Source organism: Vipera berus (assembly GCF_964194415.1).
Source record: "Vipera berus genome assembly, chromosome: 1".
Classification (NCBI taxonomy): Eukaryota; Metazoa; Chordata; class Lepidosauria; order Squamata; family Viperidae; genus Vipera; species Vipera berus.
Window position 1 is genome coordinate 149,321,241 of NC_138202.1, and position 72,089 is coordinate 149,393,329.

Below are 72,089 nucleotides of genomic sequence, written 5' to 3' on the forward strand. Positions count from 1 at the left end.
ACTTTGCTTGAGGGAAGCAGGTAGAGAAGTTGCAATTGGTGATCACGTGGCTGTGGCTCCTTATGATGTCATAATCAAAGGCCAGCCACTTAAGCACCCAGATTGTGAACCTGTGGCTGTGGGGTTGCTACAACGGCCAGAACTTCAAGGAAAGATCATATAAGCGTTTTCTCAGCACTTTTGTAACTTTAAAGGTTGCTGAATGAATAGGTGTAAGCCAAGAACTGCCTGTATATTGTTCTTTGCTATCACAGATATCCATGGGAATGGGCAAGAGGAAGCAAATGAGAGACTATACGTCATGATACAAAACTCTGGTTTAGATACTTGCATCTGGATGCAACATGTAAAGGCTGAGTTTGCACCATGCCCATATCAGCATTTGGGAACAGTTAGCAATGGATGGATGCCTTTGTTGTAATGAAGAATCAATATGGACAGTAAGACAGAGTACATAGAAACAACCCCATCCCACAGGAATGTTCCATTCTATTTGTGAAAGAGAAAAAGTGCATAGATGTAGAAAGAAAAGTATGTTTCTGAGGAAAAAAGGGACGAGGCGGAGGAAGAAGCCTGATAATCGACATATCAATTGGAATGCACATGGACTTAAAAATTCTAAGGTACAAGAGGCCTTGAACTGAAGATTTCTAGACTGGAGCAGTACCTTAATGTCTTGTCTCATCGGAGCAGTTGAAATCAAATAAGTTTGCTTGTCTGATCTCTGTTACTCTTGCTGCTATTGCCTTAAATGATGGCAGGATATACATGCCCAATGGGATCAAGTGACATAGAGAACAAGTAGGGTCTCTGGACTTCTAGAACTCTGAGCAATAAATCATTTCTAAGGGCAGCCTAAATTTTTAAAGTTTTCATAGAAGCTTTGCCTGAGGGCAAATTGCTGGACTGTCTGTAGGCCAATTCGATGCCAGCCTGACAGAGACATTAAATAAGGAGTGTCTCATAATATTGGAGTTTTTAGATTCTAGTATTACTCTTCTGAACATTATGTTGCTCATAAAATAAAAGCTATATACAGTATTTCAGTTTCATGGAACCTGATGTTCATAATATATCAGGCCATTTTTAGGAACTTACTCCAAGATCTCTTCACACTTGTCTAAAATTTGGTGTTCTAAAATTTTTCCACAATCTTTTTGAAGGCGATCCATTGTCTCTAGGATTAAACCCAATTTCATTTTCACTTTAGGGACTTTAGTCTCTATCCAAAATTCAAGAGCTTTCCAATGAACTACTTTAAATTAGAATAGAGAGGAATAGAGGATATTGTGCTTTCAAGTAGCACTGACATTCTCTAAACTCAAGTGAAACATCACACAAACACCACTTCTCTTGGACTTCACAAGCAACACTTTCTTATCTTCAAAAATAAGCAACTTCATTAAGAAGAGAAGTAGAGAAGCTTCTACCTATCCAACTGGGTGACCTTGAAGCAGCTTCTCGAGATGGCACAGCATTTACTTTTGGTTTCCAAGCATTCCCCCCTTTGTCCCCTCTTCTTCATAGTTTATGGCAGACTGGCACCGCATATCAGTGAAGCACAAGGAAGCCTGAGGTGGCAGCAGACAAGTAGTGAACTCAGCTTTACTGCCATCCATGCTACCTACAAGCCATTCCCAATGCACTCAGCTTCTGCAGCTTAATCATAAAATGGGAATTTTCCACATGCAGATATATCCATAAGCAAATTCAGTCATTTTCCTTCAGTGAATCACTAAACTTGCCAATCTCTTGACCCTTTAGCAGACAGGTTTCTAGCTTCTTCTTGAGATCTCAGCTTAGGACTAAAAGCATTCCTGTAAATCAATGCATGTTTTTATTGATTAAAAATTGCCATGAAGAAATGCTGCTGGAATTCAAGAGTAAAAGACTTTTCAGTTTAAGGTGAGAAGATTAGAATGCTCCAGACTACACTTGTATTTCAAAAACCACACAAAGTATAAAATATTAAGATTTTGAAGTCAGAATTACAAGATCCATAGTCTGCATTCATCTTTCAAATCAACATTGTAAAGCAAAGGAAGGATGTGTCCAGATAACCATTCTGGAGGTTGAGTCTCAGATCAGTAAACATTCTGTATGAAAGTACACATCATGCAGAAGCCATTAATCAAATGCCATCAGCTTAGCATGTTTTGAAGAAATGAAACACGTTATTACCATAAAGCGTCTCTCAAAGACTCTTTACTTCAAAGATTAAACTTTCTTATGGGTATTGCCTTTTGCCACCATATGGTTGATGTATAAATATAGCCATTGCTTGCCCAAGTTATAAGATTCGTGAGAGATGTGATTTCTGACATTTTATAAAAATGTATCATTGGTCCCCAGTTCAGAATTATGGCTACATATATAAATGCAAGACACTGCCGTGTTTTATTAGAAAACAAATACAAATACAAATATTTGTTATTAAGAATGATCAGTCAGGGTTTATAAAAGCTAGGCAAGCAGCAGACAATATTAGGTTAGTCGAAGATCTAATAGACTTGAGTAAAAATAAAGATCAATATGCAATTTTATCATTAGACGCTGAAAAGGCCTTTGACAAAATGCATGTTTGCTGTACTAAATAGATTTAGATTTCCTTTGAAATTCACAAAATGGATTAAGATACTATGAGTCACCCACAACTAAAAGGTTAATAGCATGTTTTCTTCTGTTTTTCCACTATATGGAGGAACTAGACAAGGATGTCCATTTTCATCCTTGCTTTTAATATCTGCCTGGAACCCTTGACTTGTGCTATTAGACTACATTGGAAGATCTATGAAGTAGTATATAACCAAATAAATTGATTTTATTTGCAGATGACATTCTTTTGTTTATTTATTAACCTATACTACCATGCCAGTGTTGATGCTAAAAAAAGACAGATGCCTTTAGTAAAATAGCAGGACACTCTATTAACTCTATTAATCCAAATCAGAATTGATGTCTATAGGTGAAAATTTGGTTAGCTGTCCATTTAAGGAATATCCATTCTCCATTTGTACTGAATCCATTGAAAATATAGCTTGTCTCTACTAACGGACATAATTCAGGTAGTAACATGTAAGATAAATACAATCTAGAGAGAGATTTCTTCAGATATTAATAGATGGGATCATTAAACCTTACCCAAGGTTTAAATAAACAATAAGTGCTGATTAATTTATATTCTGAAGGGAATTCCAGTTTTTTACATATGGAAAATGTTTTCAGAAAATTGTTTAGAAAATTCATTTAGAAAATTTCTACAGGATTCATTGAGCCTTATATTGTTACAGAAAATACAATTACCAATTAATGAGTAATTAATGAGTAATTCTTAAAAAATCTCCAGTGATGGAGCACCCACGATTTCTGGAAGCAAGCTTCCACTGGTTAATTGTTAATTGTCCTTGCTGTTAGGAAGTTTCTCCTTAATTACAGGTTGCTTCTCTCTTTGATCAGTTTCCAACCATTGTTTCTCGTCCTGCCCTCTGGTGCTCTGGTGAACAACCTGACCCCTCTTCCTTGCGGCAGCCCCTCAGAAACTGGAATACTGCTATCATGTCTCCCCTATTTCCTTAGACTAGCCAAGGGGAAAAGGTGAAAGAGGGATCCGTTTAGAGTTATTACGTAGCCAGAATCAAATAAGTCCAACCCCCCTTGAATACCATCGACCCTGATCTGGTTCTAACCAGATGCTGACCATTAGTTGAGAAGATTCATGTGCATAGGCTTTTAGCAATAAATCAGTTAATTTGAACCATTACATATGGATCTGGTTTCTTGCACTTGACACCAATATAATGAAATATTGGACCCTTTTACACAAAACACAATAAGTCTTTGGAGTTTTTCTTTCTTTCTTTGCTCACTATTTTACAAAGCAATAAAACAATAAATAAAATTAAAATATAACAAGCCCTGCAGCTAGAAATATTTAATTGGTTCTTTAACAATTCTTAGCTGCTCTCACCGCCCCGCCCCACCCTATGTTCAAAACACCCCTTTTAATGCTTCATCTACAATGGAGCATCATCTGAACAAGAAAAATACATGTAGAAAGTTAATTTCCATTCCACATTCTGGAACAACATTTTCTCTCAGTGGATTCAGAAATCAAATAGTAATATTTTCTGCCTCTAGTTAAAGCCTTGAACAATATTTAATGAAATATTTGGATCAAGTAGCAATCACCTGTGATAATCAGATGTAATTTCCTCATTGTATTTTCCTATTCTGGGGAAGTAAAAATAATGTCCACTTCAAACATTAAAAGCCTGCTAGGTATGCTACATTTGATCAGTATATTCTCCTACTCTCAAATGCTGCTACTAATATTGTTAGAAATTCTGTTTTATTCTATAGAAATGGTAGCAGAGTATTATTATATAGCCATACAGATCAAATAAAGTGTACAGTGTACAGTCAGCATGATCCTTGCTGCTTAACGGTTTCAACTGTCACAGGAAACTCTCCTCAGAATATAAAGAAAGGAACCATAGATTATAACCATAGATGCAAACTAAACACTGCCATCTACTGGCTGAATAATTCTGTAGTTGTTGCAATACAAAATACATTCTAACATGTATTCCAATAAATATAAATGCATATTTTTGTTAATAGACATATATCTGCTTTTCCCCAGATATGAATACAACATCCTTACAAAATAAACAGTGCAGAGGAATGAACCCACACAACAGTGTTCTAAGGCAAGTGGGTAACCTAAAACAGAAGGAAAGCCATACAAGAAGGTATTAAATTAATAAAGAGAAAGGGAGCAGCAATAACAATATAAGACAACCATTTTTTTTAAAGAAACTACATCAAACCACAGTAAATATTACACTAAGAAGAATACCTTAGTGCAGTGATAGCAAACTTTTTGGTTTCAGTGGGTCAAAAATTCAGAAAGTAACTAACATGACTTTGCTGATATGTCACTCCCCCCCCCAAACAAAAGAAAAACAATTTGATATCCTCCTCAATCTAGGTCACTCTGAACAATGGCACTCAGTGGTAGTGCTGAGGCTGGGTCTTAAGTATCCCTAGCAGCACTTCTGCCACTCAAAAAGGCTGCTTTGCCCCATTCCCCAAGGCGTGCAAGCCTTGGGAATGGTGTGATTGCCCCTGCAGCTCAGCACTCCCCAGGATCTTCCATGCAAAATGGGACGACTCACCATAGCCAGCTTGCCATGGCCAGCTTGCCACTGGACAACTCGTCATGGCCACAGGACAACTCACTGCAGGATAATTCAACAATTTTATTTAATAATTTAAAATAATTAAAAAATATTTATTTGTCATTCACATTTCATTTTGTCCCTCCTTTTGCATCCTTTCTTTAATGATTCTATTCTACCATCCATTTCTTTGCTATTATGTAACTTTTGTTCCATGGCAAGTTGTCCTCTGGTGAGTTGGCTGTGGTAAGTTGGCCATGGCAAGTTGTCCTAGACCCTTTCAGTGTGCCCCTTACCTTTATGTCATGTTTTCTGTCTGTTGACAGGGCTTTGTGACCTACCAGAGGCTACTCCAGTTCTTGCACAAGTTCTTCAAGTGGTTTTGGGGAATGGTCTTCTGAGGCCTCTATGCAGCATCTGAAAAAAGGAAGCCGCATGAGAGCAAACCCCATTCTTCTATGGCCTACACAACCTCCAAAATTCTTGTGAGGGCCTGCTTTCAAAAATTGTTGTTGGTAGTGTTGGCAAATGCTAACGTGTCTTCCCAAATGTATGGCATGTGAGCTTTGACACATGTGAATGCTTAATATGGCTCAGAAGAAAGAATAAGAAAAAACAAAGTCTCAAAACACTGGATAAAATATTCAGGTAGGAACATTTGGGAAAAATAATAAAAATAAAGGAGGAAAGGGAGAAACATTTGGGGGGAAAAGGAGGATCTAATCTGCGGAGGGCACTAAAGGTTAAATCTCTGCTAGTAAATCATCCATAATATTCTCAATCCGATTTTCTGGAAGTTAATATGAGCCCTTTTTCTCCCCCCTCCCCCAAGTAAAACTGTAATCCCCATTGATGCTCGTGAACATGATAATCCTTCAGGTGGACTGAGACAATAACTGTTGTGATTCAGTGTCAGCCTGTGCTCCCAGCAGCTGAGTCTGATGAATCTGAGGAGGAGGAGGAGGGGTTTGGAGAGCCTTCAGTGTTGGAGGGAGGCTCTGATGCACTGCAGGACTCTCAGCCTGGCCCCTCCAATCATGTTCCTCATGAGGTTCAGCTGTGTGAGGAGGAGGGGTTGGACTCAGAGGAGTCACAGCTGAATCTGTTCAGAGATGCTAGAAGCAGAAGGCAATCCAGCAGAGCAGAGCATTGAAAATCTATGAGGCAACTCAGTGAAAGGAGGAGAAGGCATTGAGAAGCCACGGCTTGGAACAGATAATAAAAGGGGAAGGTGTGGGTGGTGCTGGTTGCTGAAGGCAACCGTTCGGAGACATTCAAAGAGAATCCTGGTCTATTCTTGCTAATCTGTTTGACTCTTGTTTGTTGACTCTTGTTTGATGTTTTGAATCATTTATTGAAGAAAATATTCTGCTGATTTTTTGTTTGAAAGACTTTATCATTTTGGAACTGTAAATAAATTTGGGTTGGGTTTTTTCCAGCCTATTAATTTGTCAAAAGGAAAAAGGGGTTGCTCCTGTCACACAAACAGGGCCAGTCATAGGCTGGAACAAAACAATAACACCTCATTCCCAGCCTGCATGGCCAACAGCCCTACAGTTAGGAGAATGTTGCGGTTGCAATAGATATTTGTGGAAACCTGCCTTTGAATTTCTCCAGAGTGTTCTCTATATTTCTCCTGTATGGAACCACTTGCGGTTTGTTAAATTGTTCTCAGAAATGTATTTAAGATTTCTCTTGAGAGTGTTTTTGATTTTATTGCTGGAGGTGACTGAAAATGTGATTGTTAGTGGAACTGTTTTCAATTACGTATCTTTTCATCACTTTAACCCTCCCCCCCCCAGCAAATCAGTATTCCCTCGACAGCTTATACTTTCCAATTTGAAAAGGCCCAATGAGAGTTTAATTGAGCCATGGAAGTCAGGTAAGCCGACAATGGGCATCTCACAGCTAAATAAGTGCAAAAATACCATGCACTGACTAAGAAAATTTATTAATATTTTTCTCCTTTTCGGTGAAATGTTTCCAGAATGTAGGAAAAAAAATTCTGTACACATTTTTATGGTAAAGCTAGTATTTATTGATAACATTGCTTGGAGGTAGAATTGGATGTAATGGATTGTTCTTCATATGTCTTCATCATGTCTTCATACATTTCTTTTAAAGATTAGAATTAATCCTTAATCTTTTAAAGATTAGAATTAATTCCAGAGTTAGTCTCAGGAGAACAGAGAAATAAAGTTTTTTTTAAAAAAAAGTAATTAAAGGACTGGCTTTGTTGTTAAAGGTAAAGGTAAAGGTTCCCCCGCACATGCGTGCTAGTCGTTTCCGATTCTAGGGGCCGGTGCTCATCTCCATTTCAAAGCCGAAGAGCCAGTGCTTGTCCGAAGACGTCTCCGTGGTCATGTGGCCGGCATGACTAGACGCCAAAGGCTCACGGAACGCTGTTACCTTCCCACCGCAGTGGTCCCTATTTTTCTACTTGCATTTTTTACGTGCTTTCGAACTGCTAGGTTGGCAGAAGCTGGGACGAGTAACAGGCGCTCACTCTGTTACGCAGCACTCGGGATTTGACCCGCCAAACTGCCGACCTTCTGATCGACAAGCTCAGCGTCCTAATTTATTATTTCTGAAGCATCTTGGGAAAATCTAAGATATTACTTTGACTTATCTTTCATAATTATAACCATTTGTTCATGTTCAATTAGACTGCTTTTAGCATAGACTGAATACAAATCAAAATGAATGTTCTCAACACAATTGTCCACTGCATATTTTATATCCAGGCTTTACAATTCATTTCCTTATTTTGGGTTCCGGAGTGGATTCAACTAGATACACATTACTCTCATCAAATCTAGAAAACTGATGAGAGATTTCCCATTTTGCATCTTTAGTGCTTGCAAATATGAATGATGATATCAGTAAGGTGGAGGACCATAGCCATTCATTTGAAATTATTTTTATAATTATTTATTCCAACTTCATCCCCATCACAAACTCTAGCCATATTTGTTTCTGTTTGAGGTTGAAGGTGCAGTAGCACTATGCTGAATATTTCTTTTGCATTTGTTTTTCAATGATTCTCTTTCAGGTTGATGAAAAGGAAATTGCTTTTGAAAATATTTTCAAAGTAGAATCAAAAAGTCCAGTGAAATTCCCTTGGATAGTTAGTGAGATTTGGCACGTCCCTTAGAGAGAAGTATAAGTCTTCTGGGGCTACATCACAAGAAAACAATAGTAGCAAGTAACTAGAAAAATCAAATAAAAAATTTTGTAAAGAAGGAAGACTTTTGGAAACATGGAGGAATGATGTTGGTATAGTACTACATTGAATACTTATTGGGACACTTTCCTATGATGCTGGGGGATCATGACTGAATGATAGAGCACATACATGCATGAATTTCCAAATTTAATTCCTGGTGTATCTCCAAACATAAGGTAAAGATGTCATAACAATCTTTGACTTAATAAACATGACCAGAGGATAATATATTTTGGCCTATATAGGTGGCTGAGGTAACTTGGAGGAATTTCACACTGTTCATTCCTTGTCACATTTATTCATTTTTACAAGTAGAATGAACTGTATTTTAAAAAAACCCTTAAACACCATTAGAAATTGAATCTTTGCTTTTCTCCAGGAGCATGTAGATGTGAATCAGGCATTATGCAGTTAAATATTCACATCACCCTATGTTAATTCTGGCACATGGACTGCAGTGGAGTTAATTTGAAACAAAGCAATGTAAAACTATGTTTCACAAACATTATCTAATCAAGTTTGTATAAATGAATGCATATGACACACCCTCTGCCCTATACAGGAAGCTGAATCTATAATTAAATCCTTAGAGAATGAATAACAGCTCTATCCAATAAATTAAATCTTACAATTTATTTTTTTAAAGAAATGTCGAGATTTAAATATTTAAGATACTTGGTCTTCATGGAAAATTGCAGTATATTTAAAAAAACATTTCTCTTAAGCTAGGGGAAAACGGGCTTTTACTCATTATTTCTAATTCAGAGAAATTATTTCTAATAAATAGACATGTCTAATGTCTATAGCAGCAGGAGTAGATTTTTAATCCAAAATCAACTGCAAGCAGATTATCAAAATATTGGCTTGTTTGTTGATTGCTTGGCCTTGAAATTATATCCTGGGTAAGATTAGAAACAAGCCTTAGGCTCACAAATTCTGAGAAAATGGATTTCAAACAACGATATCTTCATGAACATGCTAAACAGTCCAGGAACACTTTAAATATTAATGGATTTATTGAGACGTACACTCTTGTAGATCACATTTCAATTCATTAGATGAATGGAATATTACTCAGAGGAAGACTAATTTAGTTGTGGGAAGGAAAAGACTAAACTCCAAATGAAGTTAAATTCAGGCATTATATGCTTCTTGGCTGACACAAGAAATAATTGTGTGTGTTGCATACATATTATCTCTTAAATTTCTGAATTAATTAAAACACTGTAATGGAATAAGATACCTTTTAGTTCTTTTAATTCATGTTCAGGGTAAAAACTTGAATTGTAGTGTAACTGTTAAGGCACAGCTAAAGGATTAAAATCATGCCCTTTCCAACTTTTTCTTAAGGAGGCAAAAATAGAAAAGAAAATGAAGGAGAATTCTATGTTAAGGCTCTGTTTAACACAGGGGTCTTCAAACCTGGCCCTTTTATGACTTGTAGACTTCAACTCCCAGAATTCCTCAGCTAGTCCACAAGTCATAAAAGGGTCACGTTTGAAGACCCTTGGTTTAACACTAACAGCTAAAACCACTCAGATTCACAATACTTGATCTACGGCTTTTTTTTTCTTCCACTAGGCTCCAATTTGTGGTGGATCTCTACTTTCCTACAGACAAGATCAAGCCCAAAACAGTTTCTCAAGTACTTTGACAGGGCTCTCCAGATATTGGAATCAAACCTAAATGCCTAATGTGTTTCTATACTCACTCTGGCATCCTTATTACAAGGCTAAGCATCACTAACATAATGAGGGGTTTATGCATCTGCACATCTTGGAATGTATATATACCAATATCTGCCCACTTTGTTTTATGTAGCAATTATAAAACAAAGTGGTCCGTCTCTCTGCAAAAAAAGGGGTAAACTGGCAGACATCTTTTGTCAGAAATAACAATACTATAAACCCTACAGAAAAATCCTCCCCCTGTAAAGTTTTGCCACTAATGTTAAATGTTTGCCTATTTGCAAAAAATAATTCTTTTTATGACATTAACATCAGTCTCCTGCTACTTTTGCACTGCACATAGGCACACCCATATGCTACTTCAATGAGATTGAAGATACAATCCCAAATACCTTTACTAACAGATATCACGCACAATTATTATGCTCATCTTCAAAACTATGTCACATTCTGGACATGTGTTCTGCATATTCTAGAGCAATGTTGGAAAATCAATGGTCTTCCCAGATGTTTCTCAGAGTTCACAAACTAAGTATGGCTATACAGGTTTTACCTACTGCAGAACAGAGGAATCAAGCCATATAGAGAGACATTGGGAAAAGAACAGTCCAAAGTCTATTGATATGTCAGCCCCATGGTTTACATTTCCTCTCATCCTTTCAACCCAATGGATTTTGGGATTTTCTTTTCCAAGCCTCTAGAGTCAAAGTCTCTGTTTACATAATTTTGTCTTGGCTAAGTGTTTAGTGATTCCCACCTCAGCAGTTTCAGCACTTGGTAGTTGTAATACCACAGGGTTATAGCTCCTAATCATTGACCATCACGATTAGACTGATAGTTACTGAGACAAATAACATCTGGAGAACCTCAGGTCCCCTACTGCCTTCTAAAATTTGGTTTCATTAGGAATACATACAACACATTAATTTTCTACAGTAAATGTGGTTGATTTCACTGTTTAGAAGAAATGTTATTACTTTTGCTTTTTCATTAGAGTTGTTTAATAAAATAATATTGATTTTACAGAGGTTTTTTGATATTAAAATGTTCCAGATATATTTTCAATAAATTAATAATTTAAAATCTTCAAATGAAATAATAACACTAAATTACTAAATTTATTTAATGTTATTATTACTAAATAATAACATTAAATTACTAATTTAATGTAATTTGTTAGATATTTACAAATTGTTAGAATGATTTTACATGGACATTTATATATTGGGATTCTGAAATGCTAATACTAGAGAGTAAATGGTGGGCCACATATGGTTTCCATATGTGAATCAACCACTAGTTCCAGAGTTCTTCAGCAGTTGGAGTTCAGCAATATCTGCAGGGATGCACTTTTCCCAATGATATAATAAACAACCAAATAGTCACCTGAATTTCATCCTCAGGATTATGCTGAGTAAAACACAGAAAACATCTTAGGGAAAAGTAGCTACACTATCATACAGCTATAAAGTATTACATACCTAACACTTTGTGTGTGTGTGTGTTTTGCTAGAAGAATAATGCAGCAAAGTCTCTAGATACTTGTTAAAAAAGTAACTCAGATATGTAAGGTTGATTATTGTTCAGGTGTTTTGTTCTGTAAGGCATAAACACATTTTGAATGAAGGTTCTGCACAATCATACCTGACTTTGACCCAGTGCAGCTTCCTCCAATTCATGCTTTTCAACTAAGGGCACAAGTCCCAAAATGACCAGGTTAGGGAATCTGGTGCAGTAGCTATTGTGGCTACTTGTATCTTTTTCTTGAGGTGGACAACTATGGGACTGAGACATTCAGCAATAAGCTTCCAAGCTAAAGCTTAAGCAAGCAGATAAAATGATCAAAATTTATTCTAAAAGAAGCAGCATAAAAAGACATGGGTCAAACTCAGAGTTCAACGTACAAAGAAAAAAATACAAAGAATAAGCTCAAACAGTTGGAAAACAAGACCAAGTCAATTACCCAGGCAATCAGTTAACAAGGATTAGGTTCTCAGTCCAGAAGCTTCAATGAAAATATGTCACTAATTTTCAGTGCCGTGGTTGTTTTTGTTCAGTTGCTATGTCTAACTCTTTGCAACCCCATGGACCATAGCACACTAGGTGCCCCTCTCTCCACTGTCTCCTGAGTTTGCCCAAATTCATGTTCATTGAGTTGATGACACTATTTAACCATCTCATCTTCTGCCATCCTCCTCTCCTTTTGCCTTCAATTTTTCCCAACATCAGACTCTTTTCCAATGAGTCCCCTTTCCTCATTTGGTGGCCCAAGTATTTGAGCTTTGCTTTCAGTATCTGTCCTTCCAAAGGACAGGCAGGGTTGCTTTCCTTTAGGATTGACTGATCTGATCTCATTGCAGACCCAAGGGACTCTCAAGAGTCTTCTCCAGCACCACCATTTGAAAGCATCAAATTCTTTGGTGCTCAGCCTTCCTTATGAGCCAACTCTCACAGCCATAGTTTATTATTTGTAAAAAAAAAATGCTCCATAGGCCCCATCCAAAGTCAGTAGGGCCAAGTAAAATGCATAGTTGCTCCTAACTTCCAGGTAGATGATTATCCTTAAAATTTGGAGTATCTCAGCCTCTCATTCCAGTTCCTTTGTCACTTTTGTGACTTTGGACTCCGTAACTTCATAAAATTATAAGGTTGGAGGTGGCAGGGGGAGATTTTGCCACCGCCAGATGTTCTCTTCAAGATCAAGTTCCATTGCACATTTGTCACATTTATGACTGTGAAAATCCAAACTGGTCATTTTCTGTATCTCTACTGATCTATAGCTTGTAGCTCATAATTAGTAACTCTCCCTTTGTTAGAAGTCAGCCAATAATTATATATATGTGGTATTTTCCCAATGACAAATTGTTTTGCCCATTATTGGTAAATGAAAATTAAATATTTGGATAAACCCATGGGTTCAGATCAGCAGCTGAGAAAACTCTCATTTCCTCCGTATATTGCTGGAATCATACTCCCCTAGTAATGAAATGACTAGACGCATGGAACGCTGTTACCTTCCCACCATAGTGGTCCCTATTTTTCTACTTGCATTTTTACATGCTTTCAAACTGCTAGGTTGGCAGAAGCTGGGACGAGTAACAGGCGCTCACTCTGCTACGCGGCACTCGGGATTTGACCCGCCAAACTGCCGACCTTCTGATCGACAAGCTCAGCATCCTAACCCACTGAGCCACCGTGTCCCTATATATATATGTATATATATGTGTGTGTGTGTGTGTGTGTGTGTCTGTATGTATGTATATGTATGTATATATATATATATATATATATATATATATATATATATATATATATATATATATATATATATATATATATATATATATATATATATATATATATATAGAAGGGACGCGGTGGCTCAGTGGGTTAGGACGCTGAGCTTGTCGATCGGAAGGTCGGCAGTTTGGCGGGTCGAATCCCGAGTGCCGCGTAACAGAGTGAGCGCCTGTTACTCGTCCCAGCTTCTGCCAACCTAGCAGTTCGAAAGCACGTAAAAATGCAAGTAGAAAAATAGGGACCACTACGGTGGGAAGGTAACAGCGTTCCGTGCGCCTTTGGCGTCTAGTCATGCCGGCCACATGACCACGGAGACGTCCTCGGACAAGCGCTGGCTCTTCGGCTTTGAAACGGAGATGAGCACCGGCCCCTAGAGTCGGAAACGACTAGCACGCATGTGCGGGGGAACCTTTACCTTTACCTTTTTATATATATATATATATATATATATATATATGTTTGTGTGTGTGTGTGTGTATAAAATGAACTATGGGAGCTTATAGGTGCTGCAAAGACAAGGAAAGGATTTGCTTTTTAACTTCTTTCAAGTTGTTGAAAGAAATGACTCCAATAAGGTATTTATCTCTAGGAAATTGTTGGTGTTTATTAAAAGCAATTAAAGAACACTGTAGTTTCCACAAGCAGAGTAATGAAAATTAAGCTTGGAAACTGCAATTAGCTATCAGATTAGTTCTTTTTAATGGCAAAAGCCAATGTTTATGTAAGAATGCATTTTATAAGGAACACTAGTTTACAAAATTACACAACCCCAATTCTATGCATGCTGACTCAGAAGTAAATCTTCACCAGTTCAATGAAGCTTGCCCCTAACTAAGGATTTATGAGATTATAGCCTAGGAAACACACTAGGAAATCTATGAAAAGAAGAACAGAGTCTTCCTGGTCTTTGGTGCACCCTGGACATTTCTACTTGTGACCACCTTGATCTCTGTCATATTTTCTCAAAAAATTCATCAATCAAGTGGGCAGCTCTATAAACTGAGTACACAAATAAATGAAAACTACTTCCATCGGATTAGTAGAAAATGAGGATGAAAGCATTTTTGTTATAAAAATGTCCTCCCATTTTAGCAGCTGCAGATTTTTCCTAGGCTCTGTACTTAGCCTGGAAATGCCACTTTTCCATCTGTTAGCTTTTTTCCAACAAATTATGCAGGAATAAGAAGATACATAATGTAGATAAAAGGTGACAATAAATAAGGAACGGAAAAGATAGGTCCTACTATTAATGTGCAGGACTGCCAGAAACAGAACTACATTAGCACCAATATTGTGTGAATCATGTTCTTACATGCAATGAATTATGCAGGTGGATGGATGGAAGAGAAACAATATGAGAAGAGAAACAATATGAGCATAATATTTCATCTATGCAAAATATGGAGTAGTTGTTTGCTTTTTCATAAAGTAGCTCAAAAACAGTTGCAAGCCTGCTGGTTTTAAATTCAGGAACAATTGTAAAAATATTTTAAAATGTTTATATTGGGGGAAAAAGTAAGTCAATCCTTCTTTACTTTGAATTATGGATGTGCAGTGCTTTGGAAATAAATTGGAACAGGTGCTTCAAAGCACACAGAAATATGAATGTTGCACTTTTCTGCAACTCTTTAAAGCAACAACATCTTTTTTTGCCCTACAGCTGCCATACCCCCAAAGGCAAACTATTAAGCTCCTTTTTGAGACAGAATCCCTCATATTGTAGAGCTCCATTTTGGTCCCATTGTTACAGCCCTGGACATTCTTAAATATGGACAAAAACATCATATCTTAAATTTTCTATTTAATAGAATTTAGTTTTTTATGTTGATTCATTTTCACACTGGAAAGTCTTCTGCCAGCCCAAATAATATGAAGTATATTATCATGAAATGTTAGGACAGCCCAATGACATTTGAAAAAGCCATAGAAAAAGCAGCCTGGGAACAAGATTGAAAAGGATAATTCAAAGCTTAACTAGACTGCAGTGGCACCTCATGGAGTAAAATATTGTCAAGAAAACTGAAAGGGCTAGTTCAGGCAGTCACCAGGAATCAACACTGACTTGAAAGCACTGGGGGGGGGGAACCAGGATGTTTTTATAATATCCAACTTGAAGTGACTCTTGATGGCTTATAAAAGTTAAAATCAAAGCAGATCAAAATAAGAAAATGGCAACAACAAAATCCATACATGGCCATCCAATTATCAGCTTCCATCCCAAATGTCTGTTTAAATCAGCCACCCTTAATGCTTTAGGAAAGGACAGGGTGTTTCAAACTGTGGGACCATTACCGAGAAGGATCAGTTTTGAGTCAATGACACTGTGAGTTCCTATAGGAATCAGACCATGAGCATTACCTCCTTCTTTTCACCACCACTGCACTATTTCAACACTGGTGATAAAAGGAACCTCTAAAAGTTATTAGAGTAGAAAAGGACCAGCAAGAAAGGATTTTTTATTTTAAAAGTAGCTAATGCACCTTTATATGTGCAGTATACTGTATATATGAAATTTGATGCTTTAATTTTGCTTACAAAAATTTAACTTTGTATGAATGTATTTTTATATATGTTTATAAATTACCCTATATAGATTATTATTCTCTCTCTCTCTCTCTCTCTCTCTCTCTCTCTCTCTCTCACACACACACACACACACACACACACACACACACACACACACACAGGAGAGTGACTCCTGATGGCTTATAAAAGTTAAAATCAAAGCAGATCAAAATAAGAAAATGAGAGGGAGAGGGAGAGAGAGAGAGACTCACTTCTGTCCTTACTATACAGTTACTACACATTACTGTGTGTTCTGTTACTTGTTTTGGTAGTGGGGTTTCATGGATAAAGGGGTTGAGTTAGCTTCAAAACAATACACACACACACACACACACACAGAGAGAGAGAGAGAGAGAGAGAGAGAGAGAGAGAGAGAGAGAGAGAGAGAGAGAGAGAGAGAGAGATGGGACAGCAGGAGCAACTTCAATGTTGTGCCCTTAGTAAAACATGAAGGGATTTTATTGTGCTTATGATTTTAGTATACGTTTGACATTAGCAGCTATTTTATATAGTAACCATTAGTAACCAATTTATATTGATATTTGTATTGTTATTATGTAATCATTGTTTGGTTATTTTGTAATCATTATTTCGTAGTCAGATGCTTTATGTATTTTTGGAAAAGTAAAAGCCTCATGTTAAAGGGGAGGGGGGAAAGGAGCTGTGGTGGAGCCTGGGTTGTTGTGTATGAGTCATGATCTAGGAATTGTTTTTCTGTACCTTTTGGTTCCTAGTACCAAGACCAGATCTCGTTGTTCTGGAAAGGTATAAAAGGTGGAAGACATCTTTGCTGGTTGTTGCCTTCATCTCTCTACCAGCCACGAAGAGAGATGTGGCCACCCAACTCTATTTTGATCAAAATAAAAGTTGCTTGCTTGCTGAAACCTCAGCTCAGGAGTTTCTTTTGGCTCTTTTAAATTCCTGAGTAATGCTGGGGCAATTGTGAGGCTAAGTGTAAAACCTTACAAACACATATATGTTATGGTTCAAGATTCTTTCTATATTGTTCAGAGCCATTCCTGATGTGGGAAATATCTGCAGTTCTGATGAGGGACAACATATTAGGGATGCTTTAGATGCTTTACTTTGATGAGGTCTTGTGTGAAAGCTGCAAAACTGCTTTGAATAGTGACACCAGCTCTTTACCTCTGCTTCTAAAAGTTAAGAAAAATGGTAATATTCCTGCATTTGGCATTGTTCCGGGCCTGTAGTCCAGTAATATCCAGAAGAAGCTTTACCAAATACTCTACTCTCAGATAAGGGCTGGAAGGAAAATACATTTCCTTCTTCACTGAATGAGTACTGTGCTTCCTTCATGGTGTGGAGTGGAGATAAATTACAGCCACGTTGCATAAGTCTACATAATTGTTTTGCATATTAGCAACACCACATAATTCAAATATGTTTTCCTTCTAAAACTGACAAATATAAACAATAATATATTACTATGAATTTGGAAAAAGTAGAAACAGTTATTTCTTGACCAATTTAGCTCAGAAATAAGGATTCAAATTGTCCTGTACCATATATACATTTATTTTAATCAAAAACAATGAAATAAAGGTTCACAGAACTGTGTTTTCAAAAATCATTTTGACAAGAGCTCCTCTTAGTGGCCTGATATGTTTTCTAATTTCTGTTCTTCAATTCCTGAATGTAATTATTACAACAACATCCACATGTAAAAGAAAGGATAGAAGAATGATGTTATTTTATTTCTCATTTCCTTTAAAAGTATTCATTAACTAGTAAAATGATTATCGTGTGATGATTCAAAAGATGGTGAACAACTAATGAAGATGAGGTGCTATAGAAAGGGTATTAAATAAATGCTGCAGTCAGTGTTATAGCAAATAGAAAGTCAGCTGATAACAAAATTATGGAGGTTAAAAACAAAATTGATAAAAAATCATTTACCTCAGAAATCATAAGATGGCGCCTCTGCAGGACTAATATAGTGATTATGTGTCCCTACTCAGTTGCTAGGTGTTTGCCTCTCTTTTGCCAGTTTTCCTCTTGCTTATCAAACTGAAGAAAATGTATATGTGTTAGCAAGTTTACACTGTAAAATCTGAATTATATAAAATACACATTTGCCATTCACACAGATCTTAGCCAAAGCAAAAACTAGAGTTAGTGACCGCATGTTCACTGGCCAGAAGCATATGGGAAATCTGTTTATATTCATTTTTTAATTTTTTTAAAACAAAAAGTTAAAATACAAAACTCCCCCCAAAAACGTTTATAGAAACAAACAAAAAAGACATTAAAAATGTGCAAAAGAAAAAGACAGAAACACATATACATATATTATCCCCCCCCAGTTGAGTACTGATAAATACATTGCAACATTAGTTTCTCACCCCTTATGTAACAGGGCCAACATTTTTAAACTTCTAACTCTATTTACAAATTATTGACCTGTTACCTTTCTACTATATTAATAACAATATAGTTAACAGGCAGAACAACAAAAAAGACAAGATTAATATTTCAAAACCCTCTGTTAACAATGTATTATTATTATATATTCCTCATTGAATATGAGGAATCATCGGCTGAATTCTGAAAAAAGACTTTCATTAAGGAAAAATATTCATTTTCATCATAATCTTTCCATTCAGATTTATATTTGATCAAGGGACAATCCTGGCCTATTCCAAATCTCACCAGCTCTCATCAAACAGTTAACCTTGAAATTTGAGTGAAAGTGGCTGTAGAAAACAAAGCAAAACAAAACTTGAATGCACTATGTAAAAAACTCAGATTAAATTTTAACATTTTAAATTTTAACATTATTAACACAATAATGATTATCTTTATTAGAACTGAACTGAATATTCCATCTGAAGGGCAAGTCACAAATAGCATTGGGGAGAGGATTATTTCAAAATAGGTCAATCAATTCTGACAATATCCACCTATTTCAGTCTTCACTCCCACCTCTTTCATCCCATCCCTTTTATGTGTTCCTATTATATTTCTCAGTCCAAGTAATTTCTGTTTTTCTAAAATTATTCACTTGTGCAGTTCAAACAAGCAGATGCTCATATAAGGGCAAGACCAAGAAGGAACAGTAAGTCGTGGAAGACAAAAGTAATCCCTGTATGCATATCAGAAGAAAGTTTATGCATATCTCAATATATTCCTGCAGCACTTATTCCACATTAGAGCAGGACTTTCCCTATCATAGTACAGGCAGTCCTCGACTTACAACAGTTCATTTAGTGACTGTTCAAAGTTACAAGAACACTTAAAAATGACTTATGACTGTTTTTCACACTTGCGACCATTGCAGCATCTCCATAGCTGACATTTTCAGTTACCTTTTTATTTTTATTTTAATCCCATTTATATCCCGCCCTTCTCCGAAGACTCAGGGCAGCTTACAATCTAAAGCACAAATTAATGTGCTTAGCAATAGCCTTCGTTCTATGTATATGCCTGCTTATTAGGGCTTTCGCCGCCTCCCCCCCCCCCCGCGGCATTATTACAAAGTCAGCTTATTGCCCCCAACAATCTGGGTCCTTTTACAGGCTTCTTCCATTTTTCTCTACAAAACTGATTTGAAAGTCATCAATTTGTATGCCAACTCCTGTGATTGGGTTTTCTCTTGTCGTTTTATCATGATATGCATCGTTTTAGGCTTTCACTGAATTTAATTTGCCATGACTCCGTTTATTGCTCATTCAACCAGTTTGGGAAGGCATTTTTTTTCCTCACTTGATTTTCATTATCCTGAATAATTTGATTATATTTGCCAATGTGATGATGTAACTCCTCCCCTGACTCAACAAAACAGTCCTACATAGTTCTCTTGCTTACTGTCTTCAGTTGCAATACTTCCTATTCATTCTTATGCTTTTCCTTTCTTTTCCAGGCCATTTACTAGTTGATAAGAGGATTTATCCATCCATGACTATTTGAGTTTGAAATTTTTGTGGAGGGACTTGTCAAATCTTTTCTGAAGTCCAAAAATGTAAGCATTGCATCAGTTCTGTTTATATATGTGGTGACAAAATACATTAAAGTCTTTGGGAAAAGCCTCTCTACTAGAATTTTCTGCTGCTTCCTTGGCAGAGATTGTTCTTCTCATATTCATAATGTTTTCTATTTGTTATGGCAGAAGTGAGGTGAAATTTTATTTTCAGTGCACTTTCTCCTGAGCTTTGCAGAGTGACAGGAGCCAAGGTTCAACCCCCTGCTTTACATAATCCTGGAGATCCAAAAGAACTATATCTGCCCCTAATCCTTCCCTTTCTTAAAAGAAGTATGGCTCATCATTTACAAAGGTAAATGAAAAAGAAAATGGCTGGACGTAGCCAAAGGACAAACAGTGCAACTGACTAAGGGAGGAATGGAATGGAATGGAATGGAATGGAATGGAATGGAATGGAATGGAATGGAATGCAATAGAATAGAATAGAATAGAATAGAATAGAATAGAATAGAATAGAATAGAATAGAATAGAATAGAATAGAATAGAATAGAATAGAATAGAATAGAATAGAATAGGCTTTATTGGCCAAGTGTGATTTGACACCCAAGAAATTTGTCTCCGGTGCATAAGCTCTCAGCATACAGTACATACAAGCAACAAGTATTAAATCATGATCATCATAATAAAGTATAGTAACCATAAATCATAATATACAACACATAGGATACTGAATAATCAATCAACATAAATCATAATAGGGTACTAACAGAAGGAATCAACATAAATCATGAGACACAAACAACAAAGTTAGAAACATAAGAAGCTAAGCTCATCCATGTTCTTCAGCTTAGCTAACAAGTACTGTCAGCTATTTCCAGCATTGCTACCACCTCTAAAAAGTGCCATTTCCCTTAGCAATAAAAAGGCTACAGAATCAAACATATCCAGTTTTTCCTATAAGGCCCCAAATCCTGACAAGGAATCAGAGCCCTAGAATTGCCCACTCTACAGTTCAAAATTCTTACAAAATCTCTTATTTTTCTATTGTTCTCACCTTGTGAAGCTGGAACCCAAGGGCCATTGAAATAAATGCTTGGCTACAGTATTTCTCCTCAGTGTTGGGGTCAGTTCTTCCAAATTTTCCAGAACATACCAATTTACAGAAACAAGTTGCTGGACCAATGTAATACTTTTAAGCAGATATGTCAAACTTGCGACATCACGTGACATCGCCCAGCGTATTGGGACAGTTTTGTCATTGCTGGCAATGGGGTGGGTGTGGTTTCCAGATGACGCATCCGGCTCACGGGCCGGCAGTTTGACACCCCTGTTTTTAAGTATTCTTTTTACAAATGAATGACATCAATCTATTTTTCCTCCTCCATTAAGAAAACCAAATTCAGTGACTCCTAGGATTGCTTTTCCATCCCAGTTCTCTGGAGGATTCACTTTTTGTGTCCACATTCTCCAGCCACTCTTTCCCAAATTGTCTAGGGCTGAAACAGTGCATTAATATACTTGTGGAAAAGAAAAATGGGATAGCTTTCCAGCTGTTTGAAGAGAGAATGTTCTCCTGCTGCTTTTTGATAGGTGGATAGAATAGAAGGGGTGTGGCCAGCAAGTATATAAACTGAGGGGCTGCTAGGTTGCAATATCAGACATTTACTTCAGAGAGTAAGAGAGAGACAGACATTAATCTTATTCAAAGACTTGTTTCTGTGATAGAAAATCTTGATTTCATGGTTTGGCTGAGGAGGTAGAGAATCTTGATTTTTTTTCTCATTAATTGACAGAAAATCATTGTTGCTTTACATAGTGAGACTTGTGAGTTCATAAATCACTGTTTAATTTGCAAGCAAACACAGGCAAAAATTTACAATTTCAAAGTCATAGAATGTTAAAGGTTGGAAGTGATCTTAGAGTTTGTTTACTCCAAGCCCCTGCCTAGGGCAGAAATCTACTACTATGGGCTCTTAACACAATAACAGAGTTGGAAGGGACCTCTGCTAGACCAAACTACTGGTCAAGCAAGAAACCTTATACAAAAGATGTATAAGGTTTCAGCCAAACCATGAAATCAAGATTTTCTATCACAGAAACAAGTCTTTGAATAAGATTAATGTCTGTCTCTCTCTTACTCTCTGAAGTAAATGTCTGATATTGCAACCTAACAGCCCCTCAGTTTATATTAAAAAGATGGCCACTGGAGGAGAGCCACTTTTATTATTGAAGAGCTCTCGTCATTAGGATCTCCCCGCCCCCATTTCAACTAAACTCCAATTCCATGTCATTTAAATGCATTCTTTGTTATCCTGCCCTCTGGAATAACTCAGAACAATTGTGCCACAAATAAGTTGTATCACAAATTCCAGATGAAGCAGTGGAGACTTTTGGTTTCATAACAGAGGATGGTTTATTAGTGACATGGACTGCTTTGAAACACTGCTTCACGCCAGTCAGCTCTGGTGTGAATGACCAAAGGAGCATAATTGATTTAATGAGCTGTTCCTAGTTTCACTGTGATTGGAGAATACATGATTTTTCTGCTTTACATTGTGCACTTCAAATTAACATAAAGAAGTCAGCTGGTGCTTTCGGAAAATTAAAATAGGTTAATTCTGGTGATATTCATTAGTTTTATTCATTTTTTAAAATTTTATCTCTCTTATTTTACTGCTCAACAGCAAAGATCTCTGAGTTAGTCATAAAAGCAACATAACATTTAAGTATGGTTTAAAACTGGGGGAAAAATTAAAACAGAAGAAATGAAAAATGTAGCTGTCTATAATAAAAGAATGCCCAAAACGAAATAATAAACAGAAAACAAACACCTTTGTATTCATTTTATTTTCAAATCTGTCCACAGTCATAAGAATAGGCAGCATACAAATAGTAATGAGATTGAAAATCAAGCTTGTCAGATGTTATATTTTTTATATCATGCTCTATGGAGTAGAGAGTTGGTCTCTGACAGAAGGCCAGCTGAAGAGATTAGAAGCATTTGAAATGTGGATTTACAGGCGACTGTTACGTATAAGCTGGGCTGACAAGATCAGAAATGAGGCGGTGATAAGCTGCCTGGGAAAGACAAGAGAAATCATCAAAACAATTAAAAAACGAAAGTTAGAATATTTCGGACATGTGATGTGACAACCAGAAAAACGAGGTCCAGGCAGAAGAAGAACATCATGGCTTCAAAATCTAACGGACTGCTTTGGACAAAACTCAACAGCACTTTTTTGTGTGGCTGCTGATAAAAACAGGATTGCCAACATGATCGCCAACGTCCGATAACAGATGTGGCACAAGAAGAAGAAGAAGAAATAGTAACAGAATATCAAAGTTGGAAGGATCTTTGAGATATTCTAGTCCAGGGCTTTTCAACCTTTTCGCTGATTGTATCACTTTTAGGATATGACAATATTCGAGTACCACCTAGCAAAGTGTCAAAAACTGAATGACCAAAAAAAACAACTGTTCAAAGTTGCAATTGCACTGAAATGACTTATGACCATTTTTCACACTTATGACCATTGCAGCATGCCCAGGGTCATGTGATTTATATTTGGATGCTTGGCAACTGACTCATATTTATGATGGTCACAGTGTCCCAGGGTCATGTGATCCCATTTTGCAACCTTTTGACAAGTAAAGTCAATGGCAGGGCTGCTGGTGGCCAACTGCTAACGTGGGACTTCCTTCCTTCCCTCCCTCCCTCTTTCTAATTCCCATCTCCTTCTGAAGGAAGAATTTGAAAAAAAAACAACCCCATATTTTCCCTCTTCCATGTATTTATCAAACAAGGAAAAGCCTCCAGAGACAGAAAAGACAAGTCGCTGAGGGAACTAGTTTAAAAAGGCAAATTCCCCTTTAAGAATTAGCTACTGGCTAGAAAGAAAAGTTAAGGAGCCGGCAGCCAGCACTTAAGGAAGAAAAAAAAATGTAGTAAGTACTGGCTGCCGGCTAAGGCAGCCTCCCCAAATGGCTCCATTCATAAGTAAAGGAATGCTACAGGCAAAATCCATTCAGGAGAAAAACACTTCAAAATCCCTTGCAGCAAAACCTATAGCTAACAATAGCAGAGCAACAGAAGCTAACGAGACATCAGCCATCAGCCAAATTGAAATTGCCAAACACTCCTTAAGAACACAAAGCCCACATTGCACAAATCCCAGAACTTCAAAGTCACAAAAGCACATAAGAATCTTTCCATTCTCCTGGTTTGTTCAGCTGAAACAGCACTTTGTTTCTGCCATTAAACTTTTCCTCTTGAGCAGCCGGAGCAGCAGCAGCTGGAGGCTTGTTTCCTCTTTTCTCTTAAAGGTATAGCCTCCCTGCTGGAAAGTCAGCCTTTCTTCATTGCTGCCTTTCTTCATTCCTCGTGGAGGGGGACCCTTCCCCCGCTGTGTTTCTTGCCTGTTTGTTCCTGCCAGCACAGATGGTTACCACAGAAGTTGTAAATCGGCTGATGGCCAGCCTGCTTGATCTCCTCTCTTCTCCCCCCATCCTCCTCCTTCTTTCCCCTCAGTGCAGCTACAGCTGACTCCGCCTCCTCCCAAGACTGTGTCTTTTTCTCTCTCTCCCTCTCCTGCCCAAACTGCCTCCTTTTATAACCTCTCCTGTCTCCACCCCCCCTCCTCCTTTCTCTTCCAGTTGAGCCAGAAGTGAGCCTGGGGCCTTTGCCTGGCCCCAGCCACTCTGCAGCTCCAGAGGACTCTCTCACAGTAAGTCCTGCATTGCGCTGGCTCGTTCCCTCCCCCACTACACTTGGCTGGGCAGGGCCGTGTACCACCTGCCACCTGCTAATGTTCCACAGGTGGTACGCATACCACCGGTTGAAAAGCCCTGTTCTAGTCCAACCCCCTGCTCAAGCAGAAGACTCAATACCATTCCAGGCAAATGGCAAATGGCTGTCCAGTCTCTTCTTAAAAACCTCCAGTGATGGAGAACCCACAGCTTTTAGAGGTAAACCATTCCACTGATTAATTGTTCTCACCAACAGGAAATCTCTCCTTAGCTCTAGGTTGGATCTGTACTTGATAAGCTTCCATCCATTACTTTTGTCCTGTACTCAGGTGCTTTGCAAAACAAGTTGACCCCCTCTTCTCTTGATGCGAAAGCCCATCAAATATTGGAAGACTGCTGTTATGTCAAATACAACGTTTGTATGCTGCCTGTTCTTATGACTGTATACAGCTTATAACAGATATAACATCAATAAAATGTTCATGAAACCACACCATTTAAACTAGTAAGTACTATTGATAAAGCTTTTAATAATAATTAAAAAACAACCCTGCTGATGTTGTCAGAAAGATCTAAATCCCCTCCTGGAAAGGACTCTTCAGCATTTTATAAAACATAACCAGGAAAGGGACAGGGCAGATTTAAAAGCTGCCTCATGGTAAAAACTGAGAATTTGGTTTGTGACACATCCACAGCCCCATCCCTTCCAGGGTCCTCTCCAGAGCATGCAGGATAGGCAGTTTCTATTTGAAGAATATGGTCCCAGAGTAACCAGGGCCCAAGTCATAAAGTGGTTTATTGATAACCACTCAATAATACATCTCATCCAGACTCTTCTATGGTTGAAGCCTAAGCTCCCTAATACAACCTTATCAAAAGTGGTAAATCTGACACTGGCCTATGATTATCTGGGGTGGTTTGTTGAATAGACTGACAGGCTAAGTTTTATTAGGGATTATTACCAAATTACTGTGCTATAAAAATCCTTTTTGTTAACAAATATTGAAATTTGTTCCAGATATGCTACTTCTAAGAACATGCTATTTGAACTAATTATATTGCTGTAAATACACCTCTTAAATAATTGCTGAACCTCAAGAAACATTTTCAATAATTGACTGAGCTTCCATAAAGGAAAAAAATGGTGTTATTAAATCTAAATTAAATGTACATTGCTGGCACTTAACTTAAAGTGTTAACGTGCCAAACAGGTTCCCACAGTTAAGAAAATTCCGTGGAATTCACAGCAATTGGAAGCCTTTTAGCCATGTCATTTTACCGTTCTAGCCAGTTTCATTCATCTGCCCAAATTCTAATTTTCTGGTACTTGAGGAGTTTGGGGTTCCATGTGGTCTTCAGTGCAGATTTAGAGTTCCTACATGAGTGAGTTTTCCCTTTGCAATGATGAAGGCAGTGGTGTGCCTCCATCCATTGGTGCAAACAATGCTCTCTTTGGTCATTAAGGGATAAAAGCTTATATGCCACTGAACCCCATTTGTAGTATAAAGAAGTGCTTGGTCTGAGAAAACAGTATACATATAGTTCACCCCAATTAGGAAGGACTTTTGTATATGTGGGGTTGCCTTCCCCCACCCCCCTGAAAATCTAAAACTCTGCTACACTGTCCATTTTGATTTCAAAAGAAATATATACTACACCGATAAGTACCCATGCATTCAAATTATTGAAAATTAAGTATGCCTGCTTGCCTACAGAAAAAATATTGGCCATGATGCAGCCTGGCATTATCTCCAATATTAGAAGAATGGATGCCAGTACTGTTTTTTAAAAAAAAAATAATAATATATTTGTGCATTTTAAATTGTCTTAAATCATGGCACAGAAACATCCACTGAAATAAAACGCAGTTTGCTTCTGCTGCCATGATGTTAAATATATGTAGGCTGTTTAAGTACCATTTTATTATAGAAAAAGGATTCTGTATGTTAATACATTAATATATTCATACTGTCATACTGGAGACCCTAGTCAGTTCTGGCAAATGCCAGTATATGCAGAGATTGGTGGTAAAGCTGCTTGCTATTGTCCACCTCATCTGCTGCTTTCCGAATATTTATCTGAGGTATCACTATAGGAATTGCACATTTTTCTTTCCAGACAGATTACAGATATAATTTGGTTTTTCAGTACACACAGATTCTGGGAGATATATAGGAACATTTCAGCCCCCAAGCTGCTATGACATTGTATTTTTACAGCATATATATTACAGAACTATCAATTTTCTGCATTATTCATTTGGTCTCATGAATAAACTGTTAAGCTGAAGCCAAGATGCCACAATCCAGTTCATTCACAAGCATACTGAATTCTTTCCGCTGAGGGGTCCTGGGTGCTCTCTGAGCTTGGCTGTTTTCTGACAGATGTTTCATTACTCAAACCAAGTAACTGACGACTAGCACTGATGACATTACCTAGTTTGGTCATGAAATGTCTGCAAGAAAACAGCCAAGCTCAGAGAGCACCAAGGACCCCTCATTTCAACCCTGAGCTACAAACATTCTCCTTTATCCTTTCCACTGACTTTTTTGTATTAGAACACAGAATCAAACTCTAAATTCTATCAAATCTAAAATATTTGGATTTGTGAATGTTTTTAAGCTTATGAATGCCAAAGGGAGTAAAAGAGATTTATGTTAAATAAGTTCACTTAATTGTCTTCAAAAGCTAAGGCTCTCCTAATAGTGTATCATGACACCTTAAACCAATGCTTAACCTTGGCCATTTTAAGATGTATGGACTTCAACTCCCAGAATTCCTCAGCCACCATGGAGTTCTGGGATTTGAAGTCCACATGTCTTCAAACAGCTAAGGCTGGTAAACCTGTCTTTAAACTATGGGTGGCGAACCTGTGGGCCTCCCACTGTTGCTAAACTACAATTCCAGCATCATCAATGCTGAGAAATACAACAATGGGAAGGCTACAGTTTCTTAAAGTTCAATGTATTGACATATTTTCTGAAAGCATATTAGAACTACTTCAAAATCTGATATGCTGATATTGCAGAATGGGAAAAATGCCTCCTTTTCTTTATGCTTTTAGACTTGCTTGGGATGGTGAGAATCAGAAATGTATTATTTTAAACACTAGAGGGAGATGTTCCTCACATATTAAAAAGTGAAAGCAGTAAAGCGGCAAAAGGAAGGCCAGTGATTGAGAAAACCAGCAAGTTAGCTTTCCCCAGATTGTGTTTGTGTTTGAAGCAGGATTCTTGTCTACAATGCTAACTTGTGTTGGAGCTCAAATCTACCCTACCCTTTTGAGTCTGACATATTTTTACTGAGCAGATGGCAATAAGCATTATTAATTTGAGCTAAAATACTCAAATTAATAGTCTTATAATTACAGGAACAGACATGATGTGTATGTTGCATCTGTTGAGAGGGTTGAACTTGGCATATTTTTCCTGTACGCTGTTTTGACCCTTTTGAAAAAAAAACTCCAAGAATCACTTTATTGCTAAGTATCTAGTCCTCCTTGATTTCATCTTCTTGAGCTAAAACAAGAAAATCGCTGTCGAACCCTTTAGAACACAACATCTTTCCAATACGACTGTAGGTAACTCTGAGATGGGACTTAATCATGCATCAAAATCAAGGCAGAGATACAAGTATGGCCCACTATTACCTTATAGCTTCTGCACAGTAGGTGGGAGCAATGAATTAGACCCCCCTTTTTCCCCCTTTTTTTGCATTTGTTGGATTAGGGGAGGTATTCCAGTCTTCAAAAGGCCCCTCACTTCTTGACTCCTTTGTGTAGACAGGTGAGGAACAAATAAGCATTTACAAGAGGACTTACCGAAGAAGTTGGGGAATGGATTGATTCATACATGTTCCTTTAAGATCTCAGCAATAGAGCTTTAGAACAAATAATAGTCTCCTGGAAGTTCTGTCAGATTATTACATTACATTATAATGTTCAGTTAAAGACAGAAGCTCTGTTTGGAAACACAAGTTGATGTCCTTTGGTCTTGAGTTTTTTCTTTAGTCCATGAAGCTACATCCTTTGAGTCCCTTCTTGAGATAATGGCCCAGGCTCTATCAGAAAAGGGTGCTATTTCAAAGCCAGGCCCCTGGGCAGAGTTTTACAGGCCTGAGTGGAGAGCTGCAGTAGTACTTTTCTCCATGATTTTGCTTCCTTCTGGCCTCACCTTGCATTTGTCTCTTCCTTTGTTCTTTTTCCTCACAGCCGTTAAGTTTTTCAGGCACGGAACCTAACAATTCTCACTCCATGCAGGTGAACCTTACTCCCAAGAAAACTGCTACTTATTTTTTCTTCACCATATACCTTGCAGAGGTTTAAAGCAGTCACTAACATTCCCTTTAAAAACCTGAATTCCCCACTTTCTCTAAATAGGTTCTAATCCAATCCATTTGGGGCATGTTGATGTGGCTGTTAAACTGAGAGAAATGGTGGAGCCCTGAAATAAGATATTCAGAAATTCAGAGGGAGGAGGAGGAGGAGGAGGCAGCTCCTTAGCTGGAGATCAGCAAACCATGCCACTCTGATCCCACAAGGCTCTGGAAAAGCTCTGTGGCTATAAAGACCAAGTTAAAGACAAATTCCTCAAGTTTGACTTGAGGGGCTCTATATCTAGCTATGTGGAAGGACTTAGCAGGCCTGGGCCGGCCTTCTTGGAAAACTAAGAAGGGTTGGACCTATAACTACATGTATGTGAGGACTACCAGAGCTGTAGACAATACTGGGAAGTTTAAAAAGAGGCAATGGCACATCACTTCCTTAGTTTTGCCAATATAATTATGTGTGACCTTTCCTGCAGTGGCCAAGAGCTGACCTCCTCGTAAGGGCATCTAGGCCTTAATCCTCTGGTCCCTGACTGAATTCTATAGGTGTCCTTTGAAGGTAACAATCAGGGTTATGAATGAATGCAGCATGATGGGGAGAGTTAAAGAGAGACAGATTGGTGTAGTGGTTAAGGCACCAGCTGGAGACAATGCATTTTTAGTCCTGCCTTAGGCATGAAGCCAGCTGTATGACCTTGGGTCAGTAATTTTCTCTCAGCCCTTGGAAGCAGGCAAAGGGAAGGAAACCACTTCCAAAATCTTGCCAAGAAAATTGCAGAAGCTTGTCTAGGCAGTGGCCAAGACTTAAAGGGAAAGGAAGAAAAGGTTAGGGCCCTGATGAGTAACATCAGGAACTGTATGATGGTCAGGTTCTGTTTATGCTGTGGTCCTGTCCTACTGATGGGGCAGACATTTTTAAACAATTCCTTTGTAATGAACAAAAAAAATAGCCATTGTCACTGATACCAGTCGGTCGTATAAAACCCTACTTTTTTGGCTATGTTAGTGCTGCCTTAGATCTCTTCTACTGAATATATAACTCATAAATCAAATGCTTGGCAAAATATCACATTCAATTAATAGGAAGGTAATGTATCATAGCTGGCTGGGGCATTTTAGAAGACAACTTCGGAAAGGGGATTGTTTGTGAAATCCCAAATTAAATTAAGAAAATGTTAACATTTCATTTTTTATGTTTCTAGATCAATCATTAGTACTATTCACATTCACCTATGGTACTTTTAAGTATTTCTTGAATCCTTTTTTATTCATAATTATATACCATCTATTAAATATGAATTATATATTCTTTTTTGACAAATATTTAATGCCATTTTGCTAACAAAGCAATTTTTTCTGAAAGACAAAATCCTTCCTAACTGCTTTATTCTCAAGGTCATATTTTAAAGTTGGGTGGGAAACTGTATTAACAGTATTAGATGGTTCTGCTATAAGTTGTACCATAACTTCTGGAAGGCTATAAATTCCTATGTAATTTATGGGTTACATATACCAAAACAGAAAAAAATATTTGGGGGGGGAGGAACCAACAGACTTATGTGCCCAAGTGTTTTGAAATTATCCATTCCATTTTGAGTATAGAAATTGAATAACCTAAATTAATGAGATTTTTCCAGGGGCATGATAAATTCTTAAATGGTTTGTATTTACCATTAACTGTATTAGCAATGTTTCTTCTCTTCTCTTCTCTTCTCTTCTCTTCTCTTCTCTTCTCTTCTCTTCTCTTCTCTTCTCTTCTCTTCTCTTCTCTTGTTTTTAAATCTGATTTGTTTTTCTGTTAATATTGTCTTGACTTTAAATGTTGTACTGCTCGTTTTATTTTTTGGTGGTGTCCTCTTTATTTATTTATTTTAACTTATTTGCTGATATGCATTATATCAAAAGAACAATATTTATTGGATTGTCAAACTGTGTTCTAAATAAATAAATAATAAAATAAATAAGATTGTGAATTTCCAATGATCGTTGCTAGATGGAGCTGCAGCATAAAAAATACATACTAATATAAGGGCACAGTATCTGTCAAATAAAATTATTTTATAGGATTGTCTTCTCTTAGGTTCACCTAAAGCTGTCTATAAGGATTTTTATCAAAACAAATGGAAGGGTTATGAAGAAATGATTAAACACAATGTAAGTTTTGAATTTATTCCTATTACGTTTCAGAGAGCAGCTATATCAGGCCTGTACTATTTTGCAGTATGATGCTAGTCACTTTTTCAATCGAGGTCTGCAGTTAATTTGCCATGATTATGCTACAACTATTTTGAGATGGAAAAGGTGGGAAAATTTGAAAATATCCCTGGGATAAGAGTAAGAGTAAGCTTAAACAGGAGTTTAATCTTAGACTAATTTGAACTATTTAGAGGGAATGAAGAACAGAAGATGATCCAAATATAAAACCCTGTCCAAATCCTTGATTTGCTCACAGAAAAAAATGAGATCAATGGGATTTCTTACAAAATTAGACAGCTGGGAATCTTTATTCAGAAGTTAGATTAAGCTATCTTTTGACAAGTAAACAAAGAACAGAGATTAGCATAAATGAGTTTATCAGCCCTCAGGTACGGTAATACTGTGGTATCAGTCTAGAAATCTAAGACAAATTATGTGGTACAAATATGTATTTGCCTATATCCCAACCACAGGACCGTGATGGCATAAGTCTTATTCTTTTTAAGTGTTGCTGTAAAAACACCATAAAGGAGAAAAGAGGAATGGAGAAGTCACTTTTTTCGATAAAAAAGTATCAGAATTTGAATAATAATTTTAAAATATATAAACCGGGGGTATATTGCTAGTCTAATTAATTACCTCAAGGCCAGGGGATACAATTACAGCTCTTCAGATATGACAGGGCCTGTCCTATCCCATTATCTATCTAATTCAATCTGGGTCACATGATCTGCCACAGTTACATAGAGTCCTCACAATTTGGCACAGAACAAAAACTGTGCTGGCCTTTATGAGCTACTGAGCTGTTCAGACTGAGCAATTGTATAAACCACTGCCCTCACTGCCTGTTGTGATTGAACTGTTGTCAGAATTAAAATTCCTCTTTGTAAACAGAATCAAATATATTTCTAATGAGTTAATATACGGCTAACTAGATCTATCACAACACAAAACACTCTTAACTAACAAACTATCTGATGGATCTTAAGCACTGCTATGAGGAAACTGGCAACACAGGATGTTGTGGCAGGCTTAGTATCTGCAAGCAGCAGAGAAATAATAGCATTGTCCTGTACACCACGAATATTTATATAATAATAGTGAAAGGAGGCTCGTGCAAATGTCTCTTGTGTTACAGGCACTGGAGAAGCACATGCTCTGTTGTTTTTGGGTGTCCAGATTTACAGAGGTATTGCCTCTCCTGGTAGGGAATTTTCCTGTATCAGCATCTTTATTGCATATGCACTATTGTTGTTGTTGTTGTTTCCGAGTCAACTAGATATTGGCATTTTTGCTCACCTATTGAGTGCTTACCAAGGACCTGGAATAGGCTGTTGTTTTGTTGTTGAGATAGTGTTAGGATTTTGTCACAGGATGTCAGCTGTTCCAGCTGTTCCAAGCTGCCTTTTGCAATTGATCAATAGTGATTTTGTCAGTGTTAATGGTGTTTATGTGGTGCTCCAGATGTTTTGGGACTGCACCCGAGGTGCCTATTACTATTGGTACTATCTTTGCTTTCTTTTGCCATTCTATCTGTATTGGTAGGTCTTTGTATTTTGTGATTTTTCTCTTTTCTCTTCTATTCCAGAGACTTTTGTCTTTCTTAACTACAACTTAAATCTACTTGCTACTTTGTCATGCTATCATTTGCAGTCAGTCTGTGCAATCGTCTTGCAGCAACTAACCAGGAGGTGATCCACTGTTTCTTTAGCTTCTTTGCAGAGGCAGCATTTCCTTCCTGTGGTGTCTTCTCAGTTCTGGCTTTGTATGCATTTGTTCTTAAGGCTTGGTCTTGTGTAGCCAGAATTAGTCCCTTGGTCTCTTTCTTCAATTTTCCTGCTCTTAGCCATTGGAAGGTCTTGTGATCTGCTTTGCCTGACAATATTTTTTAATGTACTGGCCATATGATACTTTGCTGTGCCATGTTTCTTTTCTATATTTAATTTTCCCTAATAAGTCAGTTTGGTCTTTTGGGGATTCACTAAGTCTTCATGTTATACTACTTTTAGTGCATCCTCTTCACTGTCCTTCAGATATTCTTCCAATGCCCTTTTTTTCTATTCAACTGTTTGGTATTTGCAAGATTCCACTTATTTATTTATTTAGCATACTCTCTTGGTAAGTAGAGTCTGTCAACATCACTGTGAAGATGAAGGGCATGATTCATTATCATTATTTTTCTGGTCTTCCTATCCAGAGCTTTTAGTTCTGCTTCAGTCCAGTCCACTATTCCAGTTCTGTATCTAATAACTGGAATTGCCCAGGTGTTGATTGCCTTGATGGTATTTCCTCCACTGAGGTTGGCCTTTAAGACCTTCTTCACTCTTTACTCTCTCTTTTTCTTGACTTCAGTGTGCTTGATGTTGTCAATATGAAGGATGCCTCGGTATTTGTAGTGATCATCTGCATCCAGATTCTGTGTATTATTTCCACAGGATATCTTGATTCGTTCATTTTTCTGTATTTATCCCCTGTTGATGATGAGGGTGGCACATCTGCCCAGTTCAAATTCCATTGTAATATCTTGTCTGTTTATTTATAGAGACAATGTTCAATAGCAATTCTATTTTAGATAGTGATTTTCTATACAGTTTCGAATTCTCCATGTAAAGGAGGTAGGATAGCCTAGCAGGCGTTTGTGTTGTTTGAGAGCCATGGCCTGACCTGTTCAGTATTGTTTATAGAAGAATCAATGCAATTACAAACAGTAGTGGGGACACTGAGTCTCCTTGAAAGATTCATTTCTTGATATTAATTTCTCCCAGTCTATCACCATTGACCATCAACTGAATCTTCCATTGTGCCATTGATATTTGCACAAAGTTTCCGATGTTTCTATTGATTCTTGTTATTTCTAAGCACTTAAATATGCAATCTTGTGACAGGGATTTGAATGCCTTCTTGTAATCTACCCGGGCCACATTCAAGTTAGTCTTCCTTCTTTTTCAGTTTTTGAAAATCAATTGTCAATTAGAAATTGAACTTTTGTTCCTTTGCTGTTTGGGCAGTTTCCCTTCTCCTCAGGAAAGAGTTTGTTTTCAACTAGATCAGACATCTCAAACTCGTGACATCACGTGACGTTGCACAGTGTATTGGAGCTTTTTCCCCATTGCCGGCAATGGGGTGGATGCGGTTTCCTGGTGACGCGTCCAGCCCACGGGCCAGCAGTTTGACTCCCCTGAACTAGATGCTATTGAACTGCATCAGTTACAATACCAGTTAACGATTTGAAGGTTGTTGGTAAGCAGATCATTGGTCTGTAGTTGCCTGGTGCAACCTGTTTTGTTAGACTTTTCACTAACAGGTAAAATTTACCAGATGTTAACCAATCTTCAATTTTGCCTCCTTGCAGTATGTCGTTAAACTACCTGGCAATGAATTGGTGTAGACTAGTCAGATATTTTAACCAAAAACCATGCCGTTCAAATTCATCTGGTGCTCGATCTTCCTTGTCTTTTTCTTCACATTTTCTGCTGTTATTACAAGTCCTTTCATTTCAGCTTTTTAAAAATCCTTATCTACCTCCTTCATCCAAGCCAAATTCTTGTTGTCTTTCTTTGGGTTGTCCCGTAGCTGCACGCAGAGCTGCACTGTTTCTTCTTTGTCAGGTGTCAATTGTTCGCTGCAGTCTCTCACTTCAGGATTGGTAGAAATCATTCAAACTGGAGATTCTGCCTATAGTCTGCAGTTTGAACTTCATATCTGCTGATCTTCCTGGCTATCACTGTTATTTGCTGCTTTCTTATTTCCAGTGGTTCCTTGATCTTCCTTGTTTGTAGGTGAAGTTTCATGATCGGGTATTCTTTAGTCTTCTGGTTCTTACATTTGATCTTAGCAAGCTGATCTTCTTTTTCAATGTGAACTTCCATTGTGCAGGGGCACTGTTTGGCTTTTTTTGTTTGTTTGTTTCTTGATTTTTGTATGCAAGGTATTCAACTGTGCTGTATGTTTGTTTGTTTCTCTCACTGAGCTGGTGCTTATATTGGATATTACAGCTTTGGCATCTTTTGATACTTGTTCTTGCTGTTTCTTTGGAACAGGCTTCAATACAAGCAACCTTACTTTGCTCTTTTTGTGTTCTTCTAGATGCTTGGTTATTCCTTGTTTCAATTCCTTTTGGGTTTTTTTTGTTGTTTTGTTTTGTTTTTTTAGTCAGAGGGCTTTGTTCTTTCTGAGGAGAAGTGAATGAAAATAACTCAATAACCATGCTGGCTTCCTTTACTACCAAGTCCCCTTGGTTTGCCTCTACCATCTGAGCTACTTCTGGCAAGGCTTCAATTTCTTTGTCCTGGGTAGACCTTTGCAGTTCTTCCAGTTCTTTATTTTGTATTATCACTCATGCACTCGTGACCTCCCGTTTGGACTACTGCAATGCTCTCTACATGGGGCTGCCCTTGAGGACTACTCGGAGGCTCCAGCTGGTGCAGAGTGCAGCCGCGCGAGTGGTGGTGGGAGTTTCCCGATACTCCCATGTAACACCTCTACTCCGTGAGCTGCATTGGCTTCCGGTTGTCCTCCGGATAAGATTCAAGGTGCTGGTTATGACCTATAAAGCCCTAAATGGCATGGGTCCGGGTTACTTATGGGAACATCTGCTGCCAGCATCAACTTCCCTTCGTCCAGTGCACTCCCACGGAGAGGGCCTCCTTAGGGTGCCGTCGGTCAAAGAGTGTCGACTGGCGGCCCCAGGGGGAGGGCATTCTCTGTGGGCGCGCCAGACCTGTGGAACCGTTTACCGGTGGAGCTCCAGACGGCTCCCGACCTTCGCTCCTTCCGACGTGACCTAAAAACATATTTATTTGAACAAGCCGGCCTGGTCTGATGGGTTTAGGGGTATTTTAACGTTTTGTAATCTATTGAATTAGGCTATTGTATTTAATATTTTTTTTAATTTTTATATATTGTATTTTATTGTATTGCCCTGTACACCGCCCTGAGTCCTTCGGGAGAAGGGCGATATAAAAATAAAATAAAATAAAATAAATAAATAAATAAATATTAGAAAATAATGTTGATCATCATTTGCCTTTGTTTTTGATTCCGGCTATGATTCTTTCCAGAACTGATGCATTCTTTTCAGATATCTTCTTCTTTTGAATTTGATTTGAAACAACAGATCATTATGTCTTTGTTTTCAGTCTTCTATTATTATTATTCCATCATGTTTCATTGCTTGGCCTGTTGCATTCTGACGATTTGAAGACTACCTTTTTAAAAATTAGTTTAGTAGAATTAAGTGTCCAGACAATTCAACCAATTATGTGCAAAGGGAAGACCATCATACAAAGTGAATTTTGAGGATCAGATTGGTATGTTTGTATCACCAAATATTTATTGTCGAGATATCTAATTTTGGACTTGGTCACTCATCTCATGCAACAAAAAATGGCTTTGGGTTTCTTCACACAAACCCATGTAATGTAGGAAAAAGAACTGCGAGTTTAGTAATGAACACAAACAACACAAATAATATCTAACTGTCCTTTTCAGTTATATTTATACAATAGGATTTAGCTGTTGTGATGATACATATCTCTTCTGTAGCATTTACAGTGAGCCTACTATCAAAATATTTCTAGTGTTAAAGAAAATCTGGACTACTCCTGATTAAGAATAAAATGTTACATATAGCATTAACATTTTAACATTATAGTTTACAGAAAACCTGGAGCTCATAAGTAAAAATATATCCACAAAGTGCAAATGAATAAAATCTTGCTCAAAATAGTATTACTAAAACTGAAAACTGTAAAACAAAGTTAAATTTGGGCTGAGTAGTCTAAAAGCTGTAACAAAATCTTGTTATAGTCCAGGACAGTAGAAATTGAGGACAATTTTCTTCTTTTTTTCTTTAGTTGCTGTTGTGTTCACCATACGTCCCCAGTTCCAAGACTTTCTTTTTCATATCAAGCAATAGTGTGAAAAATATATTTATTGTAACTCAAAAGCTCATCTAAATTTTTCTTTGGTTCGGAGCATGTCAGGGAGATTCCTCTTTTTCACTGCTTGATTCCACTACATTTCTCTCTTTAAAAAAAAATCATGCCAGAATTCTCTGATATCAGAAAGAGGCTGGTGAGATGGCAGGAGACCAAATCTCACCCTTTGGGAGTTTGGTGCTCAGAAGAGCAAGCTAATCAGAGCTCAGATGGCTCCTTCAGAAGACACGATTGCATCCCACTAAATCCTTCTCCCACCTCTTGATTTTAGAAAATAATGGATGAATCCAATAGCTCAATATACAGTATATTTAATATATTTTCATTCTAAAAATTTGCCCCTTCCCAAAAAAATGCCCAATCTAGCTACAGGCTTCCCTGTGGACATAAGCAGATTTCTACATTTACATTCCAAACTGGGTGATGAATTGTACACCTAAATAGGCAATGTATATGTGATTCCCTAATGGCTAAATGGATATAGAAGAGAAATTTCCCTGGTTCACATTCACATCCCTTGAACCTATATGCTCAGTGGAACACAAGTGATCATGAACATTTGTTACTTTCCAGATTGCTTGCTTTGCTTTGCTAAAGATGTGTGCAATACAGGAAAAGTATGTGAACATGTTTGATGACAATGTGCAAATTGTGCAAAATTATTTTATACTGGGGAAATTTATAAATTAGAAAAAAGAATATATAAACTTGTGCATTAGGACAGAGATCCCCAACCTTTTGGGCACCAGGGACCAGTTATGTGAAGAGAGGTTTTTCCACGGACTGGAGGGGGCATGGTTTTGTGTGCTGCCTGCATCCTATGGATGAGGCTTTGCTTGTTTGTGCAGACCAGTTGCTGGTATGCTGTGGCCCAGTACTGGTCCATGGACTGGAGGTTGGGGACCCCTGCATTAGAACACATGTGCAGAAAATGGGACTTTTTCTTGTGGAAGTTTGAGTTAAAGAAAATTTGAGAGATTTATCTCTTCTTAGCATTATGCATGCTCAAGCCTGTTTTAACATGCTGAAATCCCAAGAAATGGCTGTCCTGGATTGAAGATGGTTTCATTTCTACCCCGGCTAAACAGCCAAATAGAAAAATTTTGACTTTCCTGAAAGGGACCACATATACACAATCCTAGAAGCATCTAAGCATCTTTTGTGAATTAGATTACCTTATTTATTTTTACTTTTTTGTACCACCTTTCACAGATTAAATACAGTTGGCAGTTCACAATCCACTTTTTTTCTTTTTACAACCCTTTAATCCCTTGTTTCGGGATGGGGTCAGGGCAACTGGGTGGAGCTGAGAGTTCATTGGCCGGATGCCCTTCCTGACATCTACATGGAGATGTCACAGCATATATTTTCTCTTTGCGCCCTGATAGAGAAACTTCTATCGCTACCAAGGATTGAACTCTGTTTTCCAAGCGGGAGGAGGGCATCTTCACTTCCTAGGCCACCGCACCGCTCTCACAGTCTACTATATAAACAAAATTATAAATTGTGGTAAAAATGGGTCAAACAGTCTAAGGATAGAATACAATTATAATACAAAGAACAGCAGATTTCACAAATTGGGTTTCATTCCATGTCAGTCTACCTGGATGTTAATAACCTTATTGCTTCATTGACTAGGTTTGCCTGTGTGAGATTGTTCCCTGCAGTGGAATCTCAGCTGTTTCGTGGCCTCTCCCATGGACAATTATTGGCACAAGTTTTTCATCTCCACAAGCCACCATGTTTTCAAGGATGAGGATGTTATCTCAGCTCACATGTTTTGGGGTAGCACCTGGAATTAGCACCTAGTATCAAAATGGAATATCACCAAGGAATTCCAGGGCATTAGGTTGTTTGAAAAGTTCAAAAACATTTTGAAAAAAGGTAATGGCATTGGAGGGTGATTGAGGACTATTTTAAATAAATAAATAATGTATTGAGCAGTACTACTATTTATGTAAAACATCAAACAATGGTATAAAATATCAGGAGATTGAAATATAAGTACAATTCCAAAATAGCAGAGCAAATGTAAACAGTTGGATATACTCATCTTAACAGAATAACAGAGTGGAAAGGGACCTTGGAGGTCTTCTAGTCCAACACCCATGACACCACACCCCCTCTAGTCCACGGAAAAACCTCTCTTTCCACAGAACCGGTCCCTGGTGGCCAAAAAGGTTGGAAGCTACTGCCCTATGCCATTTCAGACAAATCATTCATAACAGCTTATTTCATAACATTCAAGTAAACCAGTAAGTTTTGACTTGGTAACGTAACAAATATTGATGAAAACTATACAGTTTGGAGACATTTTTATAATCCACAAATAATAGTAAATATTTCAGTGGTAGATTGCATGCAGGTAAATGCTTTGGTCAAGAAGCAGGCGAGACAACAAGTTGAACGATTCAACTTTTATTCCGAACCAGGCAAACAACAGAAGAACATGACATCTATTTATACTGGCAGCTGTCAGTAGGTTAGCCAATCAGGGCTGAGCTGGTTCCCGCGCCATTTGTCTTCTCCAATCGGAACCGGCAGATTTTGACAGCTCGGAGCTGTCAGTGGAGGCGCGTGTAGAACTGTCAGTCGGTTGCGCCTGCGCGGTTCTGTCCGGCAGCTTTTGACAGCTGTCAAAAGCTGCCGCGGTTTTTACCTCAGCCCTGTTAAACTCTATTACAACAATTCCTACTAATGTAAATAATGAATACATACAATATGAATTATAAGTGAATACATAACACCCCTTACCCCTCCCTCTGATTGAGTTGATTTTTCCCCAACTGTTTCTTTTTTGGGTTTCCCCATTCGAAGTCTTGTAAGTAGGCAGGGGGCCTTTTTATCCTTTCGGAGCGCCGGGGGGGTCGTCTCAGCTGGTTGTTCCTTTTCCCCAGGCAACTCGATAACTGGTTCAGGGGTCAAGGGGTCTGGTTCCGTTGTTTCAGCGTCGTTTGGAGCGGGGTCTTGAAATGGTACATCCTGATCGGGGGGGTTGCGGTGTGAAGGTGTTTGCTGCGGGGCTTCTGCCTGCATTTCGTTGTTCCCCCTTTCCCCCATATTTTGTGGGCTGCGCCGCCGGAGTTGGTCGATGTGTCTGCGGATGTGGGAGTTGAGTCCTGATGTATGATAGGGGCCCTGTTTGTTCAATGACAACCCCTTGTGTCCATTTGTTGCCCCCCCATAGTTCCTTGCCCAGACAGCTTGCCCTGTGCTGAGAGTTCTATGCTGGAGGGGCTGTTCTGGGTCTGGAGGGGATCTGTCCGGATGTAGGCAGTCTAGTCTGGTAGTTAGTCTTTTGCCCCAGCGGAGCTCTGCTGGAGATTTTCCCGTAGTTGTGCATGGGGTGGTGTGTTGAGATAACAGAAATTGGGCCAGTCTGCGGTGCCAGTTGCCGGAGATGATTTTCCGCAGTGCCTCTTTGGTTGATTTTACCATCACCTCTGCCAAGCCGTTCGAGGATGGGTGAAACGGAGCCGTGGTGGTGTGCCTAATAGAGTTCGCCGTTGTGAAACTCTGGAATTCGTAGGAAGTAAATTGGGGGCCGTTATCAGAGACTATTACGTCTGGAAGCCCGTGTGTTGCGAATAACCCCCTTAAAACTTGTATTGTGGCTGCTGAAGTCGTGCTAGTCACTGGTGCCACCTCCAGCCATCTCGAATAGCTATCCACGACTATTAGGAATGATTGTCCCTGGAATGGACCTGCATAGTCTATGTGGATACGTGACCAGGGTGTTTTTGTAGTTTCCCATCTGTGTATGGGAGCCTGGGGCTGAGCGGCTCTAACTTGGCAGGAATAGCAGCCGGCTACATACGTTTCAATTTGCCTGTCTAATCCTGGCCACCAGACATAGCTTCTGGCCAGAGCCTTCATTTTGACGGCCCCGGGGTGACCTTCATGGAGGCTCTCTAACACCTTGAGTCTGTGTTTGTCGGGTATGATTACCCTGCTGCCCCATAATAAACACCCCTGATGGGTGGATAATTCCTTCTGCTTTAAAATATACGGTTGGAATTCCGGGTCTGGTGGTGCGCATTGCCAGCCAGAGGTGACATAGCCTAAGATTCTGCCTAATATCTTGTCTGCAGCAGTGGCTGCAGAGATGTCTTTAACAGATAATGGGCATTCAGGCAGGTCTGAGATAGCCAATATCTTCCCAGCTGGTGCTGGGTCTGGGTCGACTATCGGTTGGGGCAGTCTGCTAAGACCGTCAGCATGGCCCATGGATTTCCCTGGCTTGTATTCTAAGTTGTATGAATAAGCTGACAAAAAGGTAGACCATCTCAGGATGCGGGGAGATAATATTTGTGGCGTTAATTTGTTTACTGTAAAGAGCCCTAATAGGGGCTTATGGTCCGTGAAAATGGTGAAGGGTCGGCCGTATAAGTAATCATGAAATTTTTTAACGCCAGCCACAATAGCTAAAGCCTCCTTATCAATCTGGGCGTAGTTACGCTCAGGTTTTGACAGCGTTCTGGAATAGAACGCTACCGGGGTTTGTGTTCCTTCCCTAGTTAAGTGGCTTAGGACCGCCCCGATGCCGTAGGGGGAGGCATCACAAGCCAAACATAAGGGCAGCTGTTCGTTGAACAGGGCTACCATTGCGTTGCTAGTGAGTAAGTTTTTTAGTAGATTAAAACTTTTATCATGCTCAGATGACCAGTTCCAGGGTTTGCCTTTATCTAATAGCCTATGTAGGGGTTCAGCGATGGAGGCTTTATGCGGCAGGAAGGTATGATAAAAGTTAACTAACCCTAGGAAGGCTTGTAGTTCCTGTTTATTTTTTGGGGTTGGTGCTGTTTTAATGGCTTTAATTTTTGTTTCAGTGGGGTGAATTCCTTTAGCATCAATTTTAAATCCTAAAAACTCTGTTGATGGCACCCCGATGGAGCATTTGTCTCGTTTTAATTTGAGGCCAGCCTCCCTGAATCTAAGGAGCACCTTTGTTAATTTGTCAGCTAAGTCTTTTTCTGATTCCCCTGCAATTAGGATGTCGTCGAAATATGGACAGACCCCGGGGATCCCTTTAAGTGTTTTTTCCATGATTTCTTGGAAGATCCCCGGGGCTGTAGCGATGCCGAATTGAAGGCGGTTAATTTTAAATGCTCCCTTGTGGGTGACGATTGTCTGAGCTAAGGCGGTGTCAGGGGTGACAGGCAGCTGTAAATACGCCTGCACCAAGTCTAACTTGGCAAAAATGGCGCCTGACTTAATGGCCGCGAGGATGTCTTTGACAGCCGGGACCGGGTAGGCATGGGCATTTAATGCGCGGTTGAGTGTCGCCTTATAGTCGGCACATAATCTTATTTGGCCATTTGGCTTAATTGGGGTCACTATGGGTGTCTCCCATTCTGCCCCTTCTACCGGTTCAAGGACTCCTAAGTTAGTTAATCGGTCTAGTTCCGCTTCTATTTTTTCTCTCAAAGCGAAGGGAACTCTTCTTGCCTTGATCCTGACAGGCATTACGTTAGGGTTAAGTTTAAGTGATACAGGCGGTCCTGTGTACTTTCCTAGCGAGCTGTCAAAAACGTCCGCGAATTGAATGCAGACGGATTCTAAATTTGACAGCTGAATGGCGTTGACACCTGTCAAAGCTATTCCTAGCGCCTCAAACCAGTCTAGTCCTAACAGGCTGATTCTGTTTTCCCGGGTCATTAGTATAGGGAGGGATCCTTTAAATTGTTTGAACTCCACGGGGACGGAAGCCTTTCCCCGGAGTTTAATGGGCGTTTTCTGAAAATCAGCTAGGCGGAGTTTGGTGGGTCGAAGGGCGGGCCGTTTCCTACTGCGGTTACAAATGTCCCTGTAAGTTTGCCACGAAATGAGTGAGACAGAGGACCCAGAGTCCACTTCCATCTCACAGGGAATCCCATGAATCCGAACGTCCACCTTGATTTTGGGCTTAAGAGTGCTGTGGACTGTGTATTTTCCCGCCCTTCCCCTCACATTTAGTACTAGGGGTTTGGGATTGCGCCTGGCCCTGGGTGTGTGTTGGTTCATACCTGCGGGCGTCACCTCCAGTTCATGCAGATTTTCTCGGCTCCGGATGCGGCACACGGCTTTGAGGTGACCTGTCTTTCCGCACCCGTGGCATTTGGCACTGCGGAACCGGCACGTTGCTCTTGGGTGGCTTCCGCCGCAGCTGGCACACTTGGCCCTGTTTGACTGGAAGTTAGTGCCCTTCTGATTGTTGGCAGGCCCCCCCCCTGTAGTTGCGTTGCAGCCTGAGCTTTTCGAACCGTCGCTGTACCGCATCGATGTCAATGGAGCCGTCGTCATCCTCGGGACCGCTGAACCCGCCGTCCTCCTGGTGCACGGACCCACTGGGCCCGCTGTCAGGTGAACGTCGGTTGTCACTGTGGCTGTCCTCGTATGCAATGACTTCCCTTGCCACATCGGTCATTGTCATTTCTGGCTTGGCGATCAGCTTCTTCCTCAGCCGCTCGTCTTTGAGCCCTATGACGATTTGGTCCCGGATTCGGTCTTCCAAGTCCGGGAACCGACACCGCCGTGCGGCGTGTCTGACCCGGGTTATGAAGTCATTTGCTGGCTCGTCAGGAAGCTGTAGTTTTCGGGCGAAATTTACCCTCCAGAAGAGTTCTGACTTGATGGGCATGAAGTATCTACTCAGCCCCTCGGTAAGATCGGCGTAGGAGATAGTGGCGATCGGTTCAGGGGTGAAGATTCCCACAGCGGCATCATAAACAGCGGGCCCGCTGAGCCAGAGGAGGGCTGCTGCCTTGGCCCGGTCGTCCGTAATCTTCTTTACCACCAGGTATCCTTCTACCTGGCCCAGATGAGATTCCCAGCCTTCTGGGTGGCGAGTGTTGAACTCTCGAATGTGGCCATGGTTCGTCATGCTGTCTGTGGCAGTGGGTGCAGCTGCTTGCGTTGTACGGAAGTTTGGCTTCCGAGTGACTTCAGCGAGTGACCAGCTCGGCTAAGGGAAAAATCTCTTCTTCCCTTAGGTAGTGACTTCAGCTTAGGCAAGCAGGCATCCCACCTTCGTCGCCAGTGCTTTGGTCAAGAAGCAGGCGAGACAGCAAGTTGAACGATTCAACTTTTATTCCGAACCAGGCAAACAACAGAAGAACATGACATCTATTTATACTGGCAGCTGTCAGTAGGTTAGCCAATCAGGGCTGAGCTGGTTCCCGCGCCATTTGTCTTCTCCAATCGGAACCGGCAGATTTTGACAGCTCGGAGCTGTCAGTGGAGGCGCGTGTAGAACTGTCAGTCGGTTGCGCCTGCGCGGTTCTGTCCGGCAGCTTTTGACAGCTGTCAAAAGCTGCCGCGGTTTTTACCTCAGCCCTGTTAAACTCTATTACAACAATTCCTACTAATGTAAATAATGAATACATACAATATGAATTATAAGTGAATACATAACAGTAAATCTTACAGGTAAATCTGCAGGTAAATCATAAGTTCATTGAATGATAATGACAAATTCAATTTATTTCTATCCCTACAGGCCATTGCATTGAAAAACACCAAGGGCTGGACTAAGTACAAGGCAGCTTCCTAAGTTTTATTAAGTCTGACCTTGCTTTGAAGAAAATTAATAAAGTTCATAAGTGTATAAGAGGGTACTGTAACTACATTATATTCGTGATGACTGATCAATGCATGTTGAACAGAATAAAGCTGGAAGTTTTGAAGTAAATTAGTTATCAGCAATGTTAGAAATGTTAGAAATGTTAAATTTACTCAGGCTCAAAATTTAAGAGAAAATTTTTATAAAATGTTTTATAGATGGCATCTGGATCCCAAGAAGTTGTCCAACATGTATCCTAATTTACAGTCTAAATGTTGGAGGTGTGATAGTTTAGAAGCTACCTATTTTCACATGTGGTGGACTTGCAGAAATATAAAAGCTTTTTGGATTAAAATTTGGTGGAACATTCAAAAGATTTTTAAGAGAAAGATAAAGTTTTCTCCGCAATTGTTTTTATTGGGCATTGTTGTAGATTGTGATGTTAAAGAAACTAACTTGATGTTGAACATGATAACAGCATGTTATCTTAAAGGGGAGTTAAAGCACATTATGAATTTGGTTAATTGTATATTATGCATAATTTTTATTTAGAATATGATTATTGTAACTATAATCCTGTATTTAGCTCTGGGAAGTGGGGGGGAAGTGGGTGGGTTTGGGGTGGGAGGGATTTGGGGATATATTGTAAAATTTTGTTTTTGTAAAACTCTTTAATAAAAAAAAAGTGTATAAGAGGGTACTGTAACTACATTATATTCGTGATGACTGATCAATGCATGTTGAACAGAATAAAGCTGGAAGTTTTGAAATAAATTAGTTATCAGCAATATAAAATCCCTTATTTTTTAAGAAAAATATTTAGTTTGCAACAATTAATTTGAGAAGAAAAGTCTAATGCAACACGATAACATGTTAAGCAATAATGAACCAGTTAGAAATGCTAAAAATTGATGTTATTCTTGCTCAAACATAGAACTTAGTTTCATCTAACGAACTGATTATCTGTAGCTCTGGGATAAGGAAAACACTTGGCATACGCTATGTTGTAGTGGCTATTATTCTAGAATAGCTAGCAAACATGTCCTTGTAACGATGTAATATTATCCTGGAATCCGTAAATGCTATTAGCAAACATTTTTTTAAAATGATATCTGCAAGTTTAGTAGTCAGAAATTCAATAGAGATTAATGTCAAAATCAGGACACTCTTATCATGGCTGAAATGACCTATTTGGGGTGCATGGGAGAGATGACTTTCCAAAGACAGGAGAAAGAACTTATACTTGGCCAGTTGGTAGTCTAGCTACATAATATTGAGATCAAGGCTGACTCGCTCTGCACTTTCACTCATAGCCAGAAAACAGAAACCAGGGATGGGGAGGAATGATTGGAATGTATGGGTGGCTGGGAGGGAATTGAGGAATTCATGTGCACTCCTCTATGGCCTGGGAGAATCTCAACACCTCATGGTCGAACGATGAGAGCTTCTGAGCTGAGCAGATTTTTTCCCAAAACAAAGAGATTGTATTGGATTGGTGGACAATGGACAGTGGGACAGGGGAGAAAAGGGGAATTTTAACTGTGCAGCTTTTCGTGCCAAGAGGCAGAACTGTCTTTGCTTTCCACTGTGCCTATGTGGATCTATCAGTAAAGTTATACTCTTGGTAAAATAATGTCCCAGGAGTTTCCTTTGCTGCATATGCCAATGGGACGGTTGAGAATTGATGAGGTTCCAAATGAGATAGATCAAGACCTACTGAAAGATCTGTAAGTAGTTTCCTGTACCAGGAACCAGAGAAGATGCCATTTATACAGGTAATCCTCGAATTATAACAGTTCATTTAATGACCATTCAAAGTTACAACAGCACTGAAAAAAGTGATTTATGACCATTTTTCACACTTACAACTGTTGTGGCATCCCCATGGTCACACACGATCAAAATTCAGATGCTTGGCAACTGACTCATTTATGACGGTTGCAGTGTCCTGGGGTATGTGATCCCCTTTTGAAGCCAGATTCACTTAACAACCATGTTATTAACATAAGAACTGCAGTGATTCACTTAACGATTGTGGCAAGAAAGGTTGTAAAAAAAACCTCACTTAACAACTGTCTCCCTTAACAACAGAAAGTTTGGGCTTGATTGTCGTTGTAAGTCAAGGACTACCTGTACCATATCCCAGCTTTTTCCTGCTGTGATGGCAAGGTTTGCAGGCAAGCAAACGTAGGAAAACACGCCCCAACACCATGGATATACTTACTAGGAAGGGGGTTCATTTCATTCAGAACCAGAATTTATGGATCTTTGTCTCCTCACAATTTAGCAAAACTTAACATCACCCTTCATTCTCTGAATACAGCTATCAAGAATCAAGAAACCTGAGAGGAAGAAATCCTGGGATGGATTTCTGGGACAAGCTCAGATATGATGCCAAATAAACAGCCCTGGGCTAGGATGTCCTGCTCCATAACTCTAGGCTGATATCTGTCCCAATTCTTGTGCTTCTATTTTGCGCCTGGCATCCGTTAGGGATTCATTTTGTTTTAAGGAAAATCCAAAAAAGACTCTAGTCTATTTAGTTAATCTCTGCTAAATAGATTTCAATCTGAATAGCATAAACAATTTTTACATTTTTAACTAATTGTAATTTTAATTATGAAATTGGCCCCTAAATATGTCTAGCTTCTATTTTGTAGAAGCTATTCTATTCTATTCTATTCTATTCTATTCTATTCTATTCTATTCTATTCTATTCTATTCTATATTTGGCAGCCAGCATTAAAAACCTAATACTTTTTTTTTGTTCAGTTTAGAGTTATTTCTCTCAAAAATATGTGATAATCGCTACCCTGGTATATATTCTATTTCTTGTTTAGTAACTATTTTTTAAAATATTGTCTTCCAATAAGGCACCACCTTTTCACAGGTCCACCACATATGAAAAATGTTGCTTTCTGACTGTAGTCCCTTTAACATTTGGATGAATAATTATGAGGTATTTGTGCTAATCTAGTTGGAGTTAAATGCCAGGAATGTAATGTCGTCCACTGCATCTCTTTTTTGGAAACCACCTGATTTCCAAAGCATTTCCATTTCTTTCTTCCACTTCTTTTTCTAAATCTGTACCTCACGCTTCTTTTAACTTTAGAGGTGGCTTACTGACCTCCAACTCTAATAATTTTCTGCAAATTTTTGAGATTGTTCCACTGGGTAAGAAAAGATAATTAATGATCATTTTTTCAAAGGTAGTTAAACAACAAGAGGCTGACTTCTTTATATCTTATTCAACAAAGATATAAGATGGAACCATACTAGCCATGACTACATTTTATTTTCAAACAATACACTTACCAGGAGGAATTAAAATTGTTGTCCAATTCTTCATATATATATATATATATATGTGTGTGTGTGTGTGTGTGTGTGTGTGTGTGTGTGTATGTGTATATGTATATATATATATGTATGTATATATATATATATATATATATATATATATATATATGTATGTATATGTATATTACTTATTCCTGATCTCTCCTCCCTAATATATTGAAAGATGTGTAGTCCAGGACTGCACTATCCAACCAAAAATGCAATGCAGTGTCCTTTGTTGCGAAGTTGCTGTGTCTAATACAAACGCAAGGAACAGCTGTACTGCACAAGCCAAAGCGACAACAAATCAAATGACTGGTTTCCTTTTGCGGCATGGAATGGTTACCCACCCTGTTAGAAACTGAAAACCCAGAAGGACAGAAATGAAGGCTGTTTTCCTGGAAAGCATTGTGCTGTGTGTGCCTTTTGGTAAAGCATAATTACCCCCACAAAGAATGGCAACAGTTCTGAAAGCTACCTCAAGCAACTGATCCATAACATCCCTTCTATAATCTTAGCTCTAAAGCTAGGGAGGCTTTCAGTGGGTGTGTTTTCTCTCACACCCACTTGGAGGGCATAACTAAAGGTTTCTCTTGCCAGAAAAGCAATTTGGTTTTTTGTTTTTTTTTAATTCTCCACATTTATTTGGTTTGTATTCCAGATGTTCCACTTGGTTAATCATCAAAATATTAAAAGAAGCAGCTTTATAAGCCGTGAAGCACCTTGGCATCCGTCTAGTCACTGATAGAATTGAAAACAATAATTCTCTCTCGATTGCTCTCCCACCCACTCTTTTAAATTAAAATCACTAGATGGCATTGTTACTCTGAGATCTAATGTGCATAATAGTGCAGCCAAATGAGATAGTTAAATTAGCAGACAATTATCCCTCTTCCACTCCTCTTTTTATGTGATGAAACTGGTTACTTATAGCCTGCAGGATAAATTCTATAGGGTGGCTGACTTCTTTCTTCACAGGCTCTCTCTTCCCAGATTTCACCTCAATCTGTCATACAGATTTGACACTGCATCGTTCCAACAGTACTCAAAAATGACATGTATATAATGTGGAATATTGTGCACATTTACAGCCAGAAGTCCCCCCACCCCAGCCCAGCCCCTTTAAGACATTGCTTGCTAGATCCTGGGGATCATCAGCCTGAAAAAAAGAAAAATAATTTAAAGAAAGGAAAGATGGGGGAAAAAATACACACCCATCCTCCAAACAGTGATTTCTTTTCTTGCCATGGGGCTGTCTCGCAGCCAAACTTTTTTCACAAAAGAAGCTAAAGCAAACTAATATGATTTTTTTTTCGCTTTAGCAATGTGCAGCGTGCCTCAAATTTAGTAAAGCATTAAAAAAACAGTTTGCTTTCTACTAATACTTCACAAGACAAAATAATTACTACTGGAAGTCTCCTTGGAAAGTATTTATTGTAGTGACAATCCTCTTAAAAAGGAATACTTAGACTTGGACATAAATGGCAGTTTTGCACTTAAAAGTAGTTACATAGATTAAAAAGGGAATGTGTTCAGTTGAATCATTCCTTTCCTTGCACCAGTTAAGCCTTGTACTGCTATGTTATTCTCTCATTCTAACAACCTTCTTAACAAAAATTTGAAACACATGGATTTGTTTTGCAAGGATATTCAGATGAGCCATGCAGGACTGAACACACGTTTTCTTTTCCTCTTTTGATTTTTGTTCAAGGACACCGATTTAGTTTTGTTATTATTTCTCTCAGATACATATATACATTGTATAACACAAATGTGTGTGTGTACATATTGCATATGTAGACACACAGAGATACTGTCAATAATTACAAATATCACTGTGCAATATTTTGCTTTTAGTGTGATTTCAAAGGCAGTTATTTTGGCACACAATGAGTAATGCAGTGACAGTACACATCTTCTGGCAAGATTTGCTGCTTTTCTTTGTTTGGTTTTTATTTATTTATTTACTTAGTTCCTATTTATTTATTTATTTTTCCTGTTTTGCAACTTGGAATGTTCTCTCTTTGATTTTCTTAGGTTTCACCATATGAAGCTTCTAGTGGATTACTCAGCACATGTTTTACACTCGCATTTTCAAAGGTCAAAATTGTGTGTGTGTGTGTGTGTGTGTGTGTGTGTGTGTGTGTGTGTCAGGACAGGAGAGTCATAAAATTAAAAGGGTGATACATTCTTGTAAACAAACTTTCCATGTACAAGGTTTTGTCCTATAAGAAATATTTTGCTTCTCAAATAAACACAGTTACAAATCCAGCTTCATTCAGTGCAATCTTAAATCTATGTCACATGTAGAAAATTCACATTCAAATAAAGGTTCTGGTATGCTAACTAGTGTATATCCATGTATGTGCAGAGAATAGATAGTTAACAAGAGAGCAGACTTTAAATGTCTTTAGTAAATATTTGTAGGTGTAGTTGGAAAGAAGTCAGAAGTACTGTAATAGGACCAGACCTTTACCAGATATTATTCTAATATTAAAACATTCCTGAAAAGTAATCTAATTTTAATGCAGATTTTTAAAACCAAGTCTCAGATAAGTTAACTGGGTAAAATCATACAAGTTGGTAAAGCTTTGGAGGCGCAGGTAAACTATAAAGTTGTATTACATATTTTTAGTACATTAAACAGCCAAATGTAAAAGGTCGGAGGTACCCAAAAGCTCATTCTTACAAAAGGAGGAGTCAACCACTAAAATAATGTAAAAAATAATGAGTGGAGTACATAGTTGAAGTCAGTTTATTTTTTATTTCACTGACATCACACAAATAGGGCCTGGAGTTATAGAATTTATACTGTCAATCATGATGACAGCATTCATAATTTCTCAGTTTTATTCTCTCACTGTTTTCCTTTTTGTATAGAAGAGTGATAGCATGTTCTTAATTAGTTAAGAATGTTTTAACAGTTTCTAAAACCTACTGAAACACTGTCAACAATGATTCTTCAATATTATTATAATAAACAGGTTGATTTTTTTTAAAACCAAAAGGCAATGAGGAATATCTGTGTTTTAAGCCAGTGCCATTTGTTTTTCATAGCTGGTTTTGAATTTAAAAGCTGAAAGGGCTGAAAATGTACTGACTCATAATCTGTTATTTGATTTTTTAAAAATCTCTCACAGTAATAAACTGTAATTAAATATAAAAACCCACTATGTGTAGATTTCCTTACATGCCCAGGCACCTTTATAACATATACTTTTAAACAGATTAACTTGTATGTAGAACTTTAACAAACGGACAAAGCAATACCACGTCTGAATGCTCCATTTTAATTCTACAAGCATGTTTATCTGTGTATAATTTTTCACAGCATAACTCCAAGCTATAACTTTTATTTCATTTTTTAGCCAAGATTTCTTTGCTGTCATTCGCATGTTCTATTCCTGTGCTCTTTTGGTCGAGTTCTCATCTCAGAGTTAGACTTCAAGAAGGCCATAAATTGGAGATAACAATATTTCCTTATTGGCTGAGAAATAACATGACAGTTCACTTGATAATGCTTTTGATTTGTAGTGCTTAGGAGTTAGGTCAAGATTCATAGAAACAGCGTGCTTAAGGAGGAATGTAGAATTAAGATGGGGGGGAGGGAAATGAGGTTATCCATTACTTATTGATGACTTTTCATGTCTATGGCACAAATTAATCACCTACAATTCTCCCAATGTATCCAGCTGTAGTGTGTCTTGGATATTCATCAGACTGGACCTATTAAATGCTGCACATTACAAATTTTGCATCATTAAAGCCAAGACAACTCTCTGTGTGTCATTTTCTGAATCCCAATGATTCAAACTACGTATCTTTGCATGTCTGTGCCTGTGTGCCAGGCTTGTCACAGTCCATACTGATAAAGAAAATCACCATGACAGATCAACTAAATCTCAGAGAAAGTGATGCTAAAGTGCTTTCATAATATCTCTCCGTATGCTGTTTAATGCTGCAAAACTACAAACATAGTCACACCTATTGAAATTAAACTGCAGCTGCCAAAAATGCTAACTAGGCTGTGCTAACACAGGGATAAAGTCAAGATCACATGAAGTATTAGTACCACTTTGTAATGCCTTGGTAAGACCGTACCTGGAATACCGCATCCAGTTTTGCTTGCCATGATATAAAAAAGATGTTTAGACTCTAGTTTCCAGGTTGCTTCTCTCCTTGGTTAGTTTCCAACCATTGTTTCTTTTCTTGCTTTTTGGTGCTTTGTCTTCCTGATGGGGACAAGTTTTCAAGTTCAAGATATATAAAACATCATTTCAACAAAAATGAAATATTCAAGTATTCATTTTAAATACGGTACACACACACACACACACACAGCCTTCTTTTTTTAGGAGGAAAAAAATACAAGACTCCAGGATTAAACAAAATGGATGTTGCCAATAATAGTTGGAATAATATTTTTGTCCACAACAGTGCCAAGAGAGGTTAGAAGGGGTGATGTTGCATCACTGGATCTGACAGATTTAGCACATGTAAAATGACAGAAAGGAAATAGTAACAAACATAAACTTCTCTTTCTATTCCTATATTTTTGATAAATCTCACTGCATCCCTCTCTGTGGAGCTAGTAGGAGTCAGTACATCATAAGCATAACATAGCATGCAATTTAACTTTCATCTCATCCTGATTTAACATGAAAGCATGATGATGGCAGAGCGTTAACAAATTCTTCTTTTCTGTTGCTGACTCTGTAACTGTAAGGCATATAAGAAGTATTTGAATCTGGAGGCTAAGTGGAAGAGGCAGAGAGAGACAAAAGCCCTGAATGGATACTGAAGACAAGATAAAGAGTGCATCTAAGTAGCTTCCAATCATTCCATTTGTTTGTCCCACTGTCATCGTCTACCTTGCCATCTAACATACTGTATATGTATGCATATACAGGATATACAACTCCAGTCAACTTGAGAACTGTTTTGGGCTTTAAAGTGATGGCTTTTAGGCCTGGTTTTGGAGGATGAGTCAGGACTCCCAAGGAGTTAAATGCATCTTCAGTGCTCAATTTACTCCCCAAATGCTAAAAAGGAAGCATCATTGTTGATCTCATGCAATTGAAGCGGCCAAGGGCCATACAAGGGTAACATGTTGTACTTCTGGCACCCTCATGATAACAGAAGGAAGGGCTGCTTCCTGTAAACGGGAGTGGCAGTCACTGACACTCTAATTCTCAAGTCTCTTCTATACCTTTAATTCTCTGCATCACATATAAATAATTACTGAGTGGAAGCAAGTAAACTCAATAGTCATACAGTTTTAGACATATCCATTGGTGCCCTCTTTAGACATAACCAGAGTCCTTGGTGCTCTCTGACCTTCACTGTTTGCTGACAGACTTTTCATTACTGGAGTAGATAATGAATCAGTTGCCAGCAAATAACCAAGCTCAGAGAGCAACAAGGACTCCACAGTTCAACCCTGGACTACAGATAATCTCTTTTAGTGGTATCCATAGGTATGATGATGTTTTTCATAAAATACTACACAAGAACTTTATCTTCTAGCATCCAAGAAGCCTATGCACTCCCAGAGCATAATGTGACAGGACCATGGTAAATCAATGATAAAAGAACGGAACAATTATAGATTTCTTTCATTGAAAAGAGAGGCAGTACCTATGGGATTCAGCCTGTGCTTGAGAACAAGTTATTATTTATATTCCAGGTAAGCCTTGCTGGCTGCATACCTAAGATACTAGCTGAGATTAAACTCAGCAAGATACTCAGTCAGATTATTGAAATACAATAAACTTCTATATTCTAGTTGATCACAGGGAAAATCAGCACTACTTATATACTATTCTCAGAAAACATCTAAAGCAGGAAACTTCCTAAAACTTTCTCCAAAGAATGATTTACAATGAATAGAATGACTTATCAATGGCCCATTTTTTAGCTCTCTCCCTCTCCAGCCCCCATCTTATCTGAGCTCATTCTTAGAGTGAAATAAGTTCTAAGGAGAGTCTATAGATGACATGGAAGTTGGCAGTATCAGAGCAGGGTCATGAAATATGTCCTTATGACAAATTCATACCATAGTCTATGTACATAAGAAGCCTGTTACTTATGACTATAAGTATATAAGACCATAAGCCTTGACTCCTGACTATAATGGAGCCTGGAATTTCCATTGTAAATCATGGTGGTTGTAAGTTGAGGCACCCACATGACTGGAACTGATTTTATGACCTTTTTTTGCAGTGATTGCTAAGCAAACATCCCAGTTGTTAAGCAAATCCATATAATCATATGGCATTTTTTTTGCCAGAAATCAGCCTAAAAGGCCCAAATCTAGCAAAAAAATGTAAATCATGATTGAGGAATGCTGCAAATAAATTTAAACATGGGCTGATAGCCAAGCATCTGATATGCCATCATGCGACCATGGGAGTGTATGCATCCGTCAGAACTCTGGAACTAGGTTATTAAATGAGGACTACCTGTACATCTAACTACACCAAGACTTCTTTCTCTAGTGGATCCATTTGGCAAAAGTTAAAAAAAAACATTTCCAGATAAACAGGTCAGACCTTGTTTCTCAATCAACTCTGAAGTAAATCCTATCATTTTATTGCTTTTCCATATATGATGCTAGTTGGTATATGAGGCTAATCTAATTTAGCTTCATAAACTAAATATGCAAATGAAGTGCCAATAATTTTATCTGAATTATTATCATTACTTGCCAATCAAACTTTGCATGGTCTTAGTTAATACCATACCTGTTGTGTAGTGAGTTCCTTGCGACGAGGCAAGTGAGTTCAGCAATGGTCATGTTTATTTGCTTGCAGGAACTGAACTGAGGAACTGAGCTGAAGCCTGCATCAATTTATAGCCTGGCCCCTAGGCGGCAGCCAATAGGTTTAAAGCAACCCATTACTGCCTAGGGGCAGCCAATAGCAGCACTGGAGACGGGGTGTCTGAGTTGCTGGGAGCTGTTACCTAGCTCCAGCTTACCACTGGTGTTACAATTAAGCCCAATACATAACACCCCTCCCCTCTTAGAATGAACAAACATCATAGCAACAATAAGCATGAAAATAACAAATTACCAGATGTAACAATAGTATGAATAGGTTTCCATTAACAATACAATAAGACAGTTAATGACATTATAGCTCCATCATTGTTTTAGTACAGTCTCATAGTCAACAATTATCACAAGTACATACAACATTATAGTTCCTTTATTTTACTATATAATCTGCTAAATAAGCAGGAGGATTGCATGCCCTTGTGGAATGCCTCAGGGGTTCAGTCACTTTCTGGTCTACCAGCTTATCCACCAGGCTGGGCAAACCAGTGTCCTTTGATGCACTTGAGCCAGAAGGATTTGGTGCTCTTTGGCTGGCCTTTCCAGGTTGGCCCACCCCAGAGTCAGACTGTTCAGCAGAGTTGGCACAGCGGTTGTGAAAGTCAGGTTGGCTTGCTCCATCAGGGGATCCATGTTGCACTTCTGGACTCCCCTCCTCTATGGCCAACTCCTCATTGCTTGTGCTATGAGAGTCTTCAGCGTCTATGCATGGGCTGACTTGTTTGCCAGTTTGGGGACCTTGGGAGAGACTTATGACACAGTCCTCGCTTAGTGGCCGTTCTGGAAACCGCTTTCTGAGTTGGTCAATGTGACATCTGACAACTCTCCCTCCCTCCAGCCCCACTTCGTAAGAGAGGAGACCAGATGATTTAGTGATTGTGGAACCCACAGATTCCCATGCCCATAGTTTCTAGCCCACACCCCATCACCCACTTGCAGCCCGCTCGGGGGTTTTGGTCGAGAGGCTTCTGCTGCCACTCTATCTGTCCAGTTTCATGATCAAGCGCCTCCCCCATCGTAGTTTGCAGGGCTCTTCCCAGTGGCAGTGCAAGGCGTGGAATGCTGGCAAAGTAAAAAATCTGCCAGTCTGTGACGCCAGTCTCCAGGTACTATGCATTTAAGTGACCCCTTTGTGGTCCTTACCATATGTTCAGCTTGACCGTTACTGGACGGATGAAAGGGGGCAGATGTTGCATGTCTGATGAGGTTTGCCCTTAGGGAAGCCTGAAATTCAGCAGCAGAGAATTGAGCCCCATTGTCTGAAACTAAGACATCTGGCAGCCCATGTGTGGCAAAGAGTTTTCTCAGCACTTGGATGGTCCTAGCAGTAGTCATGTTTGCAACTGGAACTACTTCCAGCCATTTGGAGTGGCTGTCTACCACTATGAGGAAGAGCTGTCCCTGAAAGGGCCCAGCGAAGTCTATGTGAATTCTAGACCAGGGAGCGTGCGTTTTCTCCCACCTGTGAACTGGAGCGTGTGGCATTTCAGGCCTTGATTGCTGGCATGTATAACATCCATGAACCTGTGCCTTGATGGGCTTGTCTAGGCCTGGCCACCATAGGTAGCTTCTTGCTAAAGCTTTCATATGGACAATGCCTGGATGGCCTTCATGTAGTGACTGTAAAACTCTTAGTGAAGTGGGAACTATGACCCTGTTTCCCCATAGGATACAACCCTTGTGAGCTGATAGCTCATGTCTTCTAACAAAATAACTCTGGAATTCAGAGCCTGGGCTTTTATCTAACCACCATGTGTGCACCCATGAAAGTACTCTACTAAGGGTTTTATCAGTAGCTGTTTCTGCAGCTATGTCCCCTGCGTGGAAGGGAAATTCTGGCAAATCCTGAATGGACAGGATTCTGGCCACTGGGGCTGGATCTGGTTCAATTAGTGGCAGTGGGAGTCTGCTCAGGCCATCAGCAAAGCCCAGTTTGTGAACCAGTTTAAACGTGTAGGCTGATAGAAAAATAGATCATCTCAACATTCTTGGGGAAAGTATGTGGGGTGTTTGTCTGTTGTAAAGAGTCCCAGTAGTGGTTTGTGGTCTGTGAAGACCGTGAAGTCCCTGCCATATAAATACTCATGGAATTTTTTAATTCCTGCTACAATGGCTAAGGCCTCTTTGTCAATTTGAGCGTAGTTATGCTCAGCAGAGGACAATGTCCTTGAATAAAATGCAATAGGAACTTGTGTTCCACTCTTCTCTAAATGACTCAAGACTGCCCCTACCCCATAAGGGGATGCATCACATGCTAAACAGACTGGTTTAGACTCCCTAAAATGAGTGACAATAGATTTAACTGACAAAAGTGCCTTTAGGTCTTGGAAACTTTTCTCGTGAATGCTGGTCCATTTCCATGAAGCTTTTTTATCTAACAGCCTGTGAAGTGGCTCTGCCAATGTGGCCTTGTTAGGCAGAAACACATGGCAGAAGTTGAGGAGGCCCAAGAATGCTTGTAGCTCTCCTTTTGATTTAGGGATAGGTGCCATTTGAATGGCCTTCACTTTGGACTCAGCTGGGTGAATGCCGTTAACATCAATGCAAAATCCCAAAAATTCGGTTGAAGAAACCCCAATACTGCATTTACTCTTTTTTAATTTGAGGCCTGCTTCACGCAGCCTCTGTAGGACGTCTCTGAGCCTGCTGGCTAACACCTCTGTGGATTCCCCTGCAATAAGCACATCATCAAAATAAGGGCAAACACCCTGAATGCCTTTAAGCGTGCGTTCCATGATTCCCTGGAAAATACCTGGTGCAACACTAACCCCAAATTGTAAACGCTTCACTTTAAAAGCCCCCCTGTGAATCACGATCGTCTAAGCTGCGGCTGTGGCCTCATCAACCGGCAGTTGCTGATAGGCCTGTGCCAAATCTAACTTTGCAAAAATAGTGCCCCCTTGCAAAGATGCCAAGATGTGGTTCACCACTGGGACAGGATATGCGTGTTGCTTAAGGGCTTTGTTAATTGTGCATTTGTAGTCTGCACATATTCTAATTTCTCTGTTGGCCTTAAGTGGTGTTACTATAGGAGTTTCCTACTCCCCACGCATCAACTGGTTGCAAAACGCCCTGTTCTACAAGCTTGTTTATTTTTGTGTCAATTTTATGTTTGAGTGCAAAGGGAACCCTTCAAGGCTTAATCCTAATGGGACCCATATTGGGGTCTAGCTTCAATGATATAGGCGGGCCTGTGTATGTTCCTAGGGCTGAATCAAATACATCTGCAAAGTCCTCGCAAACTGACGTTAGATTCGCAGCTTGCCTCCGGTTGATACCGGTTACTTGGATACCTAATGCATCAAACCAATCGAGTCCAATTAGACTCGTTCTCTGGCCCCTACTACTACGACATCCAGGTGCCCAAAAAATCCCTTAAATTTAACAGCCAAGGTAGCTTCACCCTTGACTGTGACTTTCGTGTTTTGAAAATCTATTAAAATTATGTTGGAGGGCCTTAGCTTGGCCCATTTTCTACTGCGACTGCACACGAAATTAAATGTGTCCAGAGAAATTATGGAAATGGCTGAGCCTGTGTCCAACTCCATTTTACAGGGGACGCCTTGTAGCTCCACCTGAAGTTTAAATTTGGGTCTGAGGGGGCATCGGGCCCCGGTGCGGCATACACTTCTGCAGCTTGCACAAAACCCCATGCTAAACGGCCCCTGGGCCCCGATACCTCTCCTCATCGGATCTTCTGACTAGCTCTTTGATGGCCGGTCCCTCTGGCAAGCTCTGCATACTGCTGCGATGTGGCCGGTTTTGCTGCAGGCCCAGCATGTGGCTGACTGGAATCTGCAGTCTGCATGTTGGTGGCGGCTGCCACAACCTTTACATCTAGGTAAAAGATCTGCTTTGTAAGGAGTCTCTTGTTGCTTGCTGCTGCAGTGCTGTGTGTCGGACTGTCTGTGCAGTTTGTCGACTTTGGCATCTTCTTCATCTTCTGATTCCTCTGTGTGTTCGGCGTCCTCATGGTGGACTGTTTCTTTGCATTGCATTGTTTTGGCGGGCTGGATTGTTTGGATGGCTCCCCCGGTGGCTTCGTCTGCCATGACTTCATCCTGGGCTTCAGTGAATGACAGACTGGGTCTAGCAAAAAGTTTTTGCTGTAGCTCTCGATTTCGTAGGCTGCAGATGAGCCGGTCTTGAAGTCGCTCTTTGACATCAGAAAATTTACACAGGCGTGTGGCCTGCCTCAAGGCCACGATGTACTCAGACGCGGTCTCACCGGGCTGCTGCAATCATTGTTCGAAGGTGTAGCGCCAAGCAATCACCAACATCTTCGGCTGGAAATGTTCTCCGAGCTTCTTCTTTAGCTCAGTGTAGGAAACTGACTCCAGCAGCATTGGTGCGAACAGGTTTTCAGCCAGATTGAATGTTTCTGGGCCGCACACACAGAGCAGTGTGGCAGCCTTCAGTCCATCTTCTGCAACCTGGTTCGCCCGGAGGTAGTTTTCGACCTGGGACAGGTACGATGGCCATCCTTCTGGTCGCTTGATGTCAAACTCTTGCAGCTGTCCAACCTTGGGCATTCTTCAGGTCTTCTCAGCTGGTTCCTGTGTCTTCTGATCCTGCTTCTCCAATGCCCACTGAGTGCGTGGTCGCTAGCGTGTCTGGCTAGCCGACCATAGGGGGGGGATGCCTTTCCCACCAGGCGTGTGCTGTCTCTCCCCTAATGACTTTCAGCTCCTTCGGAGAAGCAGGATCCCACCTTCATTGCCAGTGTTGTGTAGTGAGTTCGTTGTGCAGGAATGAAGACAAGGCAAGTGAGTTCAGCAGTGGTCATGTTTATTTGCTTGCAGGATCTGAACTGAGGAACTGAGCTGCAGCCTGCAGCAATTTATAGCCTGGCCCCTAGGTGGCAGCCAATAGGTTTAAAGCAACCCATTGCCGCCTAGGGGCAGCCAATAGCAGCACTGGAGACGGGGTGTCTGAGTTGCTGGGAGCTGTTAGCTAGCTCCAGCTTGCCACGTGATGTTACAATTAAGCCCAATACATAACAATACCGCTGAAAAACATGCTTGGAGCAACTGCAGTATAATGAATTTCAGTTTAAATCTGTTCTGTTGACTTATCTGCATAGCTGAGATTCTTCCAAATTCTTTGCCATTCCTACAAAGTATAGGAACATAAAGTTGTGCATATTATATATATGAATGTGGAAGTTCAGTACATGTTTTTTTTTCCTGGCATTCCACCATCATGGGTAGTATTCTTTGGCTCATACCTTAATATCAGAGCAAAATTTGTAAATTGGACACATTTTCACGCCAAGCACCCCAGAACAAATATATGTCTCTTTCAGAAAGGATGAAAGGGAATAAATGTAATGGAAGCCTACGGTCTCCTGCACGTTCCCATGGCAGCATAGCAGGCTTGAGAGTGATCAGACAGTGAGGGGCAAAAGCAGGCGCTGAGAATGGGAGAGGCTGGATCTCACACATGGACTCACATCAGAAAGGAAGAAAAATCCTTAAACAAGCTATAGAATGTCTGGCGAACTAATTGGAGTGTAAGATTAATGAGGGAGGAGGTGAGATGTTCCTGAAACCTGCACAACTCTTTATTACACTTTGATTACTGAAATGCACGGTATCATAATCCATTTCACAATTAGCTTTCCTTGCTGTTACATTTATTCTCATGCAGGGTCTTCTCTCCTATTCTTTTCATCAAAACATCACTGATAGCACTGTATGCACACACACACACACACACACACACAAACAAACACAGAGATCAATGATATGTGCTCATACACTGAGAGGCCACGCTTTAATTCAGATCACACTTTCTCCTGGATTGTCCTCCTTATTGAAAGGTAGTAAGCAAAGGTTCTAGATTTCACAACCAAGACAATTAAAACAATAGCCTACACAAGATATAACAAGGCTGCTTGTTATCCATTCCCACCCACCCCAAATACATTTGTTTATATAATTTATGATTTTAAGAGAGAGTGAATTAGCGCAAGATCATTCAGAGAGCTTTGTGGCAGAGTGTAGGATTATGGGCCCAAAGAGATGAACACCTACAAGATTTGTAGGCCTAATGTAGGCATAATCCTTTCATTGGGGAGGTAGGGGCACTACAGAAAATCCACTCTTTTGTGTAGAAAATATTACCTTTGATGGGAAAGGTATATTCAGAACAGTATCATTTAATAAACTTGACATAAGCAGCAATTCTATTTATATGATATAATATTTTACCGTTTCAGTGAAAAGATTTGCTGGTACATCATGTCAACTTTCAGTGGGACTTAGAAGGGGTTGCCTGTATAAGCAAAACAAGCTTAATCATCAGGACAAACAAACTTAGCATTTGCAGCTACTGTAGGACATGTGTGGATGTTGCTGGTTGGAACTGCTACCATCCATGGAATATATACAATGCTGTTATAAGATCCTAAGCAAATATTTTATCGGTTGCAAAAAACATCTTGCTGTTGATCACACTAACCCACACATAGCACAGAAAACATGGGTCTAATGTTTTGACCCTACAAATCTTAGATAATGTTGAGGAATGTTAACCTATATTTTACTTCAAACAAGCAATGCTCTGAGCATTCGATTATTTTCCAAAATAAATTAAGATCAAATTGTAAGCAAGGTATTGTTTGCTTCTCATCATTAATTTTAACTCATAGTACAAGAGTTTCTGAATGCCATTTAAGCAAACCTCAGATTATTTACTCCCAGTAAAATAAAAGGACTGGATGTGACATATTACCGTATTTCTGGTTTCCTTCCTTGATATTGTTACCTACATTCGCTTGGGGATTTTGCCAAGCTGTGTAAACGTGCTAAAGTATCCCTTTTTAAAAAAAATGTACTGGCAATCTAACCTCATGACAGGACTCCTGGATGCTGTATATTCATTATTTGAGCGCTAGTCAGTGGGAAACCAAAGCAAATGGTACTCAGAATTACTGTAAGAAGGAAACTTCTGAATGTTAATTTGCTGGGACTGCATGGGAATGTAATGAATTCATCTCTTTTGATCTTCTCTTTAAACAGAAAGGGACACTGCAAGCTTGCATGCTAAGGGCATTTCTCGCCAAAATTATTAAAGAACAGCTTAAACATTTTCAATGTCAAAATGCCAAAGATGCACACGTAATAAAGTATGTAGGTTTCCCACCTGTAGATTTTACCTTGTGATGTTATATTATTTATTAAATATATATGCTATCCACTTCCCAGTAAAGCTGGGCAATTTACAAATGGTTAAAAATAGTTTTATAGTGGCATTGAATGGAGTGGCATTATATCATTGTTTTTGTCCAGAACTTAAGGAATAAGCAATACAATATCTGTAGGTAACACCTGGTCTCAAGAGATTTATTATACAAAGCTCCTGCCCAATTCATAATTACAGTTTCTCTTTCTGGTAAATGTCCTATGAAGTTGTGAAGGTAGAAAATCAGCTGTGGTTTGGGATCCAGGTCATTTCATGGAGTCTACTGTGTATAATTATCTATCTGCTGGAAAGATATTTGTCGCCTGAAGTTTTTTTTAAAAAACATGTTAAAGTAAAATAATCTGTAAAATAACCTGTCCCTTGTTATATTTAACACTACTTCTGTTGACTTGTAAACAACAAGTTTCAAGAGGTGCAAAGTCTTCAACAGGATGGTGAATGGAAGACAAACCTGTTTCTCAAATTAATGTACTACTAAGGACATGTTAGTCTTCATTAACCTTGACCAAAATTCCTAGGGTGATCTTGTGATGGTCAATGAAGGTACTACGTTGTGGCAGCTATGCCAGATCAATAGCACCATTTCTAGATATCCTAAAAGGCAGGAAGACAGATCCAAAATGGTGCCATTCTTGATGACATTCCTAAGTAGCTCTGTTAATGTCAGATGTCAGTTTTGCCACACCTGCTGGAAATTTTGGTCACAGTGCTGGGAAATGCACCTACCAATCAGTGGACATTGCCAAGAAGTTGAACAGGGATGTATCTGATAATAAATGAAGAAAATTCTCCAAAATCAGGTGATTCATGAAATAAGAAAGAGACAAGCATTGAATCAATCTTCCAGGTAATAATTACTCAAAACCATAATAATATAAATAGAAGATCAGGAAAAATACCACTGAGCTGTACAAATCTGCTGGTGTGGATAACTGTGTTAAGAAAACTATATAAAATAAAATTCCACACAATACAACACAACCGGAGGTTCACCCAAAGTGGGAAGAAAAAGAAAACAAGTAACAGCAACTTTTAGAGAGTTTGGGTGTCATATGCTAAGTTTTGTTTTTATGTGTTCAACATTAATTCATGACTAAAGAAGAAAACCAGGCATTTCTTGGGTATTCTTTACCACATTCTTACTGCACCTCCATTGCTGAAGATACAGTATAATACCAGTTCTGGGAAGGTAAAGTAAAGGTAAAGGTTCCCCCGCACATGCGTGCTAGTCGTTTCCGACTCTAGGGGCTGGTGCTCATCTCCGTTTCAAAGCCAAAGAGCCAGCGCTTGTCTGAGGACGTCTCCGTGGTCATGTGGCCGGCATGACTAGACGCCAAAGGCGCACGGAACGCTGTTACCTTCCCACCGCAGTGGTCCCTATTTTTCTACTTGCATTTTTACGTGCTTTCAAACTGCTAGGTTGGCAGAAGCTGGGATGAGTAACAGACGCTCACTCTGTTACGCGGCACTCGGGATTCGACCCGCCAAACTGCCGACCTTCTGATCGACAAGCTCAGCGTCCTAACCTTAAAAAAAAACTACTCAAAATAGCTCTCCAAGAGCTGGGCAACCCTCCTCCCTTCTTCTATAAGGATTTTGAAATGCTGAAACATGCTCCTTTTTCTTGGATGGATGTCATTAATTGAAAGAATGGGTGTGTATTCTCAAGAGTGCTTTATTTCATCACTGTAAGAAATACCCTCCTGGCAGTTCTGACTGCTTACTCGTTTAAAAGGTAAACTTTCCTTGGGTTGTGCCTCATGTCAATTATGTCTTCCTTGCAGCCTCCCAGCCTCACTTTTCTCTAATAGAAGCTGTTAACATCTTCAAAGCCGTATCAAAACAGTGTTTGTTCTGGCCTTTGATTTCCCACACACAGAAAATTCAAAGACTTCTGAAGTAGTTGAGAGAAGGGGAGAAATTTCATATTTTATTATATGACCATTTGTCTTTGAATGCTTGAGAGCCAGATATAACTACTGACTCTCTAACGAATACATTCTTATGCATTTTTTAAAACCCAGCCTCTCTTGATTGTGCCTTTGACTTCATAACTGCATTGAAACAGACTGCATCCCTGTTACCAGCCAGCCACGCTCCATTTCAAGAGGTAGATTGCGGGGGAGGGGGGAAGGGGGGGGAAAGCAATGACAGTTATTTCTGACTCACAGGTCTACACTTTACACATATGGAGAGGTTTGTTTAAATCAGAACCACTCCTTGAGATTCCCACAGCTGACATGCTTACAAAGCTTGTACTTCAGAAGAGATTTCTCCGTTTTCTTTCTGTTACCAAATAGATTGTTCAGACATTCAAGTGATGCTGTTGATAATATCAAAGAAAAAAATAAATAAGCAGTCACCAGCTGTTTTGGAGGTTAATTCCCACAAACTCTAGTCACCATGGCCGAGAGCAAGGGATCATGGGATTTATTTATTGGATTTATTTATTGCTAATTTTACTTTGGAGGGACTCCTGCCTCTACTGTTTTAGGAAATAAATGGATGACTATTATTATTATTATTATTATTATTATTATTATTATTATTATTATTATTATTATTATTATTATTATTATGCTGCAAACCAATAATTGTGACAGTAGTTAAAAAATACAATTTATTCTATTTAAGTTGCATTATAATAAAAGTCCACTCATATCAGAAAGGGGTGTTTTATCATCCCATAATTTTAACACATACTCAATTTCCCCCAGTATATCTATTTTTCCTAGAGGATGCACTTCTGAAGCAAGAATTGCATTGTAAGCCATGATAAAAATATGAAAAACAAAAAAAAACCTTATACAATCCATAAAATATTTTATGTAGATTTTATGCATTGGTTTGCTTAAAAATGTAGCTTGCCTTTTTAAAAAAGCACCTCCATTACCCTTGCTTAAAAGAAGGCCACTAGAATATTCCAGGACTGGTCAATCTGGAAAGTAAAAGAAAAAAAAAGTTACAGAAGAAAACAAAGACATTTTGATACTAACGCTAGGAAAACCTGATGGGTGTGACCACTTAGTCACTAGTAGTTATTCTGTTTTTGCAGTGATGGGGTTTTCAAAGAAATAAATAAAAATGTTACCATCAATAGGCCATTGGTGATTTTCTAAGCAATTTTTGGCAGAAATATTGGGAGGCAGTGGGAATGGGACAGGGGCCATGGTTCATCCATCTTATGAGTTATAGGAACAAAATTGGCTACCATGAAAATATCTGCTGTGTCTAATTGTTGCCCAAATGGTAAAGCCATGGCCATTTGAAATATTGTAGATCAGGGGGTGTCAAACTGGACACGTCACAAGGAAACCGCACCTACCCCATTGCTGGCAATGGGGAAAAAGCTCCAATACGTCGCACGACATCACATGACGTCACGAGTTTGACATGTCTGTTGTAGATGGTTGCATTTGGCAATCCTGGAAGACTGTTCTGGCCTGATGATTTTTAATTGTATATTTATAAACCTTTCTTATTCTAAATCTTGTTCTCGTCTTATACAGTATATTGGCCAAGGAGAAATTATGAAGTGCTTTCAAAATCAATATATGCTGTATATTTAATTATTGCCTCTTGACTCAGTGGAAAATCTGCAGTGTGCAATTATGTGCCAATGACTTTCTCTTTTAAACAGAACTTAGTGGGAGAATTGTTTGAATATGGGATTTGATTTTTTAAAAGCAGTAAATCAGCAAGACCTGTTATTTGCTTATATTGGTCCAATTTCTTTAATTAACTCTACCCTAACTTTTTCATTTGGGGAAAATAGCATTAATTGCAGTGACACTGAATGCATTGACAGTTCTGCTGTCAGAACTAGGTGAGCTAAGTGGGAAACAAGTAGGCTCAGCAACTGAGCGGGACATAAAAACAACCACAGCAATATTAGCATTAATTGCATTGACTCATTAATGGCTTATTATCCAATGGGCCAAAAATGTGTGGACGCATATCCCTTATATTTTATTACTACTTACTATGTTTGTAGCCTTTGTAGTATTGCAACTTACTATACTACACCTGCAAAACCAGGGCCCTGGAGAAAAACCACTCAAATATAAAATGTATTCTATTTATACTGTTTTGATAACAGTGCAAACACAGCCCTTTCAATTCAATAAGATTTGTTCTCAGGTAAACTAAATTTTTTCCCATTTTTCCAATTTAGTCAGATTTGTTCCCATAGGTCAGGGGTCTTCAAACCTGGCCCTTTTATGACTTGTGGACTTCAACTCCCAGAATTCCTCAGCCAGACGCCTGGCTGAGGAATTCTGGGAGTTGAAGTCCACAAGTCATAAAAGGGCCAAGTTTGAAGACCCCTGCCATAGGTTGACTATGGTTGGGGGACTTGATGTTGAGGGGTGTTTTGCCTTTTTACTTTCTTAATTACTATTTTTAACCTGGTTTTGTGCCTTTTTGCAGGTATGGCGTATTGGACATTTTGTTTGCGCTGTTTCTGACTCTGCGAAAAGTAACAGAAACGTCTTTTTTTCTCTCCACTGTATGATACTGCGATCTTACTGGACAGCTCCTATGTCATCTGATTTCTTTTTAAAGTGTTTTACAGATATTGTTCTCTGAAGTCTTCTGCACTATTGCCCAGAAAGCTGCAGACTTTCACCTCTCAACAGCCATTATTTCTTTAAAAGAATATTGTGTGGATATACTAAATATGCACAAGGCACATTAGTGTACTTCTGTTCCTTCAGATACTTGCCGCCAGAGTAGGTCTTCATGTTCCCTGGGTGCTGATGTGATTGTTAATTGCTTTCCCTCTTCGTCAGAATGCTCTTTCACTAGCTATTGTTTTCTGCTTCCTATCCCCCTTAGCCATTTATTAAGAGTTTATTTACAAGAGTATCGACAAATGCATAACAGTGTGAACTGAAGTGGATCCAAAGTTTATTCCTTTCTATTTTATTTGACCTTGTTAAAGTGAGGAAACAATTATTCTCTCTAAAATACCTATATGTGAACACTTTCCCCTTTGCATTTATATGTTAATAACTCGAATTATATGGTCCTTATTTAGCTCTTTACATGTATAAAGCAGTTCTCAGCACTTTCAGATAATTCATAGAAAGCATTGCTGCAGGGCTGCTGTGTTCTGAAAATTATATAAATTATATCTTTGAAAGAAATGATGCAGGAGTTTACCAACTTTTCCCAAAGGAAATTGATACTCACGTCATGTTGAAGAAAGGTTGGTTTACAGAAAGTACATACAGCATTTCATTGAATGGATTGTTAAAGTGGAAAGAGGGGAAAAATACCCCACACTGCATCACACCGTAGTCTTGCTCACATTCTGGTTGTGCATTTTATTCAAGATCCAAAATAAAATGGTATCCTTGCCCCCATCCTTTCACTTCTGTTTTGTAGAACTTTATCCATAAAGGACTAGTTTTGCAATGCATGAAAAAACTGCAGAGCTGGTATTTTTCTGTATGAAAATGTTTGGGAATGAGAAAAAGTCTCAACTCCTGAAACCAACTGTATCTCCTTTTCTCTTTTTATTTAATCCATATGGTTCATTTTTATATGCTTAAAAATGAATAAACACTTTGATCCAAACATTTGCCAACCCCACCCCCCCCATAATTGTAAGTAATATAATAAAAAAGACTACTGGTGCATCCAGAGGAGTATGAGATAGGATTAAAACGGTACATTCTTAAATGAACATTAATGTATTTCTGTATTTGCACACTGGAAAAAAGTTATAATTTCTGAATTAGTCCCAAGATTATCAGAGCAATATTTCTATCTATTTCACTGATTGTGGAACATTTTACACACTTCCTTCTTTCCTAGAAAGCATAGTTGGCACTCTGAATTTATTAGCACTGTATGTGCTATTCTGACTCCTTCAAAAGTAACATTGATTATTATGTGTATTATTATATAAAATGTTGAGACAGCTTGGATTGGTGCCTCAGGTGCTGGACTTAGGGTAGGGGTGTCAAACTCGCAACGTCGCGTGACATGTCGTGACGTATCATGACTTTTTTGCCATTGCTAGCAATGGGATGGGCATGGTTTCGGCATGACACATCCGGCCCGCGGCAGTTTGTCACCCCTGACTTAGGGAAACCTGAGTTCTAGTCCTGACTTAAGCTTGAAGCCAGCTGGATATCTTGGGTTAAGAAAACTGCATGAAATTGTCTATGCAGTTATCATTTCATTTCATTTCATTTATTATATTTGTATACCGCCCTTCTCCCGAAGGACTCAGGGCGGTGAACAGGGCACATATAAAAATACAGAATACAAAAATTAAAAAAGAATTAAATAAGAGCCCGAGCTAAAACAATAGAATCATATAAAAATCCACAATAAAAACCCCAGCACATCCCCCATCAGGCCAGGCCGGCTTGTTCAAATAGATAGGTCTTCAGACCACGTCGGAAGGAGCGAAGGTCAGGTGCCGTCCGGAGCTCAACCGGCAGCTGATTCCATAAAGCCGGGGCGCCCACAGAGAAGGCCCTCCCCCTGGGGGCCACCAGCCGACATTCTCTGACCGGTGGCACCCTGAAGAGGCCCTCTCTGTGGGAACGCACAGGGCGGAGGGAAGTTGACGCCGGCAGCAGGTGATCCCCGAGGTACTCCGGACCCATGCCATGTAGGGCCTTGAAAACCATTACCAAAGATGGTAAAACCATTACCATTATCAAGAGACAAAATGCACAATTGTATTTTAGATGAAACTAAGAACCGTCTCTCTCTCTCTCTCTCTCTCACACACACACACACACAAACAAAACACACACACACATCTATCTATCTACTGTATCTATCTATCTATCTATCTCTGAATAAAAGAAAGCTAATACAATAAAACTGCATTTGGCAAAAATGAATATTTAGTTGATCTTGTAAAAGCAAATTGGATGAAAGCAAAATACAGTCTGTAGGGAGTGCATGCCATAGTGTCAAAGAGATCACCTAAAATTGGTAGGAGAAAACAACATCATCCATGTGCCTGATAGATGGGCCTCTGAAAGAGGAAGCATCTTAAGAAAGGTCCTTCCTTTAGATTGTAATCTTGGACGGGTTTTTAACGGGAGAAGCAATCCTGCAAATAGTCTGAACTGAAGGGCTTTAAAGGTCAGTGGTGGCATCTTCATTTGTGTCTGAAAAACAATTTGCAATTGGTTAGTCACTACATTGCACATACCAGATATATGGATTTGGTACAGACACTTAGCAGCCTTCTGTGCCCATAACTGTAGATAACAGCTTTAGAAGGCCTAAAGCTAAGCGAATAAGATCAAAGCTACAAGACCCCAGTTGGCCTCTAGTTGGCAGCAAAAAGAACAAAGAAGTCAGGGGTCAATCAGATGTTTATAGCCCAGATTTGAGGCTTACATCAAGATATGCGTGGCTGGAAGGTCCACCTGGCAAATATACAAAGAGACCATGATTTGAGCTACTGGATGGACATGGTTCCATGGGTAATTCATAAAGCAGGGAGCTTGAGAGATTAGAAAGCCAAATAAGACCACTGTGGTCTGGTCACTTGGTTATTTGTTAGTAAGGCTAAAACAATTCATCAGACTGACTGCCATGTGATAATAAAATATATTTTAAAATCCTGTTTAACCTGGAGCTCACAGAGATGAACACATTTATTTCAACCCATCAAATGGGGGAAGGCTGTTCTTTCCAATAGGATAGGTTGACCCTGTTTAATGGGCTTGAAACATGATCTAGCCCACAAACAATTGTTTTTTAAGTCCCATTGATTTCAACCTTCACATGTGTAACTCCCATCGAAAGTAAGTTGCTCGAAAGGACTTAATTTAGGGTTGAATTGTACCTATTAAACTTAAGTTCCTTTAAAGAACATTCACATTTTTATATAAAAATATAATATCACCTAATTAAACTTGACAGCTTTTCACAAGGGGGCCCTGCTCGGCGGCAGCTTCGACATGTTACATTTAAAAGGACAGCATCATAAAGCTGATAACAAGGAGAATTAGACAGGAAGTTTTGTTTCCTACTCTGCATGTATCTTTTATGTTTCCTATTGCCAACCTGCTCTTAGTTAAGACACAATATACCAGAATGTAGCAGAGAGAACAGCATGACATTGCTCACCATACCTACTTAAATTCTTTTAACAGAAATTATTTGGCTTAAGATACCATTCCACCCATGTAAACAGAAATATCCATGCTTAATATCTGTGGAACTCTGGACAATTTCTGAATTTCAGTTCCAACAAAAATGTCTATGGGAGAGAAATCTCCTAGTTCAGAAAAATCTGGAAAGTCACAGACTTCCTACCTCCTTCATCCTGGCAATAACCAGAAATATCGGATTAGAATATCCATAATCCCCAAGGTAAAATGCTAGTTAGTGGTTAGAGGAGATGTAGAGAATTAAGGATCTATTCAGTGGCCCTTTTTCATCAATCACTCTGCTTGCTCTTTGTTTTACCGTTTGCTAATCTTCTGCCTTTCCTCCCAGGGTCAACCCTATAGAGTACTTGCTTTCTGACTTTTCTCTGGCAGGGATTTCCTCGCCTGGTCTATTTTATAATATATTTCCATAATATTTAGGAAACCTGTTTCACTAATGTTTGCACAGATTAAATTTCTGCTGTTGGTACAACTACACAAAAATGCTTCGCTGGACTACAATCACCACCACTACCACCATCATCTCCTCCTCCTCCTCCTCCTCCTGCTCCTCCTCCTGCTCCTCCTCCTCCTCCTCCTCCTCCTCCTCCTCCTCCACTACACATCCTCTTTACGACCTGTTTTCCTTATTACCTTCTGGGAGGAGTCTTCGTGGTATCCGTAGCAGAACATCCAGATTCAGCCATAGTTTCATTAACCTTGTGAACTCTCAAGCTTCCTTTATATTTTCAAGATGGACAGTATTTAATATTTATTTGCTATGTATATGTAGGGGTATGGGTCTATACATATGTTGTATATAGTATGTTTAGGTGTGTGTGTCATGTATGTGTTTCACTTTGAGAGTGGGCAACTGAATTTCATTTTTGATGTGTGCCGTTGTGCTCACAGTAAAAAAATGACAATAAAGGTTATCTTGTCTTGTCTTGTCTTATGTAATGTGATGACTAATTTGAGACATGCTATGTACAGAATTCCCATGCCATCATTTCTAGTCCACTACTATCCCAGGTAAACTGCATGGAGCCCTGGCTGCTTAGCAGATTCTAGGCAGGCCTTTGTCCACTGTTGCTTAGATTGAAGCTAAGAGTCACTTCCTGGAAATTAGGTTGTATTCCAGGGATTTGAGGGCCCTCACCTCAGGCGGGTGCATGAGGAAAGTGAATTCCTTACCTAGCCAATCCCCAAGCCAAATAGAGCTGTAATAGGTCACTGTTGAAGCATTGATGGGATGTAGCCTCATCTCCACTCAGATGTATGTCTTGTACAATACCAATGCTACTTAGGCTGCAAATGATATGACATGGATAACAATTATATAATCTAATTTGCAAGGAAGGAAGTAGAGGTTCAATAGTGGCTTTCCATGAAAAAAAATAGCTTGCTCACAATATTTTGTAGGGGGCATTTGTATGTTCTTTTCTCCTCAATTATAGCCCAGAAATATCATTGAAGGTTGAATCATTGCATTTTATTGCTGTTTTCAAGATCAACAAAAACTCCACCATGTTTCCTTAGGCTACAGTTTCCTAATTATTAGCGTGAGGGTGTGCTTCTGAAGAATTTCCTCAGTATTTCTGTTCTTACAATGCAGTTTTGAAAGGTGTGTTTAGTAGAGTGTTGGAAGTTCACTTTCTTTTAAATCAGCAGGCCTCCTGTTGGTGATGGGTTGGCAACAAGCACACTTGTGCCTGAACAAAATGGGGAAGGTTGAGAAGCATAAATTCTGGCCATCTCAAAATACACAGTTTGGATTTTTTTTTTCATCCATATGAATTCTATATTTGCAATATTTTTTCTTTCTCTCTCTCCCCAATCGTTACAGTCCTTGGCAGCACATGGAAGTTTATAATAAATTTGAAATTTCAGGGAGAATTTGTCTCCAAATCCAGCACATCTCTACCCAGTG